Source organism: Adiantum capillus-veneris, chromosome 30 (assembly GCF_014529385.1).
Source record: "Adiantum capillus-veneris isolate H3 chromosome 30, ASM1452938v2, whole genome shotgun sequence".
In the NCBI taxonomy this organism is placed as follows: Eukaryota; Viridiplantae; Streptophyta; class Polypodiopsida; order Polypodiales; family Pteridaceae; genus Adiantum; species Adiantum capillus-veneris.
This window is the reverse complement of record NC_140960.1, coordinates 56,012,738-56,084,826: the sequence shown is the minus strand read 5'-3', so window position 1 is coordinate 56,084,826 and position 72,089 is coordinate 56,012,738. Positions and strand designations below refer to the sequence as shown.

Sequence of the window (72,089 nt, the reverse complement as noted above, 5' to 3'; positions counted from 1 at the left end):
AAATTTTATGCATTGTTAGAAACTCAAATGACAAGATGTAAACATGTAACTATGGAAAGCATAGATAAAAGAAAGTAGTACACCTGATATAATGGAGAACATCTATTGTAACATGTAAACATCCATTGTCGTTGTCCTTCAAAGGCATCCTTGTGTAGTCACAAACTGCACAATAGTCACCACCGAACATCCACCTTCCAGAGGCACATCAGTGGGAAAAAAGAACTTTGCTAATCACTAAACTCTAAAATAGAAACACTCCTATCGTACTAATCCTACCTACCCTCCATCACTCACGTGATGAGTATCAAAGTAAGTGGAGGTTGGAGAGCTCGGTCGGGAGCTTTAAGGCTAAACCGCCATCCTCATCATCAGGTAGGTGTAATCCTCTTTGGTAAGGCTGTGTGTCCTATCCTCTTTTGTGCAGAATAGTATTAGGAATGTCACGAGGCGTGCATACTCAGCCTGGGAAAAAGGATAAACTTGGGCAATTGGGTGAACTTCCTCGATAGAATAGGGATCCATCGTAGTCAAGAGGTGGACCAACCACTCTAACTCCTCAACATTTCTCTCACAAACGAGTCTTTCAACCGAATCCCATTCAAAGGAAATATAAGGATAACATGAACGCATTACTTGGGATAGGGAAAAGGAATATTCGTAAGAATCAACCATATCTGTGAACACAAATAGAGGATGGTTAGGTGTTTGATGACATAGGTTTCTATTTCAGTGTACCTGATGTGACATGTGTAGGTCTAGGTCAATGATTTTGACTAGTATTGTGCACACTCGTTTGCTAATTGCTCTTGCTCTTTTTTTTTTTTTTTAATAACTAGAGTGGTTAGCCACTATATATCTATATATATACAATCCCTAAAATCGGAAAGCTCAAGGGTAAGGGAAAGAAGGGTAAGAGGGAAATAATTCAATAGGCTAATGTAAATGAAGGCTCCTCCTTTCCTTGGATAGATCATACTTTAAAAGAATATCATCACGTTTTGGAACCAGTTATTCCAATTGGTAATAGGTGAGGATTTTAGCCGATAGTTCTCTATTACCTTGGGTGCCTCATCGAGTTGCAAGGGTGGTAAGGTACTCTCCCATGAAAGAACTTGAAGTAGTGCATCAGATAATAATTGAAAAATGAGAGGTGTTGATTCTTTTGTAGCTTCATGGAGGCTGCCTATGGTAGGTGGAGGTTCTGTAGAAGCTTTTACCTTTATGGATGCATTACATGAGGAGATAGAAGCTTCATGGAACTCCCCCTTTCTTGAGCTAAGCCGAATAGATTGGTTTTGCCTTGGAACCCAAACTATCTCAAGAATAGGTGTGTAGCATTTCGTGATCTTTCCCTTCCCACGGTCTTCAACTCGTTTTGGAGCTACAGGATTGGGCTCACATGGGCCAAGTGTCAGGTAAGAGCACAATTTACGTTTTGGCACCCAGATTTGATCATTTCCTTCATAGTAGCATTGGGCTTCCAATAGTTTTGTAGAAATCCAATGCAACGTTTCTTTACATTTCTTCGGGCGAGTAGGACGTCTCTTACCAAGCTCCTGTCTTTTAGCACTAACTATGGTCGCTAAAGAAGCTTTAGGGACCCACTTGTTTGTTTTCTTTGCTATATTAGGGGGGTCTTGTGTGTCTTAGGCTTTATTTCAACTACAGAAGTTGAAGCTCTAGAGAGTTGGGCTATGGGGACATATGGTTCAACCTCCTGGATATGCAATGTTTTGGGGTTTTTTTCCTTAAGAGGCAATATGTGAGGGACTATGGCTTGAGTGGCAGGGCTAAGAGTTGGTTTCTACGTTGTGACACCCCCAGTCCCACAATCAATAGGGCATTTGGTGGCTATCATCCACGTGAATCCTAGGTTTAATAACCCTCCATAGTTTTAGCAGGCATGACCAAAAAGCTTTGAACCACGGTTCCATTGTCATAAATAACAGGAGTGTGTAGGATTCCAAAAACACTTGACTTGGATGGTGCTTGTGGATAGGGGTGGTTTTCCTAGCTGACACCAAACTCCATAGGATAACAAATTATGTTGAGCTCTTGTATTCAATAATGCGTTGTATAGTACTCTCCCATAAAGGCAATCGCGCGCTTAAATACTATGCAATCCTTAGCTTGATGACCATACCTCCGTCAGGAATTTGAATTCCCATTAATTTTACTCTAAAAGTAGGGCATTGACTAGTACTATGCGTACCATAGCATACTGAGTACCATTGTTGCTCCCTTCTTGGATACATATGATTGTTTTGTGGAGCACAATTGTCTCTAAGACTCTCTTGAATGGCCTTGGTGAGATCTGCTAAAGCCATCTCAGATATCTTTGGCTCCTTATTAGCAATAGGCTTTAGGGTCATTGGCTAATGCCCTGATGCTTGCGAGTTAATAGATTTATGCTCAACAAACACTCTTTCTCCTTGAATCATTAAATTATCCTCCAATTGGATCGCATTGGTGTTGATTGCTTCCCAAGTGGTGATACCTCTAATGACTAGGCCATTGTAGAATATATCAAGCAATTGATTATTATTGAAGTGCTCATTTGGATTACAATGGGAATTCAAATGCTTCAAGCGACTAATAAAATCTCTCACCGACTCTCCTTCCTCTTGTTGGGCTTCAAGCGACTAATAAAATCTCTCACTGACTCTCCTTTCTGTTGTTGGGCTTTTTGGACCTGAGAGGCTATACACCAAAGCACTCCCTCTTGTATGTATTCTTTCAAGAACAATCTCCTAAGAGTCAGGTGAATTGTTTTTTCTTCCACCCTTAGGGTTCTATACCAATCCCCATCCTTCCCACTTAAGGTTAGGCTTAAAGCATTACTCTTATGCAGGTCATTGTGTTCTCCTAGAGAATCGCATATTTGTTCAAACACTTTGATATGCTTTCTCACATCCCCGTTTCCACTAAATTTTTGTGTGAGCTTGGCTATTTGTACTACATTACTTCTAGGCTTTCTATCAAGTGTGTTACGCATATTCTCAGCAATAGCTTGATCGATGATTTGAGCAAATGCTGCCAAATCTCCTAAATAAGTAGGTATACTGGCCGTAGGTGCAGGCGCTCCTGGAACTACATGTGGGATGGGAGTTGGAATTGGCCTTGGCATACGCACGGCCCTCAGGTCCCATACCTCGTATGGTGGTGTACCACGTGGTGGTCCAAAGTTCATAGGTGTGGCCCTAGGCATAGCCAGTGCCGGATACGACATGTTATTGCTAAATGGTATGGCCCCACTTGAATAAGAGCTTGGATAATGCCATTGTGGAGTGTGAGCCCTTGGCATAATTGGGGGTGTGGGAGCTACGTGGGCATGAGGTGCGACAAGTACATAGGCATGATGCACACCTGTAGGTATTGTTGGGGGCACTGTGCTACTAGATAGCGGTGTAGTGCTAACAAACAAGGTCCAAGGTGTACTTTCTGTACTCATCACCGGAGTAGGTATCCTAGCTGTAGTGTCTCCGAGAGACAGATGAGCTAGATTTGGAAAAGTAAAACTACTACTTGTGGGTTCAGACTGTACCGAAACTCCAGGCGACACAATATATGAAGGGTCCATTGGACTCACTGAAGGAGTTTCCATCTGTGATAGTGTCGGTTGTCTGGACTTGCCCATATCCAAGAATCTCATAAGGCTCGTTGAAGGATTGTTAATCCCTCGGTTTTGCCTCTCCGATTGGATGATGTTATGGATGACATTGCAGACCATCTGTTTGCCGCTCCTCTAGACTTGTGGCGCTAGAAGTAGATTGTACAAATTCTAACTAGCCTATATGTTATGCGTAAACCGTGTACAGGTCAGTCAAGGTTTTAGTTTGTAGGTCATATTCCCAATTTTTGTTGAGAAATAACCCTTCTAGGCCCGACGTACTAGAGGTTTCCCTTGAGGTGGAAGCATTGTTGTTCCCCATAGTTTGACCCACATTGCCTACTAACTCAAGAGCACTCGATTGCTTGATTGCTATGCATGTTGTCCCAGGGGTCTTTCCCTTCATGGCTCGACGTTGTTCTAAAAAACTCTCCATTTCCCTCTCCCTAGCCGCTTGCATATAGCGCTCACCTCCGCAAGACTCCTAACATCGAGTGGTAGAACTTCGGGGGGTGATTGCTTTGAAGGGTCTTTCATGAAAGCAAGGGGCAGGATATCGACGTGGACACTCTTGGGGAGTATAGGCTCCCCCTGAGATACCAAAGGCGAATCTACCTCTCCCTCATCTTCATTAACTTCTCTAGCCGCAGGTTTAGAGTGAGTAGCTCTACTAAAGGTTTCTATAAAGCGACTAAACACACTAGATCCAGGCTGTGGGGCCCAGAGAGGTACGGTTTTGTTTACTTTTGGGGTTTGGTGTAGATACCCTTCCATAATATCATAGTCAGATGAAGAGTCACTAGCCCCTATGTGTGGGTCTTGGATTGTACTACCTTGGGTCCTTGCCGAGGGCTCGGAACCTAAGGTAGGTGGGTATTGAGAACCCGTGTACATTGAAGTGCTCACTAGTTTCTTGGCCTCTAGCACATAACCATAGCACAGATGCATATGACTTTGGCACCCTGCAAGCGTCGGTGAATACCCTCGAAGGTTAACTGCTTGATTTTTTAGGCGTTTTGCACCCCGCTTTCACTAGTTTTTTTATGTTTTTTAATGTGTTTTTACGATCGATTTTTGGATTAGAGCGTGTGATGGTTTGAAATGAGCGTATCGCTCAGGGGGTTGTTGTGTGCTTTACAGCACAACGTTTGGTTACACAAAGCTCCGATGGTCCTCAAAAAGGTCGATTTTTACTTAGACGTGAGGCTAAAATAAGTAAGTCCAAAGGGTGACTGAGACTGAGCCTGGGCTTGGGCTTGGGCTTGGGGAATGTTCTCGATCCTAGCTCTTCCTTTTAAATAAATAATTTTTTTCCGGATAAGGTCGTCGCGATCGCAGCGCGCACGCACACACACACCTACCCTACCTACTTGCAACTAACAGAGCTACTGTTACACACTGTTTAACACAGTACTACAACAACTAATTAACTCACAGATCTACTTACTACACCTTACAGATCTAACATTATAGATCTAATACCTTAAATCTAACACCTTATCAACAGAAAACAATACATTGTAGCAAAAAATCTAACACCTTATTAACAGAAAACAGTACACTATAGCAAAAACAAAGTTCAAAAATCCTTCTCAACATCCACACACCTTCTTTCTCTACCTTTCCTACATCTCATATTGCACCACAAAGCAACATAGAGTGCTATTCGAGCTTAGTGCAGGGCATCCCCCCGGCAACAGCGCCAAAAATGTGTGCATCTATCACACATGTCAAAGCAAGGGACTTGTCGTACACTGTGTGCAAGCCACAAATGGCTACAAGCACACGACCAGATTAATCTAGCAAACTCAATAGAGCAAGGGTGTGTCACTCACCGCCCTATGCTCACTTTCGTGGAGGATTCCTCGCCGCAAAGAAGAGGGAACTACCGCCATGCCGCGCTCAACCGCCTCGCCACCGCCGTGCCGTCGCAATGCTCGATCACACACTCTCTCTCTCTCTCTCTCTCTCTCTCTCTCTCTCTCTCACGCACACACACACACACACACACACACACACACAAGGAGATGAAGAAGATGGAGCAAGAGCACTCTTCAATTGCACAAATGAGAGAATGAGTGATTTTTAGGTTTAGGTGACTTTTATATGAGCTTGTCCATTCACACTTGGGCGCCCATGCTTAGCCAACTAACCCTTGAATGTTCCAGTTAGAGTGCACCTCTCATCGACGATCACTCTTACCCTTTTCCTATTGGACCAATAAGCGCGGCACATGACTACTAGAAGTAGACGCCGGTGGTTAACAATCATCAAAAAATAGGAGAAAGTCATTAAAAAAGAACCTTTGCATGCATGCAAAGTGAGGAAGGACTATGTGATTAAAGCTTGGCCGATAGAGGAGGCCATGGGAAGAGGGTCTTGTAGACACAAGGGGAGTAAGTCAAGCTGGTAGCATCTCCCTATTGCAAGCAAGACTCATCAAAATAAGTTTGCCATTGGAGTGTGTTGTTGTGGCCACTGTGAGTCTCTCCCTATTGCAAGGAAGACTCATCAAAATAAGCTTGCCATTGGAGTGTGTTGTTGGCCATTGCGAGCCTCTCCCTATCTGTCATCCTCTTTGCATGCTAACACCATGTCCAAAGCTCCATGTTTTCCCATTTTGGGAGAGTTTGGGCACCCTAAAGATTACCTAAGGTCACAACAAGGGCCTATTCCCGTTAAGCCAAAGTATACACAAGGTGTGTACATAGTGACAAGCTTACTCTCAAGAAGGGGAATTTGCCATCCCGCATAGGGGACACAAAAGCTTGATGGTCTAGAGTCTCCAAATGCTTTAAAGGAATTGGGTATTTTTGAATTCAACATCGGACTGGTACGGCACAAGCCGGGGGCACTAAACATGCAAATATTGAGTATGATTTAAACATGATAAAACAAATTTGGATAGCTTTTGAATTTGAATTCAAAGCCAATAACTTTGCTGTCACAAGGGCTCAAGATTTACAGTTCATGGCTTTGAGCCTAATTCAAAGCAAGGAAAATAAGAATTCATGACTACAAGTTTGATTCAAAGCAAGGTTATCCTCTCCAATTTTGAGAATTTAAATAAGGATAAGGATTTGATATGGTGTTTTTGAGACATCACATTCAAGATGTGATGATTCAACATGCTTTAAGGTACCATGCAAATGCATGACATGCTTTAATGTACCATACAAAGTGCATGAAGTTCAAGATCAACAATTACATATGCCTTTATGTAGCGTCAAAAGTGCATCCTCAGCGGTAAGTAACACCTATGCAAAGTAATGGGATCGACGGTCGGGGTTGGGGGCGGGATCTCGAGGCACACTAAACTTGGCCAGCACGAAACACGAAAAACAAGGTGCACTGATGCGATTTGAACCCGTGACCTCAAGGTCCGTGTTTAGGGTCAAACAGGCTAACCATCTCACCCGCGCGCTCATTGTGTATCCCAAACCGTTTTGACGTTATAATATTGTGAATTCGGGGTGCATTGGCCATGTTGTCCAGGTTTTAGTGACTGTCCAGGTTTAGTTTTTGAGCAATCCATCTTCAATCCCATTACTTGGCTCCGCATTAAATATAGGTGTTACTTGGTCCTGAGGAAAGTGCATGAAGGTTTGCACGAGCATGTCTATTCTGCCTTTCATGGAAAAGTAACTCTCTAACTATCGAGCAAGGCTTGTTTTTCAAAATACGATAGTACATATGTTATTGGGATATTTGCCTATTAAAGCACAACATTTTTAAAGCTACGAGGTGAAAATTTTACATGATTTTGAATTATTTTCAAGATAACGCAAGGTCCAGGTAAGGTTCTTCACTTCTAACCTATATGCAATCATGCATGATTCCATTTTGGAAGCTAGAGAAAAGTTGTGTGTTTCTATTACTGCATAAAGGTGCATTTTTCTTTTAGCTATGCACATGGTTGCATTGACTAGTTCAAGTTTGAAGATTTGATAATTAGCAAGGTTGATTAAAGGGTGATAGCATTAGTCCCCTATTAAGATATGCAAGGCATGCATGAGGGTGCATAAGTACACTGCTTTTAACTGTAGGCATAAGGATGCACACAAGGTTTTTGGTTGGCATTTATTTTGCCCTATACACATTTTTTAATGATGTTCTTAATATGAAAAAAATGACTCATTTCTGATTGAGTTTCATCATTCTTATACACATGCAACATATGACATTTTTTCTTATCAATAAACATGGTTATGAACCATAGCAAACCAATTTAGGTGGCATTTATTTTGCCTATTTTAATCACTTTTTAAGTCAATATTTATGCTAATATGCTCTATTTTTACATGCATGGAATGTATTCCATTATAGAATTGATATGACAATATACCAATGCATGATGATTTACATCGAGGACAAGGTTCAGGGACTATCACAATGATTCTGCTCATCATTGATGTGTTAAAGTTAGTAGCATCTCAAGTGAATAGACCAATGTGATCCCAATAATTATTTTGGCTTTGGGTATTTATTTTACTTATTTGTCAAAGTTTGGGTAGGGCAATTTATTGAGGTGGGTATATAAACAACCATTGTATAATTGGTGATTCATTGCAAGTTGGTTGGTTCAAAAGTTTCTCTCTCTCTCTCTCTCGTCCGTGCATTCTCTTCTTGGTGTGGATGCTTCCGCATCATTGACTTTGACATGGTGTTAGAGCCTTAATGGAGCACTTGCATCATGAAGGACCCATCAAGAGAACCGGTGCCATCCACTCCCCCCTTTATAATCAACATTCTAAAACGATGGCTAGCCTATGCATTTGGCATTTTGTGTAGCGACTGCCTCCTTATGCCCATCAATGTTACGATGCCACTAGCATCTTGAAACGCTCACTTAGGCAACACTATCGATGATACCTAGACTTGTTGGAGTTTTATCCCAAAATTTTGAAATGCTCATGGGACCCTCCAACAACCCTGCTAGCAACGGCCATCCTCCTCACTACTGACTGTGCTTTAAAACACTACCTCCCTCCCCTTTCCTCCTCACCGGTTTCACCTTGAGCTTGCTGCCAGCATTTCAAAAAGTGTGAGGACTTGCTTTTGAACCTGGAGCTTCAAGAGGGGAATTGAAGGTTTTTCTTGATTGTCTTTGGAAGGTGCAAAAACGGTTCGCAAAGGCAACCTTTCTTTTTAGAGCCCATTTTTTCTTGCAGAGGTAGAATTTGGTGAATGGCTTGCAAATTGTGTGCAAGAAGGAATCAACTCTTTATTCTAGATTTTGTATCTTCAACATGGGTCCCCCCTTACTAGAGCGTTAGCGACATTGATGACCAACACCAACTATCGGCTATGGAAACCGGATCAACCAATAGCCAATTAGCGGCCTATGTACAAGTGAAGTCTTCAAGGAAGCCATCAATTTGTTTGGCTTGAGATTGTGAAGCCAAAATGCAATGCATGTGCTCGCTAGACGATAAAGGCAAAGGGAAGCTTAACAAGGATGATATTACTAGTGCTCAGTTAGTTGCCTCGATACCCACGAGGTCCGAGCACCATTGTTATATAAATGTGAGAAGAAGCTTTGTTTGGCTGGGAATTGCAAAGCCAAAGGCAAAATCGAGAACTCACAAAAAGACAAAGGCAAAGGCAAGGTGGACAGAGATAACGGTAATAAAGACTTGACAAAGGAGATTGACATGGCACACGTTGTGGCGACCATAGTTGCAACAATGCCAAATTCTTAGTCATGAGGTCATTGCCACCACTAGCTTCAGCTAGGATGAGGCTTGTGAGTGGCAAAGAGGGCCAAACAAAGCTCCCTATATATAATTTTGATCCTTTTGTTGGAGTTAAAGTTATCAGTGTTTGAACTTGTGAGTAGCACGGTTGGGTGGAGACTAGCACACACATTACCACCACCCTTTCAGTGGTATCTGAGCTATTTTTGGGAAAGGGGAAAAGCGGGTTGCATGTGCATGCAATGCGCTGCTTCTCCCCACGATCCACAAACAACGATGTCTCCACTGTGCAAGAAAAAGAAGACAGACACAGTTTCTGTGCGCAATGCGCGAAGGCAGACAGCGACAGCCGGTCGCAACTGCCCCACCTACGCCTTCGGTTAGCTGCCTAGGTACCCATCAGGTCTGAGCACATTGCTATAAATGTGAGAAGATGCTTTGTTTGGCTTGGAAATGCAAAGCCAAAGGCAAAATCAAGAAGTCACAAAAAGACAAAGACAAAGGCAAGGTGGACAAAGATAACGGTGATAAAGACTTGACATAGGAGATTGACATGGCACATGTGGTGGCGACCATAGTGGCAACACTGTCAAATTCTTAGTCATGAGGTCGTTATCACCACTAGCTTCAGCTATACGGAGAGGCTTGTGAGTGGCAGAGAGGGGCAAACAAAGCTCCTTATAAATAATTTTGACCCTTTTGTTGGAGTTAAAGTTATCAATGTTTGAACTTGTGAGTCAGAGTTCAAGGCACATGCATCTAGCAGAAAACCAATCACATATATCTAAATGTAAGGACATAGGTCCTACGGGCAAGGACACCGGCACGGTCGGACAGTGTGTACGCTAGGGGGAGGCTATAAGATAGCATGGTTGGGTGGAGACTAGCACACGCATTACCACCACCCTTTCACTGGTATCCGAGCTGTTTTTGGGAAAGGGGAAAAGCGGGTTGCATGTGCATGCGACGTGCTGCTTCTCCCCCATGATCCGCGAACAGTGACATCTCTGCTGTGCAGGGTAAAAAAGGCAGGCACAATTTTTTGTGCATTATAGGCGAAGGCAGAAAACAACAGCCGAATGCAATCGTCCCACCTACGCCCTCTGTTAGTTGCCTCGATACCCAAGAGGTGCAAGTACCATTGTTATAAATGTGAGAAGACGCTTTGTCCGGATAGTTTGTACGCTAGGGAGAGGCTATAAGATAGCACATTTGGGTGGAGACTAGCACATGCATTACCACCACCCTTTCATTGGTATCCAAGCTATTTTTGGGGAAGGGGAAAAGGCGGTTACATGTGCATGCGATGTGCTGCTTCTCCCCCACGATTTGCAGACAACAACGTCTCCATTGTGCAGCAAAAAGAAGGGAGACACAGTTTTCTGTGCGTAAGACGCAAAGGCAGACAGCGACACATGGCCGCAACCACCCCACCTACGCCCTTGGTTCGCTGCCTCGGTACCCACGAGGTCCAAGCACCATTCTTATAAATGTGAGAAGACGCTTTGCTTGGCTTGGGAATGCAAAGCCAAAGGCAAAATCAATAACTCACAAAAAGACAAAGGCAAAGGCAAGGTGGACAGAGATAACAGTGATAAAGACTTGACAGAGGAGATTGACATGGCACATGTGGTGGCGGCCATAGTGGAAACGATACCGAATTCTGAGTCATGAGGTCGTGGCCACCACTAGCTTCAGCAACGGAGAGGCTTGTGAGTGGCTAAGAGGGGCGAACAAAGCTCACTATATTTAATTTTGAACCTTTTGTTGGAGTTAAAGTTATCAGTGTTTGAACTTGTGAGTCAGAGTTCAAGGCACATGCATCTAGCAGAAAACCAATCACATGTATTTAAATGTAAGGACATGGGTCCTACGAGCAAGGCCATTGGCACAGCCGGACAATGTGTACACTAGGGTGAGGCTATAAGATAACACGGTTGGGTGGAGACTAGCACACTCATTACCACCGCCCTTTCACTACTGGTATCCAAGCTATTATTTAAAAGGGGAAAAGGGGGTTGCATGTGCATGGGACGCGCTGCTTCTCCCCCACGATCCGCAGACATGGACGTCTCCGCTCTGCAGCAAAAAGAAGGCGGGCACGGTTTTGTGTGCGCAACAGGTGAAGGCAGACAGCGAAAGCCGGCCGCAACCGCCCCACTTACGCCCTCAGTTAGCTCCCTCGGTACCCACGAGGTCCGAGCACCATTGTTATAAATGTGTGACGACGCTTTGTTTGGCTTGGGAATGCAAAGCCAAAGGCAAAATCAGGAACTCACAAAAAGAGAAAGGCAAATGCAAGGTGGACAGAAATAACAGTGATAAAGACTTAATAGAGGAGATTGACATGGCACACGTGGTGGTGACCATAGTGGCAACGATGCCAAATTCTTAGTCATGAGGTCGTTGCCACCACTAGCTTCAGCTAGGGAGAGGCTTGTGAGTGGCAGAGAGGGGGAAACAAAGCTCCCGATAAATAATTTTGACCCGTTTGTTGGAGTTAAAGTTATTAGTGTTTAAACTTGTGATCGAGAGTTCAAGGCACATGCATCTAGTAGAAAACCAATTACATGTATCTAAATATAAGGACATGGGTCCTACGGGCACGGCCACCGGCACGGTCGGAGAGTCTGTATGCTAGGGGGAGGCTATAAGATAGCATGGTTGGGTGGACACTAGCACAAGTATTACCACCGCCCTTTCATCGCTGGTATCCGAGCTATTTTTTAAAAGAGGAAAAGCGGGTTGCATGTGCATGCGACATGCTGCTTCTCCCCCATAATCCGGAGACAAAGATGTCTCCTTTGTGCAGCTAAAAGAAGAGAGCACATTTTTTTGTGCGCAACACGCGAATGCAGACAGTGATAGTCGGCCGCAACCGCCCCACCTACACCCTCGGTTAGTGCCTCGGTACCCACAAGGTCCGAGAACCATTGTTATAAATGTGAGAAGATGCTTTGTTTGGATTTGGAATGCAAAGGCAAAGGCAAAATCAAGAACTCACAAAAAGACAAAGGCAAAGGCAAGGTGGACAGAAATAACGGTGATCAAGACTTGACAGAGGAGATTGACATGGCAAAACGTGGTGGCGACCATAGTGGCAACGATGCCGAATTCCTAGTCATGAGGTCGCTGCCACCACTAGCTTCAGCTAGGCAGAGGCTTGTGAGTGGCAGAGAGGGGCAAACAAAGCTCGCTATAAATAATTTTTACCCTTTTCTTAGAGTTGAAGTTATCAGTGTTTGAACTTGTGAGTCAAAGTTCAAAGCACATGCATCTAGCAACAAACCAATCACATGTATTTAAATGTAAGGACATGGTCCTACGGGCAAGGCCACTGGCACGGCCGGATAGTGTGTATGCTAGGGGGAGGCTATAAGATAGCACCGCTATGTGGAGACTGGCACACGTATTACCACCACCCTTTCATTGCTGGTATCCGAGCTATTTTTTAAAAGGGAAAAAGTGGGTTGCATGTGCGTGCTATGCGTTGCTTCTCCCCCACGATCCGCAGACAACGACGTCCCCGATGTGCAGCAAAAAGAAGGGAGGCACAATTTTCTGTGTGCTACGTGCGAAGGCAAACAACAACAGTCAGCTGTGCAAGATCCACCTACGCCCTAGGTTAGCTACCTTGCTACCCACGAGGTCCGAGCACCATTGTGAGAAGACGCTTTGTTTGGCTTGGGAATGCAAAGCCAAAGGAAAAATCAAGAACTCACAAAAATACAAAGGCAAAGGCCAGGTGGACAAAGATAATGATGATAAAGACTTGACAGAGGAGATTGACATGGCACACATGGTGGTGGCGACCATAGTGGCAACGATGCCGAATTCTTAGTCATGAGGTCGCTGCCTTCACTAGCTTCAGCTAGGGAGAGGATTGTGAGTGGCAAATAGGGGAAAACAAAGCTCGCTATAAATAATTTTGACCCTTTTGTTGGAGTTAAAGTTATCAATGTTTGAATTTGTGAGTCAGAATTCAAGGCACATGCATCTAGGAGGAAACCAATCACATGTATCTAAATGTAGGGACATGGGTCCTACAGGCAAGGCCACCGGCACGGCCGAATAGTGTGTATGCTTGGGGGAGGCTATAAGATAGCACAGTTGGGTGCAGACTAGCACACGCATTACCACCGCCCTTTCACTACTGGTATCCAAGCTATTTTTTAAAAGGGGAAAAGCGGGTTGCATATGTATGAGACGCGCTGCTTCTCCTCCATGATTCACCAACAATGACGTCTCCATTGTACAACAAAACAAAGGCAGGTATTGTTTTTTGTGCACAACATGCGAAGGCAGACAACGACAGCCGGCCGGAACCGCCCCACCTTCGCCCTTGGTTACCTGCCTCGGTACCCACGAGGTCCGAGCACCGTTGTTATAAATGTGAGAAGACACTTTGTTTGGCTTGGATTCGAATGCAAAGGCAATCAAGAACTCACAAAAAGACAAAGGCAAAGGCAAGGTGGACAAAGATAACGATGATAAAGACTTGACAGAGGAGATTGACATGGCACACGTGATGGCGGCCATAGTGGAAATGATGCCGAATTCTTAGTCATGAGGTCGTTGCCACCACTAGCTTCAGCTAGGGAGAGGCTTGTGAGTGGCAGAGAGGGGTAAACAAAGCTCGCTATAAATAATTTTGACCGTTTTGTTGGAGTTAAAGTTATCAATGTTTGAATTTGTGAGTCAGAGTTCAAGGCAAATGCATCTAGCAGAAAACCAATGACATGTATCTAAATGTAGGGACATGGGTCCTACGGGCAAGGCCACCGGCATGGCCAAACAATGTGTACGCTAGGGGGAGGCTATAAGATAGCACAGTTGGGTGGATACTAGCACACGCATAACCACCGCCCTTTCACTGCTGGTGTCCGAGCTATTATTTAAAAGGGGAAAAGCGGGTTGCATGTGTATGAGACGCGCTGCTTTCCCCATGATTTGCCAACAACGACGTCTCCATTGTACATCAAAAAGAAGTCACGTACAATTTTCTGTGCACAACATGCGAAGGCAGACAACGACAACCGGCCGCAACCGCCCAACCTACGCCCTTGGTTACCTGCCTCGGTACCCACGAGGTCCGAGCACCGTTGTTATAAATGTGAGAAGACACTTTGTTTGGCTTGGGAATGCAAAGGCAAAGGCAAAATCAAGAACTCACAAAAAGACAAAGGCAAAGGCAAGGTGGATAGAGATAACAGTGATAAAGAATTGATAGAGGAGATTGACATGGCACACGTGGTGGTGACCATAGTGGAAACGATGCCGAATTCTTAGTCATGAGGTCGTTGCCACCACTAGCTTCAGCTAGGGAGAGGCTTGTGAGTGGCAAAGAGGGGTAAACAAAGCTCGCTATAAATAATTTTGACCCTTTTGTTGGAGTTAAAGTTATCAGTGTTTGAATTTGTGAGTCAGAGTCTAAGGTACATGCATCTAGCAGAAAACCCATCATATGTATCTAAATGTAGGGACATGGGTCCTACGGGCAAGGCCACCGGCATGGCCGGACAGTGTGTATGCTAGGGGGAGGCTACAAGATAGCACGGTTGGGTGGAGAGTAGGACACGCATTACCACCGCCCTTTCACTGCTGGTATCCAAGGTTTTTTATTAAAGGGGAAAATCGGGTTGCATGTCCATGCCATGTGCTACTTCTCCCCCATGATCCGCAGATAGCGTCGTCTCCGCTGTGCAGCAAAAAGAAGGTAGGCACAATTTTTTGTGCGCGGAACGCGCAAAGGCAGATAGCAACAGCCGGCGGCAACTGCCCCACCTACGCCCTCGTTTAGCTACCTCGGTACCCACGAGGTTCGACCACCATTGTTATAAATGTGAGAAGACGGTTTGTTTGGCTTGCGAATGCAAAGACAAAGGCAAAATCAAGAACTCACAAAAAGACAAAGGCATAACATCGATAAAGACTTGACAGAGGAGATTGACATGGCACACATGGTGGTGACCATAGTGGCAACGATGTCAAATTCTTAGCCTTGAGGTCGTTGCCACCACTAGCTTCAGCTAGGGAGAGGAGTGTGAGTGGCAAAGAGGGGCAAACAAAGCTCCCTATAAATAATTTTGACCCTTTTGTTGGAGTTAATATTATAAGTGTCTGACCTTGTGAGTCGGAGTTCAAGGCACATGCATCTAGTAGAAACCAATCACATGTATCTAAATGTAAGGACATGGGTGCTACGAGCAAGGCCATCGTCATGGTTGGATCGTGTGTGCGCTAGGGGGAGGCTATAAGATAGCACGGTTGGGTGGAGACTAGCACATGCATTACCACCGCCCTTTCACTACTAGTATCCGAGCTATTTTCTAAAAGGGGAAAAGCGGGTTGCATGTGCATGCGACACACTGCTTCTCCCCCACAATCTGTAGACAACGACGTCTCCTCTGTGCAGCAAAAAGAAGGCAATCAGAGTTTTCTGTGCGCAATGTGCGGAAGCAGAAAATGACAGACAGCCGATCGCAACCGCCCCACCTACGCCCTCGGTTACCTTCCTCGGTACCCACGAGGTCCAAGCACCATTGTTATAAATGTAAGAAGACGCTTTGTTTGGCTTGGGAATGCAAAGTGAAAGGCAAAATCAAGAACTCACAAAAAGATATAGGCAAAGGCAAGGTGGACAAAGATAACGGTGATAAAGACATGACACAGGAGATTGACATGGCACACGTGGTGGCGACCATAGTGGCAACGATGCCAAATTCTTACTCATGAGGTCATTGCCACCACTAGCTTCAGCTAGGTAGAGGCTTGTGAGTGGCAGAGAGGGGCAAACAAGTCTCCCTATATATAATTTTGACCCTTTTGTTGGAGTTAATATTATCAGTGTTTGAAATTGTGAGTCGGAGTTCAAGGCACATGCATCTAGCAGAAAACCGATCACATGTATCTAAATGTAAGGATGAGGGTCCTACGGGCAAGGCCACTGGCACGGTCGGACAGTGTGTATGCTAGGGGAGGCTATACGATAGCATGGTTGGGTGGAGACTAGCACACGCATTACCACCACCCTTTCACTGCTGGTATTCGAGCTATTTAGAAAAAGGGGAAAGCTGGTTGCATGTGCATGTGACGTGCTGCTTCTCCCCCATGATCTGCAGACAACAACGTCTCCATTGTGCAGCAAAAAGAAGGAAGGTACAATTTTTTGTGCGCAACATGTGAAGGTAGACAGTGACAGCCGGCTGCAACCGTCGCACCTACGCCCTTGGTTAGCTGCCTCAATACCCATGACGTCTAAGTACCATTGTTATAAATATGAGAAGACTCTTTGTTTGGCTTGGGAATGCAAAGCAAAGGAAAAATCAAGAACTCACAAAAAGACAAAGCCAATGGCAAGGTGGATAGAGATAACAATGATAAAGACTTGACAGAGGAGATTGACATGGTTCAGGTGGTGGCGAACATAATGGCAACGATGCCAAATTCTTAGTCATGAGGTCATTGCCACCACTCGCTTCGGCTAGGGAGAGGCTTGTGAGTGGCAGAGAGGGGCAAACAAAGCTCCGTATAAATAATTTTGACCATTTTGTTGGAGTTAAAGTTATCAATGTTTGAACTTGTGAGTCGGAGTTCAAGGCACAAGCATCTAGCAGAAAACCAATCACATGTATCTAAATGTAGGGACATGGGTCCTACGGGCAAGGCCACCGGCACAATAGGACAGTGTGTACAATAGGGGGAGGCTATAAGATAGCATGGTTGGGTGGAGACTAGCACACGCATTACCACCGCCCTTTCACTAATGGTATCCAAGCTATTTTTTAAATGGGGAAAAGCGGGGTTGCATGTGCATGCGATGCGCTGCTTCTCCCCCACGATCTATAGACGCCGACATCTCCGTTGTGCAGCAAAAAGAAGGAAGGCACAATTTTCTGTGCAACACGCAAAGGTAGACAGCGACAACTGGCCGCTCACCTACACCCTCGGTTAGCTACCTCGGTACCCACGAGGTCCGAGCACCATTGTAATAAATGTGAGAAGATGCTTTGTTTGTCTTGGGAATGCAAAGCCAAAGGCAAAATCAAGAACTCAAAAAAAGACAAAGGCAAAGGCAAGGTGGACAGAGATAATGGTGATAAAGACTTGACAGAGGAGATTGACATGGCACACGTGGTGGGTGACCATAGTGGAAACAATGCCACATTCTTAGTCATGAGGTCATTGCCACCACTAGCTTCAGCTAGGGAGAGGCTTGTGAGTAGCAGAGCAGGGCAAACAAAGCTTTTGACCCTTTTGTTGGAGTTAAACTTATCATTGTTTGAACTTGTGAGTCGGAGCTCAAGGCACATGCATCTCGCAGAAAATCAATCACATGTATATAAATGTAAGGACATGGGTCCTACAGGCAAGGCCATCTGCATGGCTTGACAGTTTGTATGCTAGGGGGAGCCTATAATATAGCCCCATTGGGTGGAGACTAGCACACGCATTACCACCACCCTTTCACTACTGGTATCCGAGCTATTTTTTTAAAGGGGAAAAGCGGGTTGCATGTGCATGCGATGCGCTGCTTCTCCCCCACAATCTGCAGACAGCGACGTCTTTGCTGTGCAACAAAAAGAAGGCAGACACAGTGTCCTTTGCGCACCGCACGAAGGCATACAGCGAGAGCCGACCGCAATCGCCCCACCTACATTGTCGGGTAGTTGCCTCGGTACCCATGAGGTCTGAGCACCATTGTTATAAATGTGAGAAGACGCTTTGTTTGGCTTGGGAATGCAAAGCCAAAGGCAAAATCAAGAACTCACAAAAAGACAAAGGCAAAGGCAAATTGGACATGGCACATGTGGTGGCAACCATAATGACAACGATGCAGAATTCTTAGTCATGAGGTCATTCTCTCAACTAGCTTCAGCTAGGGAGAGGCTTGTGAGTGGAAGAGAGGGGCAAACAAAGCTCCCTATAGATAATTATGACCCTTTTGTTGGAGTTAAATTTATCATTGTTTGAACTTGTAAGTCAAAGTTCAAGGCATTTGCATCTAGCAGAAAACCACTCACATGTATCTAAATGTAAGGACATGGGTCCTAGGGGCAAGGCCACAAGCACGACTGGACAGTGTGTACGCTAGGGGGAGGCTATAAGAGAGCACGGTTGGGTGGAGACTAGCACACACATTACCACCGCTCTTTCACTACTGGTATCCGACCTATTTTTTTAAAGGGGAAAAGTTGGTTGCATGTGCATGCAAGGCGTTGCTTCTCCCCCACAATCCGCACACAGCGACGTCTCCGCTATGTAGCAAAAAGAAGGTAGGCACAATTGTTTGTGTGCAACGCGTGAAGGAAGACAACGAGAGTCGGCTGCAACTGCCCCATCTACGCCCTCGGTTAGGTGCCTCGGTACCCACGAGGTCTGAGCACCATTGTTATAAATGTGAGAAGACACTTTGTTTGGCTTGGGAATGCAAAGCCAAAGGCAAAATCAAGAACTCACAAAAAGACAAAGACAAAGGCAAGGTGGACAGAGAAAACGGTGATAAAGACTTGAGAGAGGAGATTGACATGGCACATGTGGTGGTCACGACCATAGTGGCAACGATGCCAAATTCTTAGTCATGAGGTCATTGCCACCACTAGCTTCAGCTAGGGAGAGGCTTGTGAGTGGCAGAGAGGGACAAACAAAGCTCGCTATAAATAATTTTTACCCTTTTCTTAGAGTGAAAGTTATCAGTGTTTGAACTTGTGCATCGGAGTTCAAGGCACATGCATCTAGCAGAAAACCGATCACACCTATCCAAATGTAAGGTCATGGGTCCTATGGGCAAGCCCACTGGCACGGGCGGACAATGTGTACCCTAGGCGGAGGCTATAAGATAGCACGGTTTGGTGGAGACTAGCACAAGGATTACCACCGCCCTTTCACTGCTGGTATCCCAGCTATTTTTTAGAAGGGGAAAAGTGGGTTGCATGTGCATGTGAGGCGCTGCTTCTCTCCCACTATCCGCAGACAGTGACGTCTCCGCTGTGCAGTAAAAAGAAGGTAGGCACAATTTTCAGTGCGCAACCCGCTAAGGTTGACAGTGACATCTAGCCACAACCGCCCGACATGTGCCCTCGCTTTGCTACCTCGGTCCCCACAAGGTCCGAGCACCATTCTTATAAATGTGAGAAGACGCTTTGTTTGGCTTGGGAATGCAAAGCCAAAGGCAAAATCAAGAACTCACAAAAAGACAAAGGGAAAGGCAAGGTGGACAGAGATAACGGTGATAAAGACTTGACAGAGGAGATTGACATGGCACACGTGGTGGTGGCGATCGTAGTGGCAACGATGCCGACTTCTTAGTCATGAGGTCGTTGCCACCACTAGTTGCAGCTAGGGAGAGGCTTGCGAGTGGCAGAGAGGGGCAAACAAAGCTCCCTATAAATAATTTTGACCCTTTAGTTGGATTTAAAGTTATCAGTCTTTGAACTTGTGAGTCGGATTTCAAGGCACATGCATCTAGCAGAAAACCAATCACATGTATCTAAATGTAAAGACATGGGTCCTACGGGCAAGGTCACTGGCACGGCCAAACAGTGCGTACACTAGGGGAAGGCTATAAGATAGCACCGTTGGGTGGAGACTGCCACACACATTACCGCCGCCCTTTCACTGCTGGTATCCGAGCTATTTTCTAAAAGGAGAAAAGCGGGTTGCATGTGCATGCAAGGTGCTACTTCTCCCCCAAGATTTGTAGACAGTGACATCTCCGTTGTGTGCAAAAAAAAGGTAGGCACAGTTTTCTATCCGCAATGCGCAAAGGCAGACAATGACAGCCGGCCGCAATCGCCCCACCTATGCCCTCGGTTAGGTGCCTCGATACCCACGAGATCCGAGCACCATTGTTATACATGTGAGAAGACGCTTTGTTTGGCTTGGGAATGCAAAGCCAAAGGCAAAATCAAGAAGTCACAAAAAGATAAAGGCAAAGGTAAGGTGGATAGAGATAACGGTGATAAAGACATGACAGAGGAGATTGCCATGGCACATGTGGTGGTGGCGACCATAGTGGTGGCAACGATGCCGAATTCTTAGTCATGAGGTCGTTGCCACCACTAGCTTCAGCTACGGAGAGGCTTGTGAGTGGCAGAGAGGGACAAACAAAGCTCACTATAGATAATTTTTACCCTTTTCTTAGTGTTAAAGCTATCAGTGTTTGAACTTGTGAGTTGGAGTTCAAGGCACATGCATCTAGCAGAAAACCGATCACACCTATCCAAATGTAAGGTCATAGGTCCTACGGGCAAGCCCGCTGGCACGGCCGGACAGTGTGTACGCTAGGGGGAGGCTATAAGATAGCACGATTTGGTGGAGACTAGCACACACATTACCACCGCCCTTTCACTGCTGGTATCTGAGCTATTTTTTAAAATGGGAAAATCAGATTGCATGTGCATGCGAGGCGCTGCTTCTCCCCCACAATTCGCAGGCAGCAACGTCTCCGATGTGCAACAAAAAGAAGGTAGGCACAGTGTTCAATGCGCAACACGCTAAGGTTGACAGCGTCATTCGGCCGCAACCACCCCACCTACGTCTTCGGTTAGCTGCCTCGGTACCCACGAGGTCCGAGCACCATTCTTATAAATGTGAGAAGACGCTTTGTTTGGCTTGGGAATGCAAAGCCAAAGTCAAAATCAAGAACTCACAAAAAGACAAAGGCAAAGGCAAGTTGGACATAGATAACGATGATAAAGACTTGACAGAGGAGATTGACATGGCACATGTGGTGGTGGCGACCATAGTGGCAAGGATGTCGAATTCTTAGTCATGAGGTCATTCCCACCACCAACTTTAGCTAGGGAGAGGCTTGTGAGTAGCAAAGAAGGGCAAACAAAGCTCCCTATAAATAATTTTGACCCTTTTGTTGGAGTTAAAGTTATTAGTGTTTGAACTTGTGAATCGGAGTTCAAGGCACATGCATCTAGCAGAAAACCAATCACATGTATCTGAATATAAGGACATGGGTCCTATGGGCAAGGCCATCAGCACGGTCGGACGGTGTGTACGCTAGGGTGAGGCTAAAGATAGCATGGTTGGGTGGAGACTAGCACACGCATTACCACCGCCCTTTCACTGGTATCTGAGCTATTTTTGGGAAAGGGGAAAAGCGGGTTGCATGGGCATGTAACGCGCTACTTCTCCCCCACGATCCGCAGACAACAACATCTCCGTTGTGTAGCAAAAAGAAGGCAGGCACAGTTTTCTATGCGCAACGCGTGAAGGAAGACAGCGATAGTCGGCTGCAATCGTCCAACCTACACCCTCGGTTAGTTGCCTCGGTACCCATGAGGTCCAAGCAGCATTGTTATAAATGTGAGGAGACGCTTTGTTTGGCTTGGGAATGCAAAGCCAAAGGCAAAATCAAGAACTCAGAAAAAGACAAAGGCAAAGGAAAGGTGGACAGAGATAACGATGATAAAGACTTGACAGAGGAGATTGACATGGCACATGTGGTGGCGACCATAATGTCAACGATGCCGAATTCTTAGTCATGAGATCGTTTTGCCACCACTAGCTTTAGCTAGGGAGAGGTTTGTGAGTGGCAGAGAGGGGCAAAGAAAGCTCCCTATAAATAATTTTGTTAAGTATGGAGCTTGATTTACCCTTGTAATTTTCTGTGGTAAAAGCGCACATTTGTAAGGCCCCCACTATGAGGAGAAGCCATCGTGCGTGAAGGAAAATATCTCACCGGAAACCAAAATTTTCACGAACAAGAATCAGGGGCAACTTTAAAGGCCTCGGGGGCGGAGGCCCTCGAGACTTTTTTTTTCGCCGGAATATTATGGCCGGACGGCGGTCGGAAAGTGGTCGGAAAACAACCGGTCGGTTGGCCGGTGGCCGGTAGTCAATGGCCGGTGGCCGGTAGTCAATGGCCGGTGGCCGAATTCAATAGCCAATGGCCGAATTCAAAAGCGGACTTGTCTTCTCAAGGGCGGCCACACATGGGCGGATTGGAGGGTCCGATTTGGACTTATTCGCACAAGGGCGGCTACACATGGCTGTCTCTCATAAGAGAGGGCAACCCTTTTGGCCTATAAAAGGAGGCCATTTCTACACACATTTCATAGTGTGAAGTTGATGCAACAAGGTGAGTGTGAGGTGGTGAGAGTGAAGCAAGGCGGGAGCTCCATTAAGGGTATAATCCCTTTGTAAACTACTTCTTGTTTTGAAGTACTAAAGCCATTGAGTGGCTACTTTCCCATGGACGTAGCCCACATTGGGTGAACCACGTATATCGTGTGTACTCTCTCTCTCTCTCTACTCTATAATCTCGTGTATATAAATCTGTCTCTCTCCATTAAGTAATCTACTCAATTATCTATTTAGCTACGTCTTATTTCCTAACAACTGGTATCAGAGCAAGGTTTGCTCGTAGCTAAATTATCTCAAGGAAAGGATTCCTTGAATCGAATGGGAGTTATGGTGGAGGAAGGGAAGCTCAAGATTGAGAAGTTCAACGGCAAAAACTACCAACATTTGAAGATGCAGATTGAAGACTATCTCTACCAGAAGGACCTCTATTTGCCACTAGGCGGTCTTGCGAAGAAGCCCGCAACAATGGCAGATGAAGCATGGATTGTCCTTGATCGAAAGGCACTGGGAACAATCCGGTTAAGCTTGGCGTCAACGGTGGCCTTCAATGTTTCGAAGATGAAGACCACGGAGGACTTGATGAAGTCACTTGACGACTTCTATGAGAAACCATCGGCATCCAATAAGGTATTTCTTATGAAGCGCTTGTTCAATCTAAAGATGGCAGAGAATGGTTCAGTTGCAGAACACCTAAATGACTTTAACACAAACATAAGTCAACTTCGATCAGTGAAAATCAATTTCGATGACGAAGTGCGAGCTCTCCTTATACTATCATCTCTACCGGATAGTTGGGACAGCCTTGTGATGGCTGTAAGTAATTCTATCTCTGGCACAAATACTCTTAAGTTTGATGATGTTGTGGGTGTTCTCCTAAGCGAGGAAATGCAAAGGAGAAGCACAGGAGAATCATCAAGGGCTGCACTATCAGTGGAAACAAGAGGAAGGCCTAAGGAGAGGTTCAAAAACCAAAAGGGTCGTGATCGCTCAAGGCGGAGCAAGTCACGCACAAAGTCAGTTCTTGAATGTTGGAACTGCAGCAAGAAGGGCCACGTCAAGAAGGATTGCTGGTCCAAGAAGAAGAAGGAGACAGAGTCTCAAGACAACAAGCCAACATCGGAGGCCAATGTGGTAGGTAAAGTAGAGCAAGATGCTCTAATTCTCTCATTAGACAATGTGTCTAATTCCTGGATAGTAGATTCCGGGGCTTCATTCCATGCGACACCACACAAGCAACATTTCCAAGACTACACCAAAGGTAATTTTGGGTATGTATACTTGGGAGATGATGAAGCTTGTGAGATTGTCGGCAAAGGTACAGTTTCTGTCAAAACTGCTAACAGAAATGAATGGAAGCTTAAAGATGTTAGGCATGTTCCTTCTCTTCGCAAAAATTTGATCTCTACAGGACAATTGGACGATGAAGGTCACAACATTGCATTCGGAAACAAACGGTGGAAGATCTCAAAGGGATCTTTGGTGGTTGCCAAGGGTGAAAAAGTCGGTACACTTTACTTGTGTACTGTTAGCACGCAACCTTCAGCTTGTGCAGCAACTACAGAAGTTGACAGTGCGGTGTGGCACTACCGACTTGGGCATATGAGTGCCAAAGGAATGCAAATCCTTCAAACAAAGAAGCTTCTACCAGGTTTGAAAGAAGTGGACTTAGAGTTCTGTGAAGATTGTGTTTATGGTAAACAAAAGAGGGTAAATTTTCAAAAATCAAGAAATGAAAGAAAAAATAAAAAACTTGAGTTGGTTCATTCTGATGTTTGGGGTCCTGCAAGTACACCATCACTTGGTGGCTCATTGTACTATGTAACATTCATAGACGATGCGACTAGAAAAACATGGGTTCATGTCATGAAGAATAAATCCGATGTATTTTCCATATTTCAAAGGTGGAAAGCCTTTGTGGAGAATGAAACAGGTACCAAGGTTAAATGCCTCAGATCCGACAATGGAAGCGAATATTGCAGCCAAGCTTTTGAAAGCTTTTGTGCTAGCGATGGAATTCGGAGGCAAAGGACAACCCCAAGGACACCTCAACAAAATGGGATTTCAGAAAGGATGAACAGGACAATCATGGAACGAGCACAAAGCATGCGGCTACATGCAGGCCTACCGCTTGAGCTTTGGGTGGAAGCTGTAAGTACGTCTGTGTACTTAATCAATCGGTCACCCTCAACGGCATTGGATGGGGGAGTTCCAGAAGAGGCATGGATAGGTAAACCGGTGAATTATGCATTTCTCAAAGTGTTTGGGTGTGAGGCTTTCATGCACATAGATAGAAGCCTAAGATCAAAGTTAGATGCAAAGTCCAAAAAGTGTTTCTTCATTGGCTATGGAGAAGGAGACTTTGGGTATCGCCTATGGAATCCTGAAGATGGTAAAATCTTAAGGAGTAGGGATGTAATTTTTAACGAACATAATATGTACAAAGATTACTTGGAAAGAAAACAAACAAAAGAAACAGGTGATGAGTACATGGAGCTTGAGGACGCTGAAGACTCAAGGACTGCAAACGGTGACAATGTGCAACAACGTCAACCAAATGAGGAGCCTCAACCTATTCCCCGAAGATCTACAAGAGCAAGTAGACCTCCAGAAAGGTTTGTTCCTTCCTTCAACCATCTCTTGATCTCAGATTCTGGAGAGCCGGAATCATATGAAGAAGCTATGCAACATGAATCCAAAGAAGAATGGACGAAGAGCATGCAAGTGGAGATGGACTCACTACATCGCAACCAAACATGGGAGTTGGTTGAGTTGCCTAAAGGTAAGCGGGCACTTCAAAACAAATGGGTGTACAAGCTAAAGGAAGAAGAAGGTGGGAAGAAAAGGTACAAGTCTAGGCTTGTGATAAAAGGTTTTTCTCAAAAGAAAGGTATTGACTTCAATGACATATTTTCTCCTGTTGTAAAAATGAACTCAATTAGGCTTGTCTTAAGCCTTGTGGCTGCTCATGATCTAAATCTCGAGCAAATGGATGTAAATACGGCATTGCCTCACGGTGACTTAGAGGAGGAAATCTACATGCTTCAACCAAAGGGGTATGAAGTAAAAGGTAAGGAGAAAATGGTTTGCAGATTAAAGAAGAGCTTGTATGGTTTAAAGCAAGCATCAAGACAATGGTACTTGAAGTTTGATCGATGGATGTTGGATCATGGATTCACAAGATGCAACTCGGATCACTGCGTCTACACGGAGAATTTGGGAGATGGGAAATTCATCATCCTAATGTTGTATGTTGATGACATGTTGATTGCAAGTGCTAACATGCAGGACATCAAAGACCTAAAAGAGGAGCTGTCCAAATCTTTTTCAATGAAAGATTTAGGTGCTGCAAAGAGGATACTTGGTATGAAAATATCAAGGGACAGGACGAAGAAGACAATAAAGCTATCTCAAGAAGATTACATCAAGAAGGTACTAGAAAAGTTTGCAATGCAAAATGCAAAACCAGTTTCTACACCTTTGGCTGGTCATTTTAAACTAACGAAGGATATGTGTCCAAAGACACAAGAGGAGATAGCCTATATGTCTAAAGTTCCATATGCTGCAGCGGTAGGTTCTCTAATGTATGCTATGGTCTGGACAAGGCCAGACATTACACATGCAGTGGGAGTTGTGAGTAGGTTCATGGACAACCCAGGTAAAGAGCATTGGCAAGCTGTGAAGTGGATACTTAGGTATCTAAAAGGGACAACAACAAATGCTTTGTATTTTGGAGGAACTGATATTTTTTTAGAAGGGTATGCTGATGCAGATATGGCAGGTGACAAAGATACTCGAAGGAGCACTACTGGCTATGTGTTCACGGTTGGAGGCACAGCAGTAAGCTGGGCTTCAAAGCTGCAGAAAGTGGTTTCACTTTCTACCACGAAAGCAGAGTATGTAGCAATGACAGAGGCAAGCAAAGAAATTCTGTGGCTTCATAGATTCTTAGAAGAGCTTGGATTCAAACAAGACAATTGTGTCTTGTACAGTGATAGCCAAAGCGCTATCCATCTTGCGAAGAACTCAGCCTTTCATTCAAGGACAAAGCACATTGAGGTGAGATATCACTTCATACGCACTCTTTTGGAAGAGGGACAACTAAAGCTAGGAAAGGTGCATACAAGTGAAAATCCTGTAGACATGTTTACAAAGGTGGTCAACAAGGAGAAGTTGAGCTTTTGCTCATCTTTAATCGGCATTCAAGGATAAGAAGCCAGAATGAAAAGCAGTCACAGGTTTGGTTTGGAGATCAGTCTCCAAGTGGGAGATTGTTAAGTATGGAGCCTGATTTACCCTTGTAATTTTCTGTGGTAAAAGCGCACATTTGTAAGGCCCCCATTATGAGGAGAAGCCATCGTGCGTGAAGGAAAATCACTCACCGGAAACCAAAATTTTCACGGACAAGAATCAGGGGCAACTTTAAAGGCCTCGGGGGTGGAGGCCCTCGAGACTTTTTTTTTCCGCTGGAATATTATGGCCGGACGGCGGCCGGAAAGTGGTCGGAAAACAACCGGTCGGTTGGCCGGTGGCCGGTAGTCAATGGCCGGTGGCCGGTGGTCGGAAGTCAATGGCCGGTGGCCGAATTCAATAGCCAGTGGCCGAATTCAAAAGCGGACTTGTCTTCTCAAGGGCGGCCACACATGGGCGGATTGGAGGGTCCGATTTGGACTTATTCGCATAAGGGCGGCTACACATGGCTTTCTCTCAGAAGAGAAGGCAGCCCTTTTGGCCTATAAAAGGAGGCCATTTCTACACACATTTCATAGTGTGAAGTTGATGCAACAAGGTGAGTGTGAGGTGGTGAGAGTGAAGCAAGGCGGGAGCTCCATTAAGGGTATAATCCCTTTGTAAACTACTTCTTGTTTTTAAGTACTAAATCCATTGAGTGGCTACTTTTCCGTGGACGTAGCCCACATTGGGTGAACCACGTATATCGTGTGTACTCTCTCTCTCTCTCTCTCTCTCTCTCTCTCTACTCTATAATCTCGTGTATATAAATCTGTCTCTCTCCATTAAGTAATCTACTCAATTATCTATTTAGCTACGTCTTATTTCCTAACAAATTTTGACCCTTTTGTTGGAGTTAAAGTTATCAGTATTTGCACGTGCATCTAGCAAAAAACCAATTACATGTATCTAAATGTAAGGACATGGGTCCTATGGGCAAGGTCACAGGCACGGTCAAACAGTGTGTACGCTAGGAGGAGGCTATAAGATAGCATGGTTGGGTGGAAACTAGCACACACATTACCACCGCCCTTTCACTGCTAGTATCTAAGATTTTTTTAAAAGGGAAAAAGCGGGTTGCATGTGCATGCGACTCGTTGCTTCTCCCCCACGATCCGCAGACAACGAAGTTTTAGCTGTGCAAGAAAAAGAAGGTAGGCATAGTTTTCTGTGCGTAACATGCAAAGGTAGACATCGACAGCTAGCCCCACCTACGACTGACCAAGGCGGACGACCAAGGCAAACTCGACCGGCATCAAGGCTTCAAAGGCTCATTGACGCTGTTGGTTGGGTACGTAAGGAGGCCCTCTTAACCCTTGCATGAAAGAGGGTTGAACCCACCCCATGGGGGTAAGAGGCCAACACTCTGCCATCAAGCTATTGAGCCTTGTTGTGTATTACAAGGAAAGATAGCATATTTGTGTTTACAAGAAAGTTAGAAGGAAAGGGAAAGCTTCAAACTTCAAGGAAGTAGTTTCAACCTTCCTTTTCACTATTTAGAGGAAGGCAAGTTTTCCTCGAAAATTTCTTTTTCTTCAAGGAAGGAGCCTCACACGTGAAGAAAAGCCTTCACAAAAACGACGAGTTTTTGTGAAGAATCAACGAAGGTGTTCTTACAACAAACGACACATGAAGCGCTACAATTTTTGCAAGGCGAGGTTCGCATGCAATGCAAATCGCTGAGTATAAAAAACACAAAAACTTCAAGCTTTACAAGATACAAGTTGACGTTTTTTTTTCTCTCTTTACATTAGTGTGTGTTTGCCATGGCCAGTGGGGATATCCCACCTACACACACTTTTGATTTTGAGCACGTAGATCAAAATCAGGGCACCATGGGTGCTGTCGACACTAATATGCATGACGATGATGATCTAGGAGATCATGGCCTTGTAGATATGGCTGCTTTCAAGACTTTGGAAAATCGCCAAAGCGTACCTGAACGCAACCTCTCTGCACTCGATGCAAATGTTGCAAACCTTACTGAGCTACTTGTGAAATTTATGAATTCATTGACGGCTCAAGGAGCCACAAGTGGTATGGTTCAAGGAAACCAAGCTCGCACAACTCAAGGAGTCCAAGAGACAAGTGCTTCAGAAGATGCAGAAGGTAGCAATGCATTGCTTAAGAATATCACCATTCGTGAGTTTCACAGGGAAGAGCACGATCACAACAAGGATGCGATCAATACGTTTTTACACAAATGGAGTGATATTCATAGGTTGAGACACACCCCGGATATAAAGACGGCTGTGGAAACAAGTCTATCTCTTAAAGACAAGGCCTATAAGTGGTGGGAATGACATTTCCAATAAATGCTCGTCCTCCGTCTTGGGCTGCGTTTCAAGCTTATTTCTCCAAAGAGTTTCTGGACTCCAATGAAGAAGATAAGAATTGGTTAGCATGGGATGCATGCCGCATGTCTGGTCTCTCTCTCACATAGTACCTTTCAAAGTATAGGGAAATCATATTAAGACTAGAAGGTCTAGATGAATTCCAAAAGGTATGGGGTTTTAATAGGAATCTTGACAAAGACTATCGTCTTCATGTCAAGGCCCAACATCCAAAAACTTTGGAAGAAGCCATCAGTCATGCCCAAGGATATGATGATGGCCAAGAGAGGAAGGGAAATGTTTCCTACTCTAAGAATAATTTTGCTAAGAGCAATGTGGCTAAGAGCCAATGGCGAAGTAGATCCCCCATATGTTCCAAGAGGAATAAGAGACAATCTACCTCTCCATGCCCACAAGAGGCTAAGAAGCCTAAGCAATCACGAGATACTCCATGTGGGTCTCTCAGCACTGCTGATTTCAAGCGTGCAAAGAAACACAATTTCTGTTTCAGATGTCTTTTGGACCAACATAACAAGAAGGATTGTCCTCTTTTGCAAGGCAAAAAAAAGGCCATGCACACGGTGCAACGCCTCACATTAGATTCATCTCCTAAATATTGTGATGTAGAGGTTCTTCATATGGAAGAAAAGCACAAGTGTTGTGTGCCTGCTTCAATGTGGCAGCCCACCTTTGGTCCCCATGGTTTGATTCGCATGCATGGCACTATTAACGGACAACGTGTTCGTATTTTAGTGGATGTTGGTGCAACTCATAACTTCCTGAACTATAAGCTAGTCAAGAAATTGAACCTTACACAGACTCCCTACTCCCACAAGTATGAGGTAGAGCAGATGTTTGGGAATGATAAAGAAGTATGGGACATGGTAGTTCAAGGGGTTGAGCTTATTATTCAAGATCATACGATGACCCTTGACTTTCAAGTTATGAACATGGACCGTGCTGATGTAGTTTTAGGACGAGAGTGGCTGCATGGTTTAGGGAACACATTGCACACTAGTTATGAACACAACTCCTTTTCCTTTATGGCCAATGGTAAACATGTGCTTTTGCTTGGTGAAAAAAATATACCATCTGCACCTCTTATATGTACAACTGAGCTTTCTATTTTACAGAAAGCAGATTTGATAGATGAAGTCTTTTTGTGTTACTGCTTGTCTCCAAGTCTTGTGAATTCTCAAGAGCAAAGTGCTGTGAATTCTAGTAATGGTATGCAAAGTGCAATGAATTCTAATGATAAGCAAAGTGTTAACAAATCTAATGAGCAAAGTGCTCTCAATTTTAATTCTATTGAGCAACGTCCAACTGTTGTAAAACAAATATAACAGGAATTACAAGATTCTCCATTCCAGCATAACTCTAGTTTACTTTCTCCTTTTGCACGGCAAAAGCTGACTCACTTACTCACGGAGTATAGTGATGTATTCTCGAGTGATTTACCGCTGGGTTTATCCTTACACGTGATGTGCAACATGCCATAGATGTCCTGCTAGGCATTAAACCGATGAGTAAACCACCTTATCGTATGAGTGCTAAAGAAGACAAGGAGGTTGAGACTGAGTTGGTTGACTACCTCACCCGTTGTTTCATTAGACCTAGCACTTTGCCTTGAGCATCACCGATTCTATTGGTAAAAAATCAAGATGGTACTATGCGCATGTGTGTAGATTATCGCGGATTAAATGCTATAACCATCATAACAAGTATCCTCTGCCTCGAGTGGATGAGTTGTTTGATCAACTACATGGGGCAAGATACTATACAAAGATAGATCTTGGTTCATATTACCACCAGGTGTGTATCCTTTTGCAAGATATCTCCAAAACTACCTCTAGAATACGGTTTGGGTATTTTGAATTTTTGATTATGCCTTTTGGTTTAACCAATGCTCCAGCTACAGTTATGACACTCATGGATAGTGTCTTACGTCCCTACCTTGGAAAATTTGTTGTGGTTTTCCTTGATGACATTTTCATTTACAGTAAGACTGAAGATGAACACATAGAACACTTACAATTAGTGTTTGAACAGCTACAAGCTCACACTTTGTATGCTAAGCAAAGCAACTGTGATTTCTTTAAAATAGAGATACATTACCTGGGTCATGTGATCTCTTATTCTGGCATCAAGATGGACACTGACAAGGTTGTTGCCATTCTTCGATGGCCACATCCAAACACAGTCGAGGAGCTTCAAATATTCTTAGGTCTGGCTGAATTTTATCGACAGTATATCCGTGATTATGCCAAAATCGATCTTCCTATGACCGATCAACTTAAAGCACAAGGTAAGACCTTTAAGAAGCCCAAAAACGCAGTTTTGAACAGCTCAAGGTAGCTATAGCCACTACTCCCATCCTATCAATCGTTGACCCACTTAAGCCGTTTGTGGTAGAGACTGATGCTAGTGATAAAGCAATTGGTGTGGAACTTCTCCAGGAAGGAAGACCTATAGCCTTTGAAATTTAAAAGCTATAGAGCTCAACATGATTATTATGTCTATAAGAGAGAGCTCTAAGCCATGATTCACGCTTTACGAAAGTGGCGACACTATTTATATGGTGCCGAGTTTGAAGTAGTTTTTGACCATGAGAGTATGAAATGGTTTACTACTCAAACGGACTTGAAGGGCCATAAAGCTAGATGGGCAGAAATCCTTCAAGATTGCAATTGTAAGCTACGATATCGCAAGGGGTGATATAATGTAGTAGCGGATGCACTAAGTAGGATGCCTCGGATTAATTCACTTGCTTTCACGAAAATAAAGAGTGGATTTTTGGAGTCATTACGTGGCAAGTGTGCACAAGATCAATCATATTCTAAAGTGTGGAGTGCAATTTTAAAAGGGATCCCTCACACTTACATATCTCTGTACAGCCAGATCAACATGTCTCTGCACGCGTAGATAAAAACTCCAACACACAGAGCTCCACCCCTATTCAGGAAGTGCTTAAGCCATGGAATAATTTTTCCATTGATGATAGCCACTTACTCCAGACCGGTAGAGTATGTGTGCCAAAGGACTCAGATACTACGCGACAAATCTTATTTGAGTGTCACGATAGTCCAAGTACTGGTCATCCAGGTATTCGTAAAACATATGCCTTAGTTCGACGGTAATATTATTGGCCCAGGCTTACATCATGATGTTCAAGAGTACGTACTAAACTGCCAACAGTGCCAAGTAAATAAGGCAGAGTGCCTCAAGGTAGGTGGTCTTTTACATCCTTTAGAGATTCCACAAGGTAAGTGGGAGAGTATCTCTATGGATTTTGTTGTAGGACTACCTACTACCAATCGTAGCCATGATGCCATATGGGTAATTGTAGACCGTCTCACAAAGATGGGTCGATTCATTCCCACTAAGACTACGGTTAAGACACCAAAATTAGCATGGCTATTTGTAGAGCATATATATAGACTCTATGGTCTTCCAGCTAGTATCATTAGTGATAGAGATCGAAAGTTTGATAATCACTTCTGGAGAGCTGTGTTTCAAAAGTTGGAAACTAAACTTAATCTAAGTACGGCTGATCATCCAGAAATAGATGGTCAAACCAAAAGAGTTAATCAAGTGCTAAAGGATATGCTACGAGCGTACGTTAGCAAGAAGCAAACCAATTGGGAAGACTACTTACCTATATTGGAATTTGCTTATAATAGTTCAAAGCATGTGACTACAGAGTTTAGTCCATTTATGCTTTTATATGGATTTCAACGTAGATCACCCGTTACGGTGGGGTTGGCTAAGGAGAAGATACAACAAGCGAAGGATTTTCTCCAAGGCCATTTTGACATCTTTGAGTTGATAGACAGAATGTTAAGCAGGCTCAAGATCGATATAAGAAGTACGCAGTTGAGCATCGTCGTCTTGCTACTTTCGAAGAAAGGGACAAGGTTTTCCTCAAGGTTTCGGAGCATTCAAAAAGTCTGAAGACGGGAAAAGTGCTAAACTTTCACCACGCTATTCTGGACCGTTTATCGTTCTCAAACGTATAGGTCAAGTGGCCTATAAGTTAGCTCTTTGAGAGCACTCATGAGTTCATCCTGTTTTTCATGTTAGCCATTTACGAAAATAGCTAGGACAGAATGATAATGTCATTGACACAGGTGTGTTAGTTGACCTTATCAAACCGCCAAGCATCCCTCATGAGTCGGAAAAGATTTTGGATTCTCATGAGCTTCACACCAGACATCATGGCAGATGACAGGTGTTGGTTAATGGCTAGATAGACCTGAAGAAGGTTCTACATGGGAGAATGTCTCTGTACTTAAGAAACGTTTTCCTATGTTCGTTTTTGAGGACGAAAACGATTCTCCAAGGGGGGAGGGAGTAATGTAAGGACACGGGTCCTACGGGCAAGGCCACCGGCACGGCCGGATAGTGTGTACGCTAGGGGGAGGCTATAAGATAGCACGATTGGGTGGAGACTAGCACACGCATTACCACCGCCCTTTCACTAAAACACTATGGATGAGTGCACCAATCCAGTGTTGTTGGTCAGGCTATGGAGAGGACGTGTTTCAAAGTTCATTGTCTCAGAATGTTTGGATGTTATGTGTTCATAGTTCACAAATGGGCATTCTTGGATGTAGTGTGGTCTACAGTTCATTTTTCTACAAAGCATCCAATGCTCAAGACGGCATTCTTCTAAGATAAAAAAGTTGGAGGTAGCGAATGCAAGGTGTATCTAGCATGACCAATGTTGCTAGGGTGTCCATGGTGGCTTCTTCTTTGACTTGGTCTTACCTTTTATGTCCACTATGAGCTGTAGAGAGGGTGTTAAAGTTAGTAGCATCTCAAGTGAATAGCCCAATGTAATCCCAATATTTATTTTGGTTTTAGGTATTTATTTTACTTATTTGTCAAACTCTTGGAAGGGCAATGTATTGAGGTGGGTACATAAAAAACCCAGTGCCCACATTGTATAATCAGTGATTTATTGCCAATGTTGGTTGGTTCAGAACTCTCTCTCTCTCTCTTTGACACATTGGTGACACCGGTGCTTCTTTATGGAGTGGAGGTGTGGGGTGGAAGCATCGGGAAGTCTACTTGGAAAGAGTTTGAGAATGTCCAAAAGCGTTTTCTCACCAACTTTCTCCAAGTCAAGACACAAACACCCTACATGCTCTTACTTCTTGAGTCCGGATCGCTTCCCATTGAGGTCTTGGGCATGGAAAGGGTTGTGGAGTACATGCGTAAGACACAACGTAGCCCTTTGCATCGACTTCCTAGAATCGCATATGAAGCAAGTCAAAAGGTTCAAAAGACATGCAAGAGCAAAATACTAAGTTCGGGGTGGATGCTTGATATCAAGAAATGGTTTGGAAGATGGGATGCATGTCACTTGGTCAAGGATGCGTCGATCGACTCCCAAGTTAATGAGGCCTTCTTACAACGCCAATGTATCATGGCTTGGGAGAAATCTGGAGGTTCTCGCTTCAGCCATTACACCACACACGTTGCCCCAAACTACAAATCTCTCTTCTTCTCGGAACGAGGTAACCGAACCCATTCCTACATCCTTGAGCCCATCCCGTTGAGTGCGATCCGCACCATTGCCTCCATTCGTCTTAGCTCCCATTCTCTACGCTGCGAGACAGGACGTTGGGGCACTGGCGAGGAGTGTCATCGACTTTGCACCTTATGCCCTCGTCAAGTGCGAGAGAGTGAGTACCACACACTACTTGAGTGCTCAGCTTTTGACCACATTAGGTCCTCTTTTCCCCATATATTCAGCCATGAGCTCTCCCTACATACCTTCCTCTCCCAACCACGATGTGGACTCTCTATTGCGACGCTCATTTCAGCCATTTTTGAGCATCGAGAGTCACTTATGAACTCCACTCACACCACGTGACATGTTCATTTGGTCCCATAGGTCATATTTGACCTCCCAGGACGATAATAGAACTATCTATCTCTCTCTCTCTCTCTCTCTCTCTCTCTCTCTCTCTCGTGCATTCTCTCCTTGGTTTGGATGCTTCTTATCATTGACTTTGACATCATGTTACACTCATGATAGATTTTCTTCTAAGTTATCAAAGTGCTCAAATTTGCAAGTAAAACCTTGAGATCTGTGTAAATTGAGGGACAAAGAGTGCAAGTATACTCATCTCACTATTACCAACTGATGACATTTGACCTCGAAGTGTAGATTTTATTAGGCACCAACTAAGTTGCACACGCTTCTAGTCGTCTATGTTTGGGCACTTAGCATGCCTCCTATGCATCCTTTCATTCTTTTGAGTAGGAGGGACCTGTTTCATTTTATGAAACACATAGTTCTACAAATTGAATATGATGCTACTCTGAAGAATGGTACTCGTTATTTTCCTTTTGTAAAAAACGCCATTGGTACTAAAAGGGATTGCAAGCTAAAAGATAATCCAAATGATAGAATAGATTACTATCAATTTAGTAGACTTGTGCTAAAAGATTACGCTTAGAAGATAGGCAATACTATGATGAGACTTTTTCTCTCACTTGTCATATGACTAATGTATGTGTAGCATTTGTAGTGTACGAGTAGCATTTGTACATTGGTAACACATAATAGTTAAAATGTATATTAGTGGGACAAGAAGACTACGGTTTTAAATGATGAGAAGTTGTATGTTACACAGCTTCTTGTTTTGTTTAAAAAGGGAAGATACATGTTTATTTGATTGCACATGGATTTTACAATAGTTTGACTGAGAAAACTTTGTATGTCAAGCGTGAGGATGATATACTCTAATAATTTTCTTTATTGTAATGACATGGGCTCTCTCACATGCTAGTTTCCACACAACCACCTCTATATACCTCCATATAGATCCCCTTATTTATGCATGAATGGCATGTGGCCTTGCCTACAAGACCCTTGTCCTAACACTACTCTCCCCTTGGAAAGAAATCATTTCTTAATCTTACTAATGTTCTCCCAAGTGGAAAGTTTCTCGAGTCCGTCGTTCCACTTGGAAAAACATTCGTAAATATCATAAAAGCATCACCTCCACAAATAGCCATGCTCATTTGAGGAGATGGCACTTGTATAGTAAATCAAAACTTTCATAGCATAAACACTTCATAAGTTGAATGTCTTGATGCACCTGTTAGAAAGAATCATAGGTAAAGATTGCCAAAATGTATGTGCATTGGACATAATGTCATCCCTAAGTTCTACCATACAACCAATCATAAGGTTGTCATGATTTCTTACTTGCGACTTTTGCAAGCATAGCCACCATCATCATATTAACTAGACAACTTTGGCCGCATAATCATCTAAAAAGAGAGTGCCATAATGATCCTCATAGAACAAGAGTGATCGACACCATAAGACCCATCATGACACATATGAAAATATTGCATCAGTGTCATAGTCTGTGATGAGGACTCATTCTCTCCATCCGTGGAATATGTCTCATATAGCCACTTTGCTTTACATATAACCTACTCATTCTTAACACTTTTCTCATAAGTATGTTTGCATCGATAATGGGCGAAAGGTTTGAAACCTACATATGTTGATTTCCAACCACATAAAGCTCTACATTTGATTTTAACAACCGCCCTTAATAAAAGAGGCAACAATGTATTATACATATCTTGTAAGAAGATTTCTATCTCTTTGGTACATGAAAACATTGGTTGCACAAAATCCACCACAAAAATTGTAATTTGACTAATCAAGATATACTTGGATTGCTGATGATACAACATGTAGCCCTTACTCTTTGTACTATAGCCCAAGATATACATTCCTACGTTTGTTTGTTTGTTTTTTTTTTTGGGTACTAAGCATAGACTAAAAAGCCAAAGACATACAAATGTTTTGCCATACTAGATTCATAAGGAGTGAAAAACTATAAAGCTTCAATGGGACACCTAGTCAATACATACAAAACACACATGATAGCCTCTGGCCAAAATGCATGTGGCAAAGCTGGCATTTGATCATATGTCATGCCATCTCCATAATTAACATGTTTCTCCTCTCAAGAAATTTTATTTTGATGAGGGTATACAACACTATAGGTTGGTGTCTTAACCCACCACTAGCCAAAAATGCATTAAATTTCTTAGACATACCCCCCCCCCCCCCCCCCCCAAAAAAAAAAAAAAGAGAATGGAGGGTGTCCACACACATCCGAATACATTTTTAGTGATAGAATAGAACTGTTTGAAATACTTTAACACTTTGGGCTTCGCCTTAAGTGGATATCCCCTGTGTACCTTGTGTAATCATTAATGACAATCAAGAAGTACAAATGGTGCCAAAAGAAAAAGTGTCCGTAAAAACATCATCATATCATAGGCAAGTTGTACATAGCATTTAATTTAATAGGACACCTTAGAGAAGAAGGCATTGCCTAGATTGTTGCTTTTCCATTTTTCACAATAAGCCAGAACCCAATTACATAGCCACATGGCTCATGTTGCCAAATCTCTTCATAGTTTCAAGCACCAAAACTAACTTTTACTCATATGTTTTGTATTGCAACAAAATTCTACTAAGGGCTCATAAAATTCAAGTCATTTTTTATATGCTTATTTGTTGATGAAGAACAATTCCATACAATAGGGTCATGTTTGAAGTAGTGTTCTCTCGTGAGGAATCATAGTTCTATAGTTTCGGGTTATCCTTGACAATGACTTCACAAGAAGGGTAGAGTAATTAACTTGTAGACATGCATACAATTTCATGTTTACTGAGATTTCTTCAAGCTAGATGTTTGTCTTCTAAAAAATTTCTTTTAAGATCTAATTGATACTACATTAAGACCCTTGTTATAAGAGATCTAAATGTGTCCCTCTATCCATCCAAATCATGGTACATATGTTTACCATAACCTTTACAGAGTACAACTTTGTTATGCCTTATTGAGGATGATCCCTTTCTCTTGAAGGGCCCCTTGGTGCTAAAAAGAAAACCTAGGTTTAGTGTAATCCCACCTACAAATTTTGAAATTTACCTCTAAAATTTTAAACTTGAAGGTGAGAAAACCTACAATATTTAGAGAAATTTAGTGTAAAAACCTTCAAACTTAGTCAATTTACTCTCCTATTTCTCTCATATGTAGGTTTGCCAAGTTTTTTCAAGCACTGGTCCTTACCTTCCATATTGTATATTAACCTGCAAGGATCTTAGTATGCTTTTTTAGGTAAATCTTGTGGAGAATTACTGATTAAGGCTAGGAAAGAATGTCTACTAGAAGAGATATAAAACTAGTTGTTCACCTTTCCTTTTTTGGTTGCAATTGGGATTTTATTTTTTTGGGGAAAAGTGTCATGATTGTTCACAATTATCTTATTTGGAATCATTGGATGAGCTTTGAAGATCACACTAACATCATAGAAGCGACTTCTAGGATGTTTTCCTTGTGATGGCATGCAAACTAGTGCTATGGGAGTCCTAGTGCTCAAATAAAGATAAGTTTAATGTAATAATGTCCATGAGATTTGGCATTCACCTCTAAAGATTGAATTTGGAAGTGAGAAAACCTACAAAAAATTGTAGAAATTTAGTGTTAACCTTCAATCTAGTCAATTTACCTATAGAATTTTGCATAGGAATGTTTTTCAAGTGTTTAGAAAATTGTTCTTTATTTTAGTGGTTTATGGGATCCTAGCATTTTAATACAAGCATAAATGAGCAATGGGGATAGAATGGATATCAATCTTATTTAGTTGGCATTATTTGCTTGAATATGTTTTCCAGCATAGTTTCAAAAGCTATGTTTGTCAAATATGCTTGTGAAACTAACATTGTGAGTGTGCATGCATTACTGCACAAAGTATTTGATGAAAAAAACATTTGTGTTTTGATGATGCCATTGATCAATTTTGCTGGCACTATTGGAGGCATGTGCTAATGGAATGATTCTAGATTTGGTGGACAATTATGGTCCCCAAATCTCACCAAAAATTTTACACAATTTCTTTTTTGGAAATTCCAACTCATGCTAAAGCTTTATTTTTTCTTTTCTACATCTCCGACAGTGCCTTTGCCCTTTGGACACCTTGTTTTCTAGAGGATGAAAAATCTTCAAAGGGGGGAGTAGTCTTAGCACAAATGTTCTGTAGACAAGGTGTTTTGATCGGGCTAATATTCCCTTTTGTTTTTTAGGACAAGAACTCCTTGAAAATAGGAGAATAGTGTCAGGACAAAGATTCTGTAGGCAAGGCCCTAAATGTAAGGCTGAGTATGAAAAGGTCATAAGGTTGAGGCTTGAGGCTTGAAGGAGACTCCCATTTTGTTCTTCACAATGTGGTTACAAAAGTATGTGTACACTTCATGTGCAAAACACCCATTTGTATTGGACTTCTAGGGTTGTCTAAATAGCAATGAAATCTACTTTTGTACATTAGAGATGGTCTATTGTGTACTATACTTGCTTTTCCAAATAAGCCCTTGTATATTTTCTAAACCTCAAACACACCCAATAATATATAGAAGTGGAGGAGCCGCTTTCTATTGTGAACAAACAAGGCCAATGGTGGCAGAAGTCACTCATAGGCATTCATCATAACAACCAAAATGTGGTGTGATTGTTTCAAATAAAGGGCCTCCTTAATAAGGTTGAATGTAGCTTGAGTTTGATTTGGTTTTTGTGACACTATTGTTAATACCCAAGATATAAGGGTTGATAGATTCCAAGTAGTTTCATTTGCATGGCAAGCAAGCATGTTGATTACTTCTTTGAAGCTTCTACTTTGGATTTTCCTTTGAGTAAATAATTCTGTAGTTATTCTTTAGCTCTTTGCATCACATTGGGTTACTGACCAACCAAAATTAAGCTCTATACAACTTCATGGATGCCCATATAGATAAAGTTATTAAGCCTCAAAAAGCTTCATTGGAATTTTATGGCCATGCTAATAGAGAATTGTGTGGGATACTTTAGTTTGAGACTTTTCAGTTGTGATATTTGTGCTGGTAGGACCTAGAAGATGCAAATACTTCACCTTTGTATGCGCATAAATGGACATGTCCTCCATGGCAATGTTCTTCCCCATCCAAAGTATCTCCAACCGCAATGATTGCATCTTGTTGATGTGGTGGTGAATCTTCTCAAAACTTTAAAAAAAATTTAGTTATAAACCCATCCCTCATGATTGCCCTTTACTTGTCCTGACACGCATCAGGAAAATTTTCCAATATATACCCAGCACTCATGATTGCACTTTACTTGTCCTGACACACCAGGAAAATTTTCCAAGCTGATTCCAAAAGTACAATCGATCCCCGCAAAAACAGCTCACCAAAGCATTACCAAGAGCCTCCAGGGTAAGATGGAGGCAACAAGAGCGGGATGTATGGAAGTGGTGAAGCAAGTGAAGGAGGACACCCAAAGGAGGGACTCCGCATCGTCAATACAACTGTTGAGGAGGAGAGGATGCGACATGCACGTAGACTCAATGTGAGAGTCACGGGTACGCTCAATCCTCTCAAATATCTGCTTTTTGCATCTTCTCTACACAAACTCTATAATACATATTGCTGCATGTACAAAACCTCCCAAACATCCCCATTCTCTTACATTGCTCATGTTATTTGTTCTGGATGTGAGTGCACACCACTTTCAACATTGTTGGACTCCATCTAGCACATCATCTTGTGACTTTTAACTTGAGGAGGTTTCCTCTATAAGTGGGTCCTTTTTGGAAGCTTAATGATCTCATTGGCATCTGGCATTTTCAGGATTCAGTAGATTGCCTCTCCATGAATTCATCTCTTTACAGAACCAACTTGTCAGCATCCTATGGTCTATTTGAACCTGCAAAGATATTGCACAAGTTAATGTACATGGTGAGGTCATTCTCAGCATCCGCCTCACTCAATTGCCGAGCACAATTAAAAACCCATCTTCCAAGCTTCATATCACCCCACTTTTGACATGCACTAAGCAAAGTATGCCAAATTGTAAGATCATCATCAAGTGACCACTTCTCTGTCAATGCTGCTGCTATATATAACTGGCCTGCACGGCCGAAAAGATCGACCAAGGAAGCATAATGCTCTGCATCTGCTTTAATGCCATAAACCTCATTAATCATTTTGAAATAAATCTGGCCCTTGTCTAGAAGACCTCTGTGACTACATACATTCAAAAGAATCGCCAAAATGACTGAATTTGGCCTTATACCTTCTTGTATCATCATGTCAAATAGCTTAAAAACAGCTTCATCTTCACCAAGATAAGCATACCCTGATAAAATCACACTCCATGATACCGCATCCCGAATGGGTAGTTTATCAAACAAATAGTGAGCTTCGTCAAGCATGCCGCAGTTGGCATACATAGCTACCAATGCAACACTAGCGGTACTCCCTCTATCTGTTAATCCCTGTCTAATAATCTCAGTATGTAAGCATTGACCCATGTATGCAGCTCCTATGCCACCACTAGCTTTCAACATGCAAGTGTAAGTCACATGATCTGGTGCAAAACCGAAATGTTGCATCTCTTCAAAATGAAAGAAAACTTCCTCATCCAGCTCATATTGTGCATATCCGGTAATTAGTGCATTCCACACAACCGCACTCCAGTCTGGAAGCTCATCGAATGCTTCACGTGCTCTATCAAAAATTCCACACTTGGCATACATATCTACCAAAGCTGTGCCAACCATTATATCACTTTTCAGCAAGCCATCTGTTGCAATCTCAGCATGTATCTCTCGGCCTTTGTCTGAAGCTCCTACGCTGCCACAAGCTTTCAAGATGCATGCAAAGGTGATTGAATCTGCAGAAAAGCCACCACGCTGCATTTGTTCAAAGCAGCTTAGTGCCTCTTCACCATGTCCATGGTGAGCATAGCCTACCATAAGTGCATTCCAGGAAACAATATCTGGCCGTGGAAGCTCCTGAAAGACTTCATGTGCTCTTTTCAAGGCCCCACATTTGACATACATATCTATGAGTGCATTGGCCACTTGAGTTTGTGTTCCCAGCGTGTTGTCTTTCACAATTTGGGAATGCAAATCCTGGCCCTTCTCTAGATCTCCTATGCTGCCGCAAGCATTGAGCAAGCAGGTGAAGGTGGCTGCATCTGGAGGGCATCCCCTGAGTTGCATCTGCTCAAAACAATGCAGTGCTTGCTTCCCACGTCCATGATAATCATACCCTGCAATCAGGGCGTTCCATAAAACAGTGTCTTGGAATGGAGTCTGGTCAAAGATCTCTTGTGCTTTCTCGAGTGCGCCACATTTGGCATACATATCAACCAAAGCCGTGCCAATAACAACATCTGCTTCCAATAAATGCTCCCTCACAATCTGAGCATGTACCTCTTCACCCTTCACCACATCTCCTAAACTCCCACAAGCTTTCAGAATGCTAACCAAAGTGACTGCATTTGGTGAAAACCCTGCCAGTTGCATGCGTTCATAACACTTCAAAGCTTCCTCACCCCGTTGCTGTTTGACGTATCCTGCAATTAGCACGTTCCATGAAACTTCATTTGGAACTAAAATCTCATCAAACACTCCTTGAGCCTTTTCAAGAGCACCGCATTTGGCATACATGTTCACCAGTGCACTGGCAACCACAACATCCTTTTGCAGAAAATCATTTCTTAAAATTTGCATGTGTATTTCTTCACCCTTCTCCAATGTACCTAGGCTGGCACTTGCTTTCAAGATAGAAGAAAAAGTCATTGCGTTTGGAGAGAAGCCATCTGATTGCATCTGATCGTAAAAATTCAGTGCTTTCTTACCGTGTCCCTGTTGTGCATATCCAGTGATAAGCGCTGTCCACAATACTACATTTCGAACTTTCAGACTGTCAAATACTTCTTGGGCTTTATCAAGTGCCCCACATTTTGCATAAAGACTAACCAAAGTGCTGCCAATAAACACATTGTTTTCAAGTAAGCCTCTTGTAGCTAGATCAGAGTGTAATTTGGCAATTCTATGCAGGTCTCTCTCTTTTGCACAAGCCTTTAGCAAAGCAACAATTTTGGCAGTCTCAAACTTGCCTTCCGAAGAATCGGATTGACTGTCGAGTCTTTCGGCTGTTGTACCTTCCCTTACATTTGATCCTCTTAAAACCTGGAAGTTGTCTAATTGTACTGTTATCCCTTCCAATGGCATTGTAATTTCTTTCTACGACAACATCGAGCGAATGCATTTCTCTTTGTTTCAGCTAATTTTGGCTAGAGCAAGAAATGCAAAATCCAATCACACCAGCAAACTTGAGATCCTGGAGTCTTGGGCTGGCCTGTTATTCAACACAGCACACAAATCCTGTTGACTCAATCACACCAGCCTGGAAATCTTGAGCTGGTCTGTTATTCAACACAACGCACAAAGTAAACAAACTTCTTTTAGAGGGAAGGAGATCAATCACTCCATCGAGAAGTACCCAAAGGAGTTTAGATTGAGATAGTTTGTGAATTCTCAAGTCTGTCAAGGCTGTCTTGCCTTTGTTGCTAGGGAACTTCCGAGCTTCTATGAAGCCCGACTTACGAATGCTGAGCAAGGCAAATGTTCCTTATACATGAAATGGGTCCTTCCAAACTGCTCATCAAACCAAAACTCAGGGTCCACAAAGACTCTGGATACGGAGCAAAGAACAAATGGAGATCAAACAATTGTTTACAGGAGGGGCTCAAGGATGTGAAACCCTTTGCGCCTCCATTTACCAAGTAGCTCTGTACACATGTAATTTTTTTGCTCTCTCTCTCTCTCTCCTCTCTCTCCGCCCATGTAATCTCTTTAAATACTCTCTCTCTCTCTCTCTCTCTCTCTCTCTCACGATGTAACTTTTTTGGTCTCTTAGACTCTCTCTCTCTCTCTCTCTCTCACGAAAAGGGGCTATATTCTTTGTGCAAAATCTCTTTTCTTTCTTTTTTTCTGCAGAAGAAGGGGGCTCAGTACCCTTTTGTATTACGTAATCAAAATTACAACCCATATGCATTACTTAATCTGTGTGTGTATGTGTGTGGGGCATGAAAAGGGGCTCTATTCTCAGTACAAGAGAGACCTTTGGAGATGCTCAATGGCCTATCACCTAGAGGAAGTACAAAAGTGAGATGACAATGTGAGTGCTATCTAGTATGTGAACACAACCATGGTCTGTTTGATGAGTGTAAAATGAACCATTGGGGAGGTGCACAATGCCATGTGATGTGAGCATGGTCCCGACTGAAAAGAACTGACGATCTTGCCCGTGTGTGGAGAAAGGAGCATCTACGCTGCTCTGCTGTCTTGGAGGATCCTGCTAAAGTATCCCACTGACTACGAAGAGTATGCAGCAGCTTAGTCCAAATGATTGTCAAAACGGTGGATGTAGGGGAAGATTATGAGCCCAGAATGTGAGCACAATGAGCCTTCCACATAGTCCACACAGTGATGTTGTAGATCGTAGTGAATACTGTGTCTCGCTGGTAGAAGTCCAATTGATGATGTGCATCTCGAATCATCTATAGAGTGCCCGGTCTATATCTTGAGAAAGTAAATACGAGACAAGATCTGTTGGCAAGTATTGGAAAAAAGTGTATTACCCCGAGAATTGAAAAGCCATGCAACTGCCTTCCATGTCACGAATGCCCACTCTAATCAACAAGCAACAAACTACCATCCACACTGGTTGAGCATATGGACAAACCCAGAAACAATGCCTCAAAGACTCAGGCTGTAAGCCCGGGTACATCTCTCACAAGTCGGATCATGATTAGTGATTGTAGCCCAAGTGCAACATGCAATTCTACATGCTATGTCATCCACATGAAGTCAGGGATTGACATTTTTCGAGATAAAACCAATGAGCTAACAAGTTGAGGGTCAAATTAAATACTATAAGTACTTCATATTTTCTAAAATTGCCTCAGTCTACCAACAACTATGTTTCTATGAGAAAATCCTTTTGAAGAATTATTTCAAATTGTTTTCTAGCAAGCATAATTTAAGACCCACGCCAAGACTCAATGGTATACAATGAAACTTTGTGTTGCAACGAGATATATACATATCAAACATTGATTGTGGTATAAATATCTAGTAATCGATCCTGAGGCAATGTATTAATCTGAAATGTATACATTAGAGAGGGTGGCATTTTTTTAAATAGACCTACATCGTAAATATACCATGTATATTGGGCTATTATTAATAATCTTGAATACCCTATGTAATTGATGCACTTTGGGAATAGGCCATGAGCATTGGATCTTCTGGACAATAAGACTTCCAACCATAATTGTCATGTAAGAGTATTTTGAAGTAATTTAGGTATTCATGTTTCTCTATATTGTAGAATCAATCGGTTAGACACATCTAGGCATTGACAAGACGAGTCTATTTTGGAAGGCCGATATACATTTTTCCTTGCACACAAGGGCAAGCAGGGCAAAATTTACAAGTTGGACTAAATTACCATCCTTAGAAACTTTGTTTGCTCGTTATGACAATGCAAAAGCATTGGAAGCTTAGGCATTGGAAGTTAGAAGGATAAAATAAATCCTTTGAGGGAAGGGTCGCTAGCCATGTTGAAATTGATAAAGGAACTGTGTCCCATCATTTTCTCATCGAGAAAGTTGCAAATATAACAGCATTAGCAATGTCGCTTCGGGGATAATCCCTAAGGCCATAAACCATCGGCATCATCAAGTACTAGGCTTTTAGACCCGTGTGTTCCTCTATATTGAATTATTGGTCGGCATATAGAGTGAAGCATGCTTCATGCCTCCTTAGCTTATCTTCATGCATACATGACAATGACCATCATTACACAACACATTCTCTAGCATACATTACACCATACAATTCCACAATCAGATTTCAAACCAGTTATCTCATCTGCATCAGAACTCTTGCTATTCCAATGTAGCAATATTAGCCATCAAACCATGCTGGTCATTTAGGGGTGTCTCAATGCACTAAGACCACATACCTGGTCTATCTCATCCAAATTGGAATTATTAATGCACCACATACATATGCTTCACAAAATGTTATACACTTGACACAAATGCACATATACACTCACCAAACATAAATACATCCATTATATACAACCAAACGCTCCCCAGATTGCAACCTGTGTCGTTCAGAGGTTTCCATATACAATTGAACGCTCCCCAGATTGCAGCCTATGTCATTTAGAGGGTTCCATGTACAACCAAACGCTCCCCAAACCTACCTTGCGTTATTCATTCAGTGAGTTCCATACACAACTAAATGATCCCCAGACCGTAGTCTCCGTTGCTAAGAGGTTTATCAGACAGCATTGAAACCAGTACTGCAACCAAATCAGACAAGTTCAATCAACACCAAGACAAGATCAAATAGGCTCAAAGAAGATTTAATCTAGTTCAAACAATTCTCAAATAGTATTCAAATCTCAATCAGAATTTCAAAGAATTGGGTATCCTAGTCATTAGGAGAAAGTCGGATTCACTTTTGGGCCTTGTAAGAAGTTTCGCGTCGGCTTAGAGAGAAAATGAAAAATGTTAAATTGTGCATTTTATGTGATACTTTTTTGCGCCAACAAAAAGCCAAAATGACATTCTTTGGTAGGTAGCCGCCGTCTTTATCATTCTTATCTTTCATTCTCTTGTCAGGAATCCAACTAACCGTATGACTAATGATTTAAAATGCCAACTTATAAGTGTTCCCTCCAGAAACATAAACCACACGAACTCTATCAACTCTAAACATGAGAATATGGTCTTCCCTCCCAAAACCTAAGATATTTCATGAGTTTCTAGTGTCTGCCTTTTTCTCTATCAACTCTAGGAATGGAGAACGCTTCTTTTTCTGATGAAAACACCAATTTGAACTTGCAATCCTCAGCCCCTTCATCTTTAACACTTACCCAAAGAAAGAACACACATCATCTTCATGTTGATGTATTGCAAGAGTACGCACCGTTGCAGAAATGTAGGAGGGAGTTTTTCTTATCTCAACGGGAGAAAGAACTTAGAAGGACAAACAAGCAACATCATTTGGATTTGTGGGTCGATGGGTCTATTTATCCAAAGGATCGTACGACACATATGCCACCTCCCTTTGCTAATATCACTAACCTTTTACATTTCACAGGCGTTGGCAAGGATGGGCTATTGGGATACACCGAACATTTGGAAATGAGAGGATTGAATGCGGAAAGGCAAAGAAATTTCCTGTCGATGGAGAACATGCAGCTGAAGAAACTTAATGAAGCATGCTCTCAAAAGATTTCATCAAACAAAGAGACAATCCAAGGCCTTGAGAAGAAGATCACAAGTTTGTGAGAGAAAGACACTGTGCTTGGTAGTCGGAAAAGAAAACGAGATCTGTGCAACATTGAGAACATGAAGATTGGTAGTGGTGGCCTAAAAAAACGAATACGAGTTTTAAGGTAACTCGAAGTTTGTTTTTGCTTTTGTATCTTCAATGTGCTTCACTAAGAAAGGGATACACTTTCCTATACATGATCATAATGCATGGTGTTTTTTTGGCAGGTCTTTACTGCATCCAAACTCGAACGGTGCAGGCTTCAATGCCGGAGTGCATTACAGCCGTCTAGTTCCAAAAGAAGTAGTTGAAGAGATGATAACTCAGAAAAAATTTCGTAAGTTGAAAGGGAGGCTCCTTACCTCCTTCATGAACGAGAATCAGTTGGAACCAATGGAAGTGCACGCAATACTTGATGAGAGTGGCATCTCGCAGATGGGATACAGGGCACTCTTCAAAGCATTAGCTAAAAAGTCTCAAAAAAAACTACAGAGAGGATCATTGCTGCCAAAGCCATCACATGTAAAGGCTGCTCGCCGGCACGTAAACGATGAGGTGTTTGAGAAACTTGGGTCACCATTCCATATTGAAGAAACGTTCTTAGGCAAGGGCGGCAGAGTGGTACAGTTTAACAAGCACAACAACCTCTTCATTGATCTCTGAAGCGTTGCAAAGGTATGCAGTTCACTTCTTTGACATCAGTTGAGAGGAGTGCGGTGGGGTTCTCAAGTTTGTTTTGAAGCTCGACGAGTGTGAGGTCCTGAAGAACAAGAAGCTGGAGAGAGTCACCATTACCCTCATGAACAAAGCTCTGGATCCATCAATAACAAAAGAGGATCCACGATACTTCAGTGTGCAATCCGAAAACAACATTCTAACTCTAGGATCATTTCAGGTATACTTCGTTCACTCTATAATAACAAAAATATTGATTATTTGTTTGTTGATTTTGTGTTTTCGTTTTTCACTGCAGGTTGATAAGGAAAATTTTGAAATCCTCAATTGGGTTTTTAGTCAAACCCAAATTCCTTCTATCATCAGTGAACAAAGAAACGGAGTCGTTCTTTCAGTGGAAGGATTTGGTGACTATACAGTGGAATGGCACATGGCAGGTGACTTAAACACTCTTAAGTGTATGTACAACATAACGCACAGAGCAGTTGTGGCAAATCCATGCTCATATTGCATGGCTAATGCACAATCTCTTGAGAGTGTGCAATGGAATAGAGCTCCCAACAGACATCTTCAAGATAAAACTTTTAGGCCAGTGCTTGATATTCCTCTAAGTAGAGTTCACGTCTACACACTTCATGCACTCTATCAAATAATTGAAAAGGTGGTTCACTTGTACAAATGTTTTGCATGGACATTAAAGCAAGAGAGTGAGTCGAAAAGAGTGATCAAAGCATTAGAGGGAGTGCTCTCAGACATTGGTTTGCATGGAAGCAATGTCAAAATCGAAGAGGACCCTAAGATGTCTCAAAGTCGTTACAAGGTACCTAGGAAAGTATCGATAGGCGGCGTGAAGGCCAGAAGGTTTCTTGGGTTTAGCCTCAAAGATTCAGATAGAGAAGAAAGGAGAAACCTGTTCCACAAATGGAAACAGTTACATAAAGTGGTTAAAGACAATGCTGGTGGTGGGGCTAACGTGTGGAAATCACTAGATAAATTTTCCATTACGTTGAGCAATAGTCTTGGGACCAAACTAAGCTCACATCATAGCCTTGCTGGATTGGAAGAAGGATTACCTTACAGGCTGGGGTGGACAACATTACATGGTGGGTTAGCATTCTACATATACAAAACAAAATTTTAAATTGTACTCTACTGACCATTTTGTTTTATTTCAATGCAGTACATACTGTTCAACCATGGTCCATATTTTGCCAAGACATACGGCTCACTATCAATATGGTCCACAAAAGGCATGAAAAAAATCCACTACATGGCAAGGACAGGTTATTTTAAGCACACTAGACATGGGGGACGAAAGGATAAGGCCAATAGCCTATTAGAGTTATACCAATGGACTTATAGACGACTAATTCATAGAGCAAGGCAGAAGGAGCTTCTTAAGAGTTCAGAAATTACACGGTCTTCACAACACATCCACAAGAGAAGAAACAAATGGCTTGGGGAAATTCAAATGCGGGGGAGCGCCATGCGAGATGGAGACAGTCACACGAGTCAGGAGCGGGAGAAGATGGACCTGAGGGAGAAGATGGACTTGAGCCCGTCGTTTTTATCCTCTTTGATGCACCTCCTTCTTCCTCACTTTGTACCTCTTCGATGTGCAAGCTCTATAGACGAGCTCGTTCATCTGTTGATGGTAGCATCCCCACGGGCATCAGGCGTCTTCTTTCCCTCAAAAACAGCCGCTTATTGTATGGATCTAAGCTCTCCGGGTCTTCAACCCCTACAGCAGCCAGAGCTTGAGCTATGTAGGACATGAAATAGGGGGCTCTGAGTGCTTGGCACCCATACCCAATGCCAAAGACACATAGAGGAAACCTTTTCTCAATCAAAATTAGTCTTTCTGCATTTAGTGAGAGGGGGACCCCACCTCACAATCTTGTAATAACTTTCATTGCAAACAATGGGAACTTTGCATTGTCCTCGGAGTATTCCTTCTGGTATGTTATGATCTACAAAAAAATAGTAAAGAATTTATGGGTCGTAAGTGAGATGAGTACAATTGCCAAGTACTTGAATTGTTTCTACAAACCTTTTTGTGGTTGAAACGCCTGATGTAGTGAGACAACGCCGCATCCTTGCCTTGTACTCCAGTGACAAGCCCTTGCCGTGACCCTCCCGCTCTTCTAAGGAAACTATCGTCATACACTAGCACCTGTCAACAAAAAGATTGATCATGGAATTTTATCACTGGTCCATCTCCAATACCATCTGAATGTCTTTAAAAATTACCATCTGATTCTCGTCCATTTCCAGCATCGACCTTCCCCACAAGTGAATAGACTGACTATTCATTACTTGAGCTCTGGGTGCCACGGGCCTACCCATGTTTTCCAAGTCGAGTTGTTTTGTTGTCGATTGAAACTGCTCATCTATTGGAAAATTGGCCTCTCCGGACTTCGCTTCATTAAATGTATCTTTGATCAGTTGCCACCTTGAAGTAAACTATGAGTCGTGGACATCTGTGTCAGCAACAATAAGATGTTGTTCCACTCCATCATCATCCACAAATCCATGTCTGCCTCACAAAAATTTGCAATTGTAGCTAAGTAGTAGTCCTCCCATATATTCAACTCATGCATGATATCTGTGAGCAGAACGTAGTGGGTGTCGCCCGCCATAGCAAAGTTGGGAGCGCAATTCAGAGGCAAAGTCACTTCCTTATTTGGGCTTTCTTGCTTGCACCCTATCGCTGCATCCGCAAGAGAAGCAAGAGTTAAGCCCGCATCAAATGTTTCCTTTAATACCTCTACCCGCTCTTCTTCTGGGTCAAACTGCACCTCCACATCCTTTACCTCTTCCTCCGGCACCAATGGACAACTACCGAAAGTTGTTGACTGGGAAGTCTTTGACTCACCATCCATCTGCAAGTATAAGTAACAGACAAACACGTGGTAGAATTCCACTAAGTGACACTTTTTGAAGTGCTTCATACACCTGTCTTGTACAAGCAGTGCATTGGAGGGACACTTTTCTAGGCTGCAATTCAGTCTCCTTGAAGCACTCTTGCCAGGGTCAAGGTCGGTTGGGTGCACATATCTCATGCCATCAACTGTCATGGAATTGTCACAAATGACTGCCTCATACTGTTGCAAATGGGTTTGTAGGTACTCAAATGAGCAATCTATAATCCTCTGTATAGAAAAATCTGCATTAAACATTCCTGATAGTTCTGGTGCACGGTGATGAGCACGGGCGTTGTATAAGAACGTGAATAGTTTTTCTTCACATGTATCCTCGCCCACAACGTCTGTCTCCAGGACTATGATCCCCATGACTGAAAGAAAAAGCAAGCCAAAACTACTATTCAAAAATGGTATGTATTTGGTGTCATAAGCAAGCGAATATTGAGCCTCAAGTATCCCTCAAGGTCTCTATTCGCTTGGTTCTATCCCGTGCGCTACTGTCATAATAGGTGACGTCACTTGAGTCGGAACCAGGCGAATAGGGGCCCCAAGAATCTCCGAAGGGCCCTATTCGCTTGGTTCTGACCCAAGTTGAATTTCCGTTGTACCCACAACATCTGTCTCAAGGACTATGATCCCCATGACTAAAAGAAAAACCAAGCCAAAACTACTATTCAAAATTGGTCTGTAGTTGGTGTCATAATCAAGCGAATATTGAGCCTCAAGTATCCCTCAAGGTCTCTATTCGCTTGGTTCTATCCCATGTGCTAATGTCATAATAGGTGACGTCTCTTGAGTCAGAACCAAGCGAATAGGGCCCCCAAAAATCTTCGAAGGGCCCTATTCGCTTGGTTCTGACCCAAGTTGAATTTTCGTTGTACCCACAACGTTTGTCTCCAAGACTATGATCCCCATGACTGAAAGAACAAGGAAGCGAAAACTACTATTCAAAATTGGTCTGTATTTGGTGTCATAACCAAGCAAATATTGAGCCTCGAGTATCCCTCAAGGTCTCTATTCGCTTGGTTATGTCCCATGCGCTAATGTCATAATAGGTGACGTCACTTGAGTCAAAACCAGGCAAATAGGGGCCCCAAGAATCTCTGAAGGGCCCTATTCGCTTGGTTCTGACCCAAGTTGAATTTCCGTTGTACCCACGTCCATTTGAAACAGGTGGATTAGAACAAACCATTTAATGTTATCAGTAATAGATATATAGACCTACTCACTCACTATGCCCAAACATAGCATTGAATAACAACTCAGGCACGATCACATAAGGAGTAATTATTCCAACCATGCGGTGCGAGACTTCTAATCTTACCCTAACGACCACTCTTTGGCCCTTGGAGTGTTGTTCCCATTGTGCTCTAACCCCGTGATGCAGTGGCTTCGGTGCACACACAGTTAACAGTACACAGGAAGGAGAGAGAGAGAGAGAGAGAGAGAGAGAGAGAGAGAGGGAGGGAGAAAGAACCTGTCTCTGCAATATCCAATGGTGCCGAGTTGGATGGTGATGTCGCAGGTCGCTGAGAGCAAGAACCAGAAGGTGGCCAGGAGGAAGAGGAACAAAAGGCGAAGGCAAGGGCGATGGCGACGCGGCAGCAAAGGACTCAAACCAGTGGAGGTCGCTCAATGTAGGATCACGAGAGATGGCCAAGGGGAAGAGCGCAAAAAAGGCAAAGGCAATGGTAATCTGTTTGTTCTACTTGGAGATGGAGATGGCGACTGCAAGGGCGATCGGTGTCGGACTCTAAATGCAGGATCACGAGAGGTGACCAAGGAAAAGAGCGCAGAAAAGGCAAAGGCAACGGCGATCTGTTTGTTCTACTTGGAGATGGAGATGGCGACTATAAGGGCGATCGGCGTCTGACTCTAAACGGTCACTCGAAGAAAGCACGTGGGTTGTGCTCACAAAGACAACCAGTAATAAATGGGCTCAGATTCCCATGCAATACGATCTACCAACCACAATCTTGGGTGTAATCATGCGCATAAGTGAATTTGTCACCCTCACAGAGGTAAGCATTCTAAGTTTAGAGGCAGTACCCCCGCCAAACATTTTAACTATACCCTCGCCCCAGATGAGTGCTCTTCTGCCTCTTTTCGCATCCTCTACTGCCTATCATTTTAACTCTACCCCCGTCGGACGCTACGCGGTAAGCAAACCATCTCTTTTGTGCTCCCAACCCTTTTTGCACATCTCCTCTTACTCTCTAGTGCTCCTTCTTTTTGCGCATCCTCTTCTTACTCCTGTTTTGCAGTGCTTTAGTGACGCAAAACTTTACACACAGTGAAGAGGTATGCTACTACATTTTTGTGCACTTGTATTTTGTGTGGTCAGTACCAAGCGAATAAGGGAAGGTAAACCCTGTTTATTGCACCTGTTCGCTTGGTACTGACCATCATCTTTATTAATGATGTTTGCTCTTACACTTTTCTGAGGTCAGTACCAAGCAAATAAGGGAAGGCAAACTTTGTTCGATGCACCTGTTTGCTTGATACTGACCTCGGAAAATATAAATGATGTTTGCTATTACACGTTTCTGAGGTCAGTACTAAGCGAATAAGGGAAGGTAAACTTTGTTTGGTGCACCTGTTTTTTTAATACCAAATATGCGTTTTGAATTTATAAGGGAGAAGCAAAATTACAACTTAACACCCATGGAGGGGGATGAGAGTTAGAAAACACTAGGGACAGGCCCAAAGGCCAAGTTTCAGACTTTACAAAAAGTGGTCTACTAATTTCCGGGGGATACAACTGGCAATAAACAGTTAGAAGTTAATCATTTTTCTTCACCGCCAGTCTATCTCTTCCTAAAGCTTGTTGGCAAAGTTCAGGGCTTCCTCATATTTACTGGCTAGCTCAAGCACTTCATCCTTCATCTCCTTTACCCAATTATAGATAACATCTAGAGAGCCATTCTCGTCGAGCAATCCCTGCAGGTCGTCAACCCCTTGCATCCAGAGAGTCTTTGAGGATTGAGACTCTATGCCTGTAGATCCTCATTTGTTCCAGCTTGAGGTTAGCATCCTGCATAGAGCATCCAACAAATAAGATCTTCAAACTAGGAGATTGAAAATTGGGAACAAAAAGGAAAGAATTTCTGAGCTTCCAAATAATCCATAAGAATTAAGTCCCCAACCTATTCCAAAAGTCAAAGAGGAGGCCACGTGAGTCCCCTAAGAGTAGTTGTTTCCACCCTAATTGGTGGCCAAGGGTTGGTACTAAGGGGGAAAAGATGGGGGTGTTGGTTTGGCAGTTGAGGAAAAGGTGTGGGATATCTTCCACTACTCTTCTGCACCTGAGGCTGGCAGAATTACCAACGGCTTACCTCAAGGATTGACTCCCGTGTTGACAGCATCCACTCCGGGGCTGTGTCGGTGGAGAACGCTAAGGGTACCATCGGGGGAGGACCAAGGGGGGACCTCATGAGGAGGTCCCGGATGCAATCATGCTAGCGCTGCGAGAGTGTCCCTTGGAAAGGCATCACCACTTTTCCAAGATTCCTGTAGTTGCTCTGCAAAACCTCGAGGGAGGTTCTGAAAAACTGTTGGTTAAATAGACTAGACGGACATGCCTGAAAAGCAGGGCCTAGGTTTTGGCTGATGAGTGGTCTGTGAGGCTGTGGGTTGGAGTACCGCCATGCGTTTTCATGAGAGGTAGACGTGGGAGGGAGAAGTAGTGGTACCACCCCCCCAGATTAGGGGAGGTGATGGGAGGGCATGACATGACAATTAGGTCAGCATGGACTCATCTTGAGTTCACTGGAGCTCTCGTTCGTCTACTTCACATTGGTATTTTGTTGCACCTCTTCGCTTGGTGCTGACCTCAAAAAATATAAATGATGTTTGCTATTACACTTTTTTGAGGTCAGTACCAAGCGAATAAGGGAAGGCAAACTTTGTTCGATGCACCTGCTCGCTTGGTACTGACCTCAAAAAATATAAATGATGTTTGCTATTACACTTTCCTGAGGTCAGTACCAAGCGAATAAGGGAAGGCAAACTATGCACCTGTTCACTTGGTACTGACCTCAGAAAATATAAATGATGTTTGCGATTACACTTTTCTGAGGTCAGTACCAAGCAAATAAGGGAAGGCAAACTCTGTTCGATGCACCTGTTCGCTTGGTATTGACCTCAGAAAATATAAATGATGTTTGCTATTACACTTTTATGAGGTCAGTACTAAGCGAATAAGGGAAGGCAAACTCTATTCGATGCACCTGCTCGCTTGCTATTTGTAGAGATGCCTCGTGCAAAGGCCATGCCTAAAAGGGCAACATGTGACTCTTTGAATGCTCAAGCAAGAAGACGCCGATACGAGGCGCACAAAGGTGTACTGCAAGAGATGTGAAGGATTGAACGACACGTGCAACCGGCTATTCCATGTCTTCCTTTCCACCGAGTAGTGCGAGAGATTTGTGAGCAGTGGAGAGTCGGCATGCGATGGGCCAGCAACGCACTTCTCTGCCTACAAGAAATTGCAGAAGACTACCTTGTTGAATTCTTCAGCGATGGATATATACAAGCTGCCCATGCACACCGCGTTACTATCATGCCGCGGGATTTTGACACTCTTAGGAGGCTGCACTTCCGCTACAATGGGCTGCTTCAGTCAGTACCTATCCGGGATATGAGGACAATGGATATTCTTAACATCCCCCCTCTCCATCCTCGTGCATGATAGACAGAGCCTTCTAGGGCTGAATTAAACAGCAAAAGGACACGATCACGGGTCGAGAGAAACGACACAAATGGACAGGCTGAGCCAGCCGCCGCCGCAGAGGGGTATGAGCAAGCTATGGTGGACCCCGAGGCAGTCATGGAAGAGACAGAGACAGTTATGGAGGAGCCAGCTAGACCCCAAAATGAGCAGGGCATGGAAGATCCGGAGCCAGTAAGGGAGGATAACGATGAGGGGCATAAGCAGGCCAGGGTGGACCCTGAGGCGGTCATTGAAGAAACTTCTAGGGCTGGATTAAACAATAGAAGGACACAATCACGGGTCAAGAGGAATGACACAGATGTGTCGGCTGATGAGGGGCATGAGCAGGCTGATGAGGGGCATGACCAGGCCAGGGTGGACCCTGACGCATTTATGGAGGAACCAATTATGAAGGAAAATGAGCAAGGCATGGAGGATCCGGAGCCTGTGCTTGTAAGGGAGGATCCTGTGTCTGTTAGGGAGGACCCTGTGCCTGTTAGGGAGGAGCCTGAGACAGCCACAGATAAAGCTCAAGAAAGGCAAGGGAAAGAATCTGCTTCACAAGGGCCATCCAATGAGGATCCTGTATCAGATGAGTCGATTATTTTAGAGCAAATCAATGAAGAGAACGAAGAGGAGTTGCAAGTTCTGATCATCGCAGCGCCTCTTCATGCACAGATACTGCTGCCTAGAAGGTCAAAGGAGGCTTGCATTTTCAACCTCGATCAACAAGACTTCCTGTGCATGCGCAGTTTCACCAACGTCAACATTGCTTTGTGGTACTTCTCAAGCTCTTCATAAGTCACGGTTGGTTCATTAAATGCATCACTACCAAGACATGGGTCAATACCAAGTGAGTCAGTGGCTTATGGAATTGGATAGTGATACCACTCGCTCGGTATTGACCCATGTCTTTGCGACAGCCGTCAACGTTGTTGTGTTACGTCTCAAGTTTTTCTTTATAAGTCACGCTTGGTTCATTAGATGGCTCACTACCGCTAAGACATGAGTCAATATCAAACGATTCAATGGCTTATGGAATTCAATAGCTGTCCCAGTCGCTCGGTATTGACTCATGGGTTTGTGGTAGTGACAGCCCACTGAAATATCTTAAGTTTAATCTCTGCCATTGATTCATGTTAGGCACGCTATCTTGCTTCTGCTCCCTAAGGTTCAAAATAAAATATACGTAATAGATCCGCTGATATCGCCTATGCTGCAGAACAGCGGAGTTTCCTTTTTGGCTCTGATGGGCTGGTTTAGCAGAGTCAATTTTGATCTAGTGCGCTTTCTGGTCACTGCATACAATCAATCGTGAGTTTCTTCTTGCCTTGTAAAAACCATGTTGGATTTAGGATCTTTCTCCTCGTCTTTGATGGTTTTGGTGTAGTGATCATTGGAGTCTGTTGTTATTTGACATTGAAGATAAGATTGTCTACTATGCAAACTCTGGGCAAAGCAGGGTGTTTCACGATCGTGTAAAAACATAAGGCACATCTGGGTACATTTGGAACTAGTGTCTCTTTTTAATGTGTTACTGACTCAAGTGGTTATGTATGTAGTGCCACGAAAAAACTTGTATGCTGTGTAGAGCATGTTTTGTTAGAACATGATCTAGGGAATACCATCTGACACGAACGGGTAACCGTGCCCACGCTGGTTGATGACTATAGCTGTGAGCTGGCGAGCTTGTTTGAATGCCTTGTTGCTCCTTGGTCAAATTTTGGATGTACCGAACGTAAGTAATCGTGTTGTTTCATTGTTTGTTGCAACGTTTCTATTAAAAGAAGCAGCATCTCTACTTACTTTCCTATTATCACGCTTCTACAGGAACTTCAATTACATAACTACACCCCCAACGATGTGCGACATTTTTCCGTAATGGCCATCCAGCATATTATAATCTTGGTAAACATACGTACAAGAGAGGAAGGGGCGAGAGATGAGGAGTTCGAACAGGCTCGCGTTAACGAAATGACGCAGCACTACAATCAGACTCAAGAAGAGGTTCGAAATATGCAAGAAGCAATAAATCAATATTATGCGGACGCCGTAGAAGTTGAGGAATGGGCTACATGTCAATGGCAAGAGCAAGAACAAAGGGAAGCTTCACAGGTGCAAGATGCATGGGAAGCCATGGAAGAGGCCCATGATTTCGAACGATGCAAAAGGATGTCTGAGACCATCGTCCCTAGAGGCAGAAGTAGCAGCAACCGGGGCAGAGGGCAGGGGAGGGTGGCAACAATCGGGGGAGAGGATAGGGGACCAGTGGCAGCAATCGGGGGAGAGGACAGGGGAGTAATAGCAGGGAAAGGGAGCAATAACTTGTATACATCTTGACAAAAGCAACACAATTTGTAAAGTTTTGAGACAATAAAAAGTGTACATTTTTTAAACATTGTTTGAGCGGCACAAAATGTCTCTGTATTAGTCATTTTGAAGAGTACATCATGGTTTGCATGGCATCAAAGCTCATTGCGTGCATAAGGTATGTGACCTAGCTTCCGAACGAAGCAATTAAGTAAAGTGTATTTAAGAGTGATTCCTTGCACAATGTTGTTTTCTCCTCGCATCTTAGAATCTGAAAAGAAGAAAAAGTTAGATTCTATGTCTTAATGTATTAAAGAGAATCAAAATTCATCCATTTAGTAAGCACCTTTCTGTTGTTGAGACTGAATGCATACAATTCTAGCAAAAGTGGAAGTTCTTCACATGTAAGATCTAGCCTATGCTGTGCAAGAGTTGTGCTTGACATTGTCTCCATTACAGTAAGTAGGCTGTCTCAAAAGTAGAGCTCCATTGATAAAGTTTTGTTCTCGAGGCTAGACTCTGTATCTTGGTCGCGTGGAATAAGCTGCCCACTAAGAAGATGATATCTTAAATAGTAAAACGACAGTATGAAATTTATAGAGCTTATATGGACTTCTTTTGCAAAATACAGATTTTGCCATGTGATTGTTTCCTATCCTAATTATCACCTAAAAAGTCCAAACAGCTCTCAGACTTGCAAATGAACATTGTTGCGATAGTTCTTATTTGCTCATCGAAGAAGAAATCTACAAACACTTTAAGAGGCATAAATAGTGCGAGCCAAACTATTTTTGTGGCAATTAAATACTTGAGGGACTTTTGTATATCCTGAAACAACTTATTCCTAAAGCATTCACTAGCTTGCGAAGCTGGCAAATACCAATCCTTGCTGTCAAAGGATGGAAGTGACAAAGGAGCTACACGATCCCAACCAATGGAAGTTCTCGGTTCCAAATATGACATATCATAAAAGAATATTCCATTATTTGCAAGTTCCTTGTGTTGTCTTCCTCAGTACATTTGCTCACCAATAAATGCATGGAAAGCATCAAAAATCCCAACTATGCTCTCAATTGGTTGCTAATCTGTCCTATTCGATGGATAAATATCTGAAACCTACCAAAGATTATATCCACCACTTAACCTTCGAATATAATCATGCACTAAGTGAGATGCTCAAAATAACTTACAGCTGGGTCGATGCCGTGGAAAACTCGGAGGAGATGTTTGCAACCTTAAGTCAGGATGCTGGAAAGCATGTTGTATGAGGACCTCTTTCACCCGCTTGTTTTGTGCACACACTTTAAACTCTTTAACTTGTCCCTTGAAAGCCTCCACGAAATCATTGCGTTGCCTCCTCTTCCTCCTCCTAGTTTGCAGTAGAACCCAACTTCCGATAGTTATTCGAGATGGTATCCATGCTTGATCATCTGTAGTATAATTGTTAAAAATGCTAACAGAGTCAATGATAGTGCTAGACCTTCGAGAAGTAGTCATGGTGTGTACTAAAATACAGAGAAAGGTTAGCGCAAATATGAAAAAGGGAAGAAGTTTTGAGAGGGAAGTAGAGCTACCCATAGTCGTATTTGGGCGGGAACATAGATATTAGATAGAGTCTTCAATGAAAGTTTTGAAATTCGTCAGTACAGAGTTAGTACGACTTATGGCATTTATGCCTTGAAAGCGTGAAATTGTGCAATTTGATGAACAAAAAATAATATTTTCTCCCTTTTTTCTAAAAGAGCTTGGCTCCAAAATGTCAATTTTCAACGTAACCTTAGCCTCTTCCTCATTGGTTGAGCTCCACTCTCTCTCTAGAACTGAAAGGCCCAAAAGTGAGTCCAACTTTCTCCTAATGTTTTTGTTGAAAACCATGATTATTTGAAACTGTCGAAATCAAAAGATGTTGACATCAATGCATAGGGCTCATCAAAAAGATCAACTTTGACTTTTCTCTCTTATCCAAATTCTCATCCATTGAAGAGATTTTTAGAGGCCTCAACACAAAAAGTGTCACAAAATATGCTTCTAGATCTTTTTAGGGAAAAACTGAACTTTTGTTTCTTCATCTCCTCATTTTGATGTTGTTTCTTCTTCGTCCAACTCCATAGTTGTCACTTCTAGGTTGATGTAAGGCCGGTTTTCTTGTTAGAATAGCAAACGGGTGTTGACACTTTGATACCACTATAACCATAAAGGGCACGTGACATGCCAATTGAAAGAACAAAATTGGAACAAACTTTAACACTTCAACAACACTTGAAATAGAGAGAGAAAATTCACATAGTAGACACAGAGTGGCTGAGCTCCACTCTCAGATGCACTAGCCCCAAATCCCTGCCGCCCCTTTCAGTATTTCTTTCATATCGATCTAAACAAGGTACAATCGTCGAAAGAGACGTTCTCTACCTGCAACTACAAATTGTTACCATATACATGTGGTAGTGATGTGTGTGAATACACTAGGACCGCCGGGGCATTTTTTCCCTCTTTAGGAGGTTTTCCCCCCCAAGCATTGTATATACGCCCATCACTCTAGGGCTATCTATCTTTCCATTGCATACTAAGTAACACACTCTCTATTGTGTGCCTTGAGCTTCCTTCGTCTTCTCCAAGCTGTGTGCATTTCTCTGCAACCCTAATTCCAACAATTGGTATCAGAGCAGGTTGCGTCCTCCCGGGCTTAGTCACCAACTGCTCCAGTACCCTAATTTGATTCGGGCTCATTTCGGCCTCCGTTTCCACTACAGGTAGTACTGCACAGGCTATTTCGTCATTTTGTGCAGAATTTTTGTCAGTGCCGTTTTCTATATAACAGGTGCCTCATAGTCTTCTACGGTTTGTGCTATATAGCACGTGTTGTTCTCGCTCGATTTCTCCTATTTTCGGGTAGTTTTCATATCAGGTGCAGCATTTACCATGTGTCCTAAGTTGAAGGCCAAAGAGGCTAAGAAGAAAGAGGGTGGTTCCATTGCAAATGCTAGTTCCACTATAAATGCAGCCATTGTTGAGTCTTCTGTGAAAGGAGACTGTGTTGCTGATGTTGATGCAGAATGGGCTTTTAGCGCAGAGTGCACTTACAATCCTGCTGTCCATGATGCATGCTTGTCAGTTGCTGCAGATTCACATGTGTGGTATTTTGACAGTGGTGCTACAAAGCATATTACCTCGCATCGTGAATTATTTACCTCTCTTGAGTCTGTCCCTCATGAGAATTCAGTCACTTGTGCCAACAATGCCTCTTATTCAGTTCAGGGAGTTGGAAAGATTGTGCTTACTGCTGCAAATGGTAGTTCCTTCACACCTGTTGATGCACTTTATGTACCTGGGATCAAGAAGAATCTCTTGTCGTATCCACACTTGCTAGACTTGGACTTGTAGTCAAATTTGTGGATGACAGATGTACAGTTCATGATCTCAGTTTTGGTGATGAAATTGTTGCATCTGGCCTTTTGTGCAGTGGGCTGTGTAAGCTCACTTTGTATGACAAGTGTGGACAAAATTTTACAAATGCTGTTGCAGATTCAAGGGCTATTTCAGATGCAAAACTTTGGCATGCACGTTTTATGAATGTGGGTATAACTCTGTGCTGATGGTTGGTCTCCTGACTCCCTCGATCCAAAGAAATCTGTGATCTGTCTCTGTGACTGTCGTACTCCATGTCTCCTCAGCAGACTATCTCATAATACACAGTGCAGTGGCATATGTAGTGTAGCGGCCTCGTATCTCATAATACACAGTGCAGTGGCATATGTAGTGTAGCTCTGTCTCTGGCTCTCTATCGCATAGTTGGCATATCCTATCCTTCGGTGGTATCCCTCTGAATCTACACGTCTCAATCTCTAGCTAGTGTGAGGATGTGTGAATCTGACCAATAGCATGTCGCAAACCATGAGACAAATGAGTGTCCATGTAGCTCGGACGAATCACAAACCCATCTCCCGAAAGTTGGAGAAGATGCTCTTTGTAGAAAGAAACCTTCGTGTCCAACTCCTGCATCGGCTCTACCCATGTCCTCCTGGTGTCCAACTGTATAAGATCGTGACGAATGAGTCTAGTGATCTCCGTCCGTGTGAGTGGCAGTGAGGGTGCATCCAGGGAATACTGAAAAGGAGGCAGCCTTTCCATGCTAAGACCATGTCTCTGAAACCATGAGGTCATCTGCACATACCAACATGATGCGTCTCCCTGCATCGCTAACTGTCTAGAGGACTCAAGAGCCAATCTAGTATATCTGTCTCTATGTGTATCCCATAGACTATGCAAGAGCCTCAATCTCTATAGGAAAGACGTCTACCTCCGCTCGAATAATCGTATGTGGTACGGAGGCCTTGGCTCTAATCATCCGGGATATCATAAATACCAAGGGTCTCTCCATGCTCTCCAACTGTCATGATTCACAAATGGTCCCCAAATCTGGACCCCATAAAGCATAGCTGAAGCAACCAAAGTATCAACCAGAGAGAGAGAGAGAGAGAGAGAGAGAGACATTGTGAGACATTGTTATCTTCCTGCAGCGATTCCAAGGACTACAATTTCATTCTTCTCACACGTACCTATATTTGCATTCATGTGTGTGTGTGTGTGTGTGGGGGGGGGGGCAGGGGTTTGGAGAGAGAGAGAGAGAGAGATTCAATAACCATGCTTTTCTTGGCCACAACAGCAACCGGGTCACATACTAGTGCCACATACTAGTGCTTATGGTACCAAAGAGAGAGAAAGAGAGAGAGAGAGATCCAATAACCATGCTTTTCTTGGCCACAGCAGCAAGCGGTCACATACTAGTGCGTATGGATGATGCTCTTACCAAAATGCCTGTATGGCAGCATACTTGACAGCCCACCACATCAACATAGGCAGGATCACACGACACTCGCAAAGCTTTGGGTCGTCGCAGGACTGGAAGACTTTGTGTGAAGGTCAAAGATTGGAGGAGGGCCTGCAAGCTGCAATTCGCAGTCTCAATGAAGGTAACCCTCTTTCTCGAGAAAAAGCTTACTGTCTTTTGCAAGGATGCAGTAAGAACAAGGATCTTGAAGCTGGAAAGCTTGTGCTTTCTCTCATAAACCGAAGCAAATTGGAGCTTGTCGCACCGCTTGGTGACCCCCTCATTCGCCTCTTTGCTGCACACGGTCAGCTTTCTGCAGCTTATGAAGTGTTTGCTAGCATTAAAAACCCTGGTTCCCATTCATGGCATGCTATCATCTCTGCCCATGTCTTATTGCAAGAACACAAGAAGTCTCTAGCATTGTATTGCCGCATGTTAGATTGTGGTGTTCTTCCTAGCAAATTCATGTTCTCATGCATTCTTAAAGCATGTACATTCACGGAAGCTTTAGGACAGGGCATGCTTTTGCATGATCAGATTGTTGAAACGAGTCTTGACACTGAGGCTGTGGTGGGTAGTTCTCTCATTGGTTTGTATGCGAAGTGTGGGTGTTTGGAAGAGTCACGTAATGTCTATGATCATTTGAAGCTCAGAAACGTGATCTCATGTAATACATTGATGTCTGGCTACGTACAACATGGGGAGAATTCTTTGGCATGGGAGCTGTTTGAGAGAATGCAAAGGGATGGGATACAACCTGATCACTTTACATTCTCATGCATATTGAAAGCGTGTGGCAGCAGCAAAGCTGTGAATCAGGGTGCACTTGTGCACAAAATGATTTCAGAGCGGGGATTTAATACTGATGTTGTGGTTCAAAATGCTTTACTTGATATGTATTTTAAGTGTGGGAATGTTACAAAGGCCCAGAAAGTTTTCAATGAGATGCCTAAACAAGATGTTGTGTCATGGAACACATTGTTCATGGGTTATAGTAGCTCTGGACTTGACTTTGATGCTCTTACATTCTTCGAGAAAATGCAAGGAGAGAACTTTACATCAACAAGGGTCACTTACCTCTGCATTCTCAAATCATGCTGTAACATTAGTGCTATGAGGGAGGGTCAATGGGTCCATGATAAAATCATTAAGAGTGGGCTTGTGACTGATATAGAGGTAGGATCTGCATTGGTCTTCATGTATGCGTACTGTGGTTGTCTAGCTGATGCTCGATGTGTTTTTGACAAATTATCTAATAAAGATGATGTTTTGTGGTGTACTATGATTACAGCTTATGCAGAAGGTGGGTGCTCTCTTAGTGCTCTTGAGCTCTATGAAAGAATGCAGAATGATAATGTGACACCAGATAATGCCACCTTTGTATGCATCTTGAAAGCATGTGCAATCTTGAAGGATCTTTCTTGTGGGAAGCTTGTTCATGAGCATCTATCATCATGTGGACTTGGATATGACGTGATTGCAAGAAATTCTTTGATCAACATGTATGTTAAATGTGGTAGGCTAGATGCAGCTGTCGGGCTATTTGAGGATTTTCCAAACAGAACTTTGGTTTCCTGGAATGCTATGATGACTGGTTACACGCAGAATGAGTTTGGTTTTCCTGCACTTGTACTTTTTGAGAAGATGTTGGAAGAGGGTTTGAAACCTGATAGTGTCTCATTTTTATGTGCGTTAAAAGCATCTGCCTGTAGCGGAGCGCTTTTACAGGGGAGACTGATACATGATATCTTGACTAGGGGAGGATTTGGGCTAGATACTGAGCTGGCGCCAACTCTTATTTGTATGTATGTAAAATGTGGGAGTTTGGAGGAAGCATGTCGAGTATTTGAACTAGCACGTGAGAAGAATGGGCCATCATGGGGTGTCTTGACCTCTGGCTATGCACAAAAGGGTGGTCGGAGTTTGGCTGTCCTGCATCTTGATGACGTGCAAAAACAAGGTCTTAAACACAGCAGCACAATGTGCACAAACATGCTTGTGGCAAGCAGTCAAGCAGGCCAACTAGAGAAAAGCTTCAGACAGTTAAGCTTAATGATCAATGATTCGCAAAGCATTCCTAGTCTTGAACAGTACAATTGCATTGTGGATAATTTCGGCCGCACAGGGTGTGTTAATGAGGCAGAGAGGCTTCTCCAAACAATGCCTTTCTCGCCTGACATTTTTGGGTGGATGTCACTACTAACTGCCTGCAAAACTTATGGTTATTCCCAGTTAGGAAAACAGTGCCGTGACAAGATAGTGCTACTCCAGCCAATCAGTGTGTCTACAATTCAGCTTGCCTCAAGTCTTTTAGAAGAGTAATGTCAGGAAAAGAGAATCTTCTCGAGTCTTGAACAATCTTGAAGGAGGGTTAGAATCACACAGGTCGACTCACTGGAGCTGTACATGGCAATAAAATTAGTATGGCATAATCTCGAGCTTGCAACTATGCAATCAAAGCAACGAGAACTCAACTAGTGGTGGCCTGATGTTGAAACAGGTTGAATGTCGCCTAATGTCAAGACATCTTCTCTTCATGGACACAGGTATCCTCCTTTGCTTTCAACCATTCATACTTCAGGTTTTAGTCAGATGGATGTCAGAAAGAGTAAGGAACAGAACGTATTAGTATGAATGGCTAACCTGGAAGAGGATGGAATGGCTATAGGTGACCTACCTAATTGCTGGTAAGAGTTGAAAAACAACAGGGATTCTGCAACTCCTATAGAAAGAAATTCACAAGGAATCCAAATAGCCTGAGTCTAGTCTCCTCAAATTGGTAGAGGAGTATTGACAGGGGTGTTGGGAGAAAAGAGCAAAAACTTATAGGCTGGAGGTGGGTGACTGGACAAGTGCGGTCCTTTACATTGGTAACATGCTTACACAGCATACCTATATCCTCCTAAGATTATCATTAACCTTACTTGCAGAGGTGGGATTAGCCACATCTTTTACAGGTTTGTCTTCTGGCTCTGAGAATGGCTTATAAACATTGAAATCTCTTTTATATGAGCCCTCAGTAAATGTTCTCAAATCTTAATCCAGACATGTCTTTCTTGCAGATTCTAAAAGCAGGGAAGGTCAAGTGTTAATCCTTACATTATTTGTCAATATTTGAAATTTAAAGCAGGTGCAAGTTGGTTGTTGCACTTCCAAGTGTTGGTAAGGTCAAATTGCTGTTTGAAGACTGGGGTACTATAAAAATGAAAGCGAGAAAATACTGATCTTGTTTTGATAGTGTTATGGATTTCAGGGGTATAGATTTGCTGGATGCAGGTCAAGGTGCATATGAAGGAACAATTTTCCAGGTATCTGAAAGGTTATTGACAAATGTTTTATTGGCTTGGCTTGCTTGAGTCTTTAACAACTGCTTGAATTATATTTTGAGATAAATTTATAAAAAGCCTCCTGTCTAAAGTTTACTTTCTCTATAACAGAAACTTGAAGTGCCTTTAGGTGCACCCTAATCAACTTGTCCCGAATGCCTTAAGCTGAGTCACTAAATGGGTAAGAGTTTGTCCTTTCCAGTTCTCTTCCTATTCTGCTCCCATCAGTTTTCAAATGCTGGCTTTGCAAATCCTGATGATCTTTTTGTAACCACTCTTTTTTTAAACTATTTGATAAACGTCTGTGCACCTTTGTTATTTCCAATGCATGTATTCCTGCCATGTGGCAGCTTCTCTCAGATGCTCGGTCTTCTCTTTTCTGGCTTAGGCCTCTTTGAGAGCCTTCGAGCATAAAGAGCAGCTTGACAACTGGAAAGCAAGGCACACTTCTGTTTCACGTACCACTACCACGTGCCCACCACTGACTGCCTTCGACAGCCCTCACTTGCCTTTTTCCATTCTGGCCAGCCTGGCACTGTAGACCCTGCCTCACCTGCGAATATCTGCTACAGCAAAAGCGGCAAAAGACATTATGCTATTGAATCTGCAATGACTCTAATACACAACAAATAACTAAACAGAAAGAGAGAATGAGAGGAAAAAGAAGAAAGAGAACAAGCTTTATTAAAGTCGTCTAGAGGACGAAGTCTGCTTGTGAGACATAACAATGTACATGGGTGTGTCCTCTGGGTATTTAGGGAAAATGACAAAAGTGCTAAAAGTAAACTTGCTATGAAATAAAATAGACTGACTCCTTTTGTCTTGTCTTCTCAAGTCGTAGTTGGATTTCTCGGACTGTGCTGGGATGTACTCTCTGGGCCCGGTATCCTGGTGTGCGGGAGCATCTATGGGCTCGAACAATCTCCACCTGGAGTAGCTCAGAATGTCGGTGGGTGGAACTGGGGCAGCTTTTTGAAAGAAGTCTGAGTGATGATGTCCCCCCCTCTTTTGCATCAACACATGATGCAAGAGAGTGCATGCCATTTTCTTTGTGTCCTGTCCTTCTTCTTCACAACATCATTCTATTGAGGGGTGAAGAGATTTGTGTAGAAGAGAAAGCAATCAAATGGTATAAAGTCACCTCCATTGTCAGTTTTCAAGATAGAGACTTTAGAGTTAGATTGGTTTCCAACTTGATTAATTCACTCTTGAGAGTGAGAAAGCGTCAATACTTGTTAGCAAAAAAGAAAAACCCATGTCTTTTGTTAAAAGTTATCAACAAAGTATGATTTAACACTTCGAACTACCAAGAGAGTCCATCTCCATAGGATCTGCAAGAACAGGATGAACAAGCTCATTAATGTGAGAGGCAAAGATAGTAGCATCCTCCGGAAACGAGTCCCTGTGCTGTTTGCCTTTCAAAATGAAGAACAAAGATGATGAGGCTTGTGAACCTTGTCAGAGGGTGCAGCGGAGAAGAGAGAGACGGAGAGAGACAGATGGACAAAAGACCAGTGAGCCCAGGATAGATTTTGGTTTTGCTTGGCTGAAAATGATGTACACCTACAGGACTGAGCTGATTTGAGGCTTGATTTTGTCCTTCAATCTGTGGACTGGAATTGCAGACAAGAGGCTGATTTGCTGTTGCAAAAACACAAGGGAAGAGGGCTGATTAGAGGGCTTTGCTGCAACGTATCTGCAAGCTAGAGAGCACCTATGGCTACTAAGGGTAAATGTGGGATATGGCCGCCAACATGCAGATGACATGAGCTGAAGAGACCGGTGAGTTAGGCTGCCAAAACTTTAGATTATTGAAGGAGACAAGGTGTCTCTAGGCTTCGATACCAGGCTTGGCCACAAATGATAGCTAAGGGGTGCTTATATACTTGCTGTAAGAAACTTCTGACTTGACTATTGGAAACTTGTTAAAAAAGGTTTAAAAACCCTTCCAAAGATCACTAAGTTACCGCCGGTTTGACCTCCACTGAAAGTACTGCAAAAACACGTTCAACAAAGGCATATGCTCGCACACTAGGTGCTCTTTGATCCCAAAGGTACGGGACCGCACTACTACGAGTCCTTGGCTAGTTGTGAATGCTGTCTGATACAGGCAGAACCACGTGGTTAATCAACTATGCCTCGTAAATCATTTATGCAAAGAGGGTTGTAGTATGTACAGGGTTTCTAACTGAACTAATGGAACTGTCTGGATATGTTGGTCTTGCGTATAGGCTCATAAAGGTGTCGGGGATTACCTGGTCTAATGGTTGGCTAACCCACGTGCGTGAGACAACCATGTGAAACCATGTGTAAGAGGTTGTGCCCACAAACATCATCCATACCCTCTTTATCTAGGCCGTCCATAAGTTCAGATTTTAAAATAGTATATTTGATGCCAAGCATTTTCGATCCATGATGTATCCATCAAAGCTGAAATCCATGCAGGAAAACATCAACAAGATGGGGACACTTCAAAAAGGAGATCCTTACGTGAGGTGGACATCACCATCAGTTATTGGTCCTAAAACCCTTGTGGTACTTTGCTGGAGCAATTTACGTCTACAAAAAAGTACACCTAGGCTTTGGCTGGATAGCAGGCCAAAGGAAAACAAAAGTCTGGACAATGGAAGTCTTTGATGGTTGTAGTAAGCCATTTAATACAAAGACTAACAGTGGATGGGAAGCATCAAAAGCTCAATGATGCTGTAACAAATGTGTCCACCATTGGCAAGAATCTCTTCGGTAACGAATTGCAATTGTGGCAAGAAACACCACTATTGGAAAAAATGTCCTAATTGTAACAAAGGGTACTCAGTAGGAGATAAAGCTTCCACCCTATGCACACATGGAGGTGACTTTGTCAAACTCGTGTCCTACAGTTCTCAAGGTGGAGACTCTACTACTGTGCAAGTTGCAACACATGAGATTGATCCCTGACAGTGGCACTCGAACCCTTCGAGAGTTGACAACAGGTACGGGGCATCCTGGACATATCTATGTCGGTGATAAATATATCATACCTATTACCTATACACAGTAAGGTCACCTTGGAGTATATGGCTAAGGGGGGATGCGATCTTCTCGGGTTTTATGTGTGCCTTGTCTTGGCTTTCATCTTACGTTAGTGTGGAGAAGATGATCTTTGCTGTTTACAAGTTTTAGTTCTCTTTCCAAAGGCTGCAAGCTGTATGGTCTAATGCAAGAGGAGAGTTTTGCCATCTGAAATGTGATCTTTGATGTGCATGTACCTTCAGAGGGGGCCCAGCCTTCTGCTTTGACTGCAGAGGTTCCTCTACTATGAGACCCGGATGCTGAGCTTTCTCCCTCTAGTCCCGATTTTCCCCAGGTGGTTGTTGAGGAGGCAGTCGTGAAGGAGGTTACCGAGGATGATGAACCTGTAGATCAGTGAGATGGTGATCAGATGGCAAGGTCCCAAAGTGGTCAATGGGCACCGGTGTAAATGTGGCTTTTTTTTGTATTAAAAAGAAGAAAAGAATCTTTAGACTATGGAAAGGTCTCACAACCAAAATGAAAGGAAGCTACGCTAATAGTGGTAGATTCATTGGAGTGGAATGGTACATGGGAGTTGGTTACTAGGCTGAGTTAGGCTGGGTTCAGACGAGCCCGGCGTCAGTTTTACCTCTCTTTTGCCACCAGGTACTGTGCTCAGACAAGACGGAGGCATGCTTATTTATAAATAATGGCAGGCTCTTTCAGCATCCAATTGTAGTAGCCCAGGCACTTCACCCCAGCTGCACAATTCTGGGATCAACCTTTGTTATCCGCAGTTTGTGCTGAAAAAGTGCATGGTAGAGTTAACCCCCGAGAGGGGGGAATAATTGGTCGGTTTGCAAATTCTTTGTTTCCTTTTGGTTCAATGGGACGAGGGATGCACGACCCTATGTACTTTGCCGCCGGCCCATTTGAACCTGGAATTAGTGGAAGGTCATCGGTCTACCAAGAGAATTTTTTTTTATTTTGCACCTCTAGAAGGAAAAGCCAAGGGGTGCTGATAGAAAATTCTTCTGGCATTGTGATTTCACAGAGCGTCTCAAGCTCTTCATATTAGAGTGTTAAACAAAGCTTAGTGTGCTCTTTAAGTCATAAGGTCGACAACGAGAAGACGGCAGTGCATGGATGCCCTCATTGAGAAGACAGCAATGGCTACATTATGCATGCTTTTCATTCTTTCGGTGTTATATTTGTGGGGAGCTTACATTTTGGTATTTTGAGGCTCAGAGCCAAACATGATAGGAATGCCCACTTTTGTTTGAGCAATGCAAATAGCATGTATATTTTCTTCATTCACTCTTTAGTCATAAGGTCGCAGAATGAGAAGACGGCATTCTCACAATAAGAAAGTGATCTTCTGCCATCTTCTCAATGTGCTAGTGTATATAGATGCCTGGTCGGCTGCCCTTGGCTAATTTCATGCATCTTTGCTAATTAAAGGTGTTGGAAATGCACAACATTTTTGTATGTCAGCGTTGTTTTTTAAATTATGGTGAACACTTGGGCTGGAATGGAAGAGAAGAAAAGAGGGCATGTGACCTATGCTCTCTTGATACAATCTTCCTAAAACACATTTGGCAAATTTCCTGGTCGTGTTTTTAAGATCGAATACAAGCCTCGATCAGCCATATATTCTGCTAGACGCTTGTGATATATGGAGGTGATCCTATTGCAAGGAGCCTTTTTATTAATTTGCCTCATAAATTTACCCTTGTTTGAAATGTTTAATTGTGAACCTGAGCAAATGAAGTTTCAATCTCCAATGATCAGCCCTCTCTCTCTTTCTCTCAAGAGAGAGAGAGAGGCCTTTACTATTTCTTTCCACCCACATGGCACAGTCTGAGAGAAGCATGGCCTTTTTGCACGGGCTCGAAAAGCCTTGGCATCAACACTCCCTTTCTCTCGAAAGGCAATAAGTGCCAATAAAACAACTGGGAACAAAATAAGAGATACAACAACCATATTTGTGCCATTTAGCCAGCTGATAGGTCGAATTTGAAGGAACTAGATTAATGATCGTTCTGTCTTTTAAAACTTGTGTTTCTTTGTCTATCGCTTCGCTATTGTGACCTTGTGCTTTTTCGACTAGATTCAGTATTGTTCTACCTGTGCATTGTTGCGAGGTTTCTAAAGGACTTGCTAGTGGGCAGACCCAATTTCATACAAAAGCTAAAGAACACAAGCTTGTACCCGATTCCATTTGGTATCGTCACATTTGGAGTTACAATTGCTGACAGGCTTTGATCAAATCAGATTTGAGCTTCAGCTCTTGGCCACATCTAAAGCTAATTCATGATTGAAATGTAAAGACAATTTGAGGCCATGATAGAAATGTGCTATGCATCTTGCTTAAGCTTCTTCAAGTAGACAGCCATTTTGATGATATTGAAGTACAATCATATGTACACACTATGTACAATTGTAAGCAATTCCAAGGCCTTCATGATACACGTCCATTTCGATTAGCATCATCAACTTGAGTTCTGTGAAGAGATAAAAAGGGAGGATATTGTTTTGTCTTGATTGCTCTTTGGATATAGATTTTATTACCTTGTTCGCTCTCTCACAATGTTTTTCTGGCAAATAGGTACCTAATTTTGTGGCTGGTAGCCTTTGTGACCTGCCTCAAGATCCCATGGCGAGCTCAATCAGAGCGGTAGACACCACATTTGTGAATGTGGTTCATATCGATTGAGCTATAAGATGAGTGATGGCCATTTCAACACTCAGTCTATGGATGGGTTTGATCATGACTGATCTGTTGTTAGCTTTTGCAATATTCTTTGAGTTTATGACCTGTTTGATAGAACTTTGAGGTACCTTGGGATTTTCCTACCAAGTTAGAACATCACTCCCTTGAAGTGGCGACCTTTACACCATGCTGCCTTGTATGACTTGTCCTATAACAAAACGTAGAAATGAGCATATCAGGTAATCAAGGTAATAAATTCAATTCCATGAAATTGTAGGTCGTGCACATGAAAGCAACATAGGTCTTATCTTTGGCCTTTGTGACTTCAATTCTTAGCATAGTGAGCACCATATTCCTACATCCTTTGACTCCACAAACAAAGAGAAGCTTATTTTTTTCTAGGACATTGGTAATTTGAT

The 72,089-nt window shown here is 43.1% G+C and overlaps 2 protein-coding genes across 13 annotated transcripts; one reads left to right on the top strand and one right to left on the bottom strand.

The window, feature by feature from the left end:
* Positions 1-40,733: 40,733 nt before the first annotated feature.
* LOC147417998 (pentatricopeptide repeat-containing protein At4g13650-like) lies at positions 40,734-43,067 on the bottom strand. Its single transcript, XM_086507058.1, has one exon. It carries the CDS (start codon positions 43,065-43,067, stop codon positions 40,734-40,736), a length of 2,334 nt encoding a protein of 777 aa, XP_086363184.1.
* Positions 43,068-62,501: 19,434 nt separating this feature from the next.
* Positions 62,502-71,515, top strand: LOC147417997 (pentatricopeptide repeat-containing protein At5g39350-like). 12 transcript variants are annotated; one of them, XM_086506626.1, is made up of 6 exons: positions 62,502-65,597; positions 65,703-65,802; positions 65,879-65,948; positions 66,078-66,147; positions 68,412-68,938; positions 69,221-70,217. In XM_086506626.1, exon 1 carries the CDS (start codon positions 62,632-62,634, stop codon positions 64,960-64,962), a length of 2,331 nt encoding a protein of 776 aa, XP_086362752.1. In that variant the 5' UTR covers positions 62,502-62,631; the 3' UTR covers positions 64,963-65,597; positions 65,703-65,802; positions 65,879-65,948; positions 66,078-66,147; positions 68,412-68,938; positions 69,221-70,217. The 12 variants fall into 12 exon arrangements, with proteins under 12 accessions (XP_086362752.1, XP_086362761.1, XP_086362753.1 ...); XM_086506635.1 differs by lacking the exon at positions 69,221-70,217 and having other exon boundaries at positions 62,502-65,186; positions 65,309-65,597; positions 68,412-69,214; XM_086506627.1 differs by lacking the exon at positions 69,221-70,217 and adding an exon at positions 68,198-68,282 and having other exon boundaries at positions 68,412-69,214.
* The last annotated feature ends 574 nt before the right edge of the window (positions 71,516-72,089 follow it).

Excerpts from the sequence above, each read along its gene's own strand:
- LOC147417998 (XM_086507058.1), bottom strand. The coding sequence starts at position 43,067 with ATGCCATTGGAAGGGATAACAGTACAATTAGACAACTTCCAGGTTTTA.
- LOC147417997 (XM_086506632.1), top strand. The coding sequence starts at position 62,632 with ATGGCAGCATACTTGACAGCCCACCACATCAACATAGGCAGGATCACA.